The sequence below is a fragment of the Anolis carolinensis genome, chromosome 6 (assembly GCF_035594765.1).
Source record: "Anolis carolinensis isolate JA03-04 chromosome 6, rAnoCar3.1.pri, whole genome shotgun sequence".
Classification (NCBI taxonomy): Eukaryota; Metazoa; Chordata; class Lepidosauria; order Squamata; family Dactyloidae; genus Anolis; species Anolis carolinensis.
In genome coordinates this window covers 119187100-119258166 of record NC_085846.1, presented here as the reverse complement: position 1 = coordinate 119258166, position 71067 = coordinate 119187100, and the positions used below count along the sequence as shown (strand labels likewise).

The 71067-nt window shown below is 45.7% G+C and overlaps 4 protein-coding genes across 9 annotated transcripts in view; 3 read left to right on the top strand and 1 right to left on the bottom strand.

Annotated features, from left to right (window-relative positions):
* The window catches only part of LOC103281442 (zinc finger protein 467), an 18979-nt gene extending 9698 nt beyond the window's left edge, over positions 1 to 9281 (top strand). Inside the window, exons 3-5 of one of the 2 annotated variants that reach the window (XM_008122997.2) lie at positions 411 to 524; positions 3574 to 3705; positions 5744 to 9281. In XM_008122997.2, the coding sequence (XP_008121204.2) occupies positions 411 to 524; positions 3574 to 3705; positions 5744 to 7674 (2177 nt within the window). In that variant the 3' untranslated portion in view covers positions 7675 to 9281. Of the gene's footprint in view, positions 1 to 410; positions 525 to 3573; positions 3706 to 5740 lie in introns of both variants that reach the window. The other variant, XM_008122996.2, reaches the window with a different exon arrangement.
* Positions 9282 to 26091: 16810 nt separating this feature from the next.
* lrrc61 (leucine rich repeat containing 61) lies at positions 26092 to 31189 on the top strand. Of its 3 annotated transcripts, XM_062983711.1 has the most exons (3): positions 26103 to 26334; positions 29497 to 29669; positions 29937 to 31189. In XM_062983711.1, exon 3 carries the CDS (start codon positions 30128 to 30130, stop codon positions 30923 to 30925), a length of 798 nt encoding a protein of 265 aa, XP_062839781.1. In that variant the 5' UTR covers positions 26103 to 26334; positions 29497 to 29669; positions 29937 to 30127; the 3' UTR covers positions 30926 to 31189. The 3 variants fall into 3 exon arrangements, with proteins under 3 accessions (XP_062839779.1, XP_062839781.1, XP_062839778.1); XM_062983709.1 differs by lacking the exon at positions 29497 to 29669 and having other exon boundaries at positions 26092 to 26244; XM_062983708.1 differs by lacking the exon at positions 29497 to 29669.
* A 4671-nt stretch (positions 31190 to 35860) lies between these two features.
* Positions 35861 to 48970, bottom strand: rarres2 (retinoic acid receptor responder 2). Of its 2 annotated transcripts, none has more exons than XM_062983714.1 (5): positions 48815 to 48970; positions 41222 to 41323; positions 37664 to 37768; positions 37393 to 37499; positions 35861 to 36047 (listed from the first exon to the last, which is right to left on the bottom strand). In XM_062983714.1, exons 1-4 carry the CDS (start codon positions 48953 to 48955, stop codon positions 37401 to 37403), a joined length of 447 nt encoding a protein of 148 aa, XP_062839784.1. In that variant the 5' UTR covers positions 48956 to 48970; the 3' UTR covers positions 35861 to 36047; positions 37393 to 37400. The 2 variants fall into 2 exon arrangements, with proteins under 2 accessions (XP_062839784.1, XP_008121202.1); XM_008122995.3 differs by lacking the exon at positions 48815 to 48970 and adding an exon at positions 43026 to 44327.
* LOC103281440 (zinc finger protein 25) lies at positions 48913 to 64923 on the top strand. 2 transcript variants are annotated; one of them, XM_008122994.3, is made up of 6 exons: positions 48913 to 49292; positions 55815 to 55967; positions 56426 to 56544; positions 57338 to 57448; positions 57579 to 57692; positions 58620 to 64923. In XM_008122994.3, the coding sequence occupies exons 3-6, from the start codon at positions 56514 to 56516 to the stop codon at positions 60245 to 60247; spliced, it is 1884 nt and encodes a 627-aa protein (XP_008121201.2). In that variant the 5' UTR covers positions 48913 to 49292; positions 55815 to 55967; positions 56426 to 56513; the 3' UTR covers positions 60248 to 64923. The 2 variants fall into 2 exon arrangements, with proteins under 2 accessions (XP_008121201.2, XP_062839771.1); XM_062983701.1 differs by lacking the exon at positions 48913 to 49292 and adding an exon at positions 54061 to 55066.
* Positions 64924 to 71067: the final 6144 nt, after the last annotated feature.

Here is a 71067-nt window from a genome sequence, read left to right as displayed (position 1 = left end):
TTGGGAAGTGTTCGACTTGTGGTTTTGTGATATGAAATCCAGCATATCTATCTTGTTTGCTGTGTCATAATAAAATAATAATAATAATAATACTTTATTTTTATACCCCGCCTCCATCTCCCCAAAGGGACTCGGACAGCTTACATGGGGCCAAGCCTGGATAAAACAGCAAACCAAATAAAGACATCAGAAAATACATACACAGATTAAAATTCAACACAGTAAACATAACAAGAGTATAAAATAATAGTGACACTAAAACAAGGAATTGGCACCCAAGTAAAAGGGGTAGAAAAAGAACCAACTGCTAAACATTTCGGTGGGAACTGTCCTAGGAATGGGTCATATTGTGCACAGCCGGGGTGGAATTACGCGTTGCAAATTGTGTCTTCTTCTTTTTCTTCTCGCAGGATCTCCGGTGGCCAAACCTGAATTGGTGGCCCAGATCGAGGATGGCCGTCTCCTTCCAGCCAAGGGTCAAGGGGATGCCGGCCCGAGGGGGCTCCCGGGGGCTGCCAATGCAGGTCAGAGGGCAGGGCCAACGCCGGGGGTGGCAGCATCCAGGAAGGCTCACTGTCCTGGACGGTGTGGTTGGGGTCCTGCTCCGGAAGCATTCTCTCCTGACGTTTCGCCCACATCGACGGCAGGCATCCTCAGAGGCCTCAGGCCCCTTCCTTTTCCCCCCTCAGCCGCTTAAGCGAAACGTCAGGAGAGAATGCTTCCGGAACATGGTCATACAGCCCAGAAAAAACACAACAAAAAGATGGAATTGGACCAAACTTGGCACACAGAGCCCCCATCACCAGCAAAAAATACTGGATGTCTTTGGGGAAAATTTACCTTGATTTGAGGGAGTTATAGTTCACCTACATCCAGAGAGCACTGTGAACCCAAACACCAATGGATCTGGACCAAACTTGGCACGATTACTGGAGGGGATTGGGGGGAACTGACCTTCCTTGCTGGGAGTTGTAGTTCACCCACAACCAGGAAAATTGACCTCCACTGATGATGGACCTGGACCAGACTTGACACACACAACCCCCAGGACTAATTCAACCTATTGAAGGGTTTTGAGGGGACTGACTCACCATAGTGGGAGTTGTAGTTTATCTTACAGTCATAGAGCATATTGAACTCCATGAATGATGCATCTAGATCAAACTTTCAGAACACAACAAACTAAGTACTGATGGAGCTTCTTGGGTTAACCTGGCATGATGTGAGTTGTAGTTCACCCACAACTTTAGGCATTTTCTACAATAAAAAATTGACTTTTTCAAATAATCTGTGCAATGTCAGGTACCCAAGCTAATATTGTATAAAATTCCCTTTAGACTATGTATGTAGGTATTTATTTATGAAGCCAAAATGGGTTTTACATTTAGGCCTGATTCCCATCTCCAAGATATGTCATGGTGTGTGTGTGTGTGTATGCGCCAATACAGGTATTCTAAAATCTGAAATCCAAAACACTTCTGGTCCCATGTGTTTTGGATAAGGGATACTCAACACATGCCATGTTGCGGCAGTGTACAATATCATCATGCTAAAGAATTTAATATCATGTAAAACTGTGCAAATGATAATGTAAACAGGGAAAGAATATCTATTTGACAAACTAAAACCCCTAAGACCAGTTAAAAGAGTTTAGAACTGTTTTAAAACCATTTATGAATGTAATAATAATAATAATACACTTTATTTATATTCTACTCTATCTCTCTGGAGGGACTCAGAGCAGATTACAGAACACATATGAGGCAAACATTCAATGCATTTTGCACAACAACATCCAATGCACAGGCAGAGGTAAAGGTCTTCTCCCTCCTTCATCTCCAGCCTCAATGGCCTTAACCACAACCCCCTTTTCAACCTTGTGTAGGTTGCTGAACAGGTTTGACTCTCTTCCTGAGATGTTTTGGGAGGATGCCCATGAGGCTGGAGGACACTAGAAGGTATCATCCCAAAAAAAAAAAAAAAAGAACTTTTCCAAAACTCTAGTTTCAATCAGTTCAGTCAAATCTCAGTTGGATTTCCCTCTTGGCAATTCCCGGTTTTGAAGACCCTTGGAGGTCTGATTGGCACCAGCATTGCTTTTGTTCTGGTGCTGATTTAAATCCTGGTTTTAAATCCCAGAGTTGGGAGGGACTGCAAACCCCTGCTTTGCAGAAAGATGCCCCTAAAGGCATATAATAATAATAATAAATAATACACTTCATTTATATTCTGCCCTTCTCTTCTAAGGGACTATGAGTGGATTAGAACATTTTCATGCATAGGCAAACATCCAATGCCTTTACAATCATAAACGCACAAACAAAGGCAAATGCTTCTCCCTTCATTCCCGGCTTTGGAATTGGTGCTCATTTCTGTCTCTGGAGGAGGTGCTCTTTCTCCATTTTCAAGCCGAGGAGCCTTGCGATGTTACCTCCTGGTCGTGTGGCCAGCAAGATTGCATAGAGCATCTCTTTACTTTTTCCTGCAGGAGCAGTACCTATTTATCTACTCACGTTTGCATGTTTTCAAATTGCTAGGTTGGCAATGAGCTAGGGCTGACAGACGGGAGCTCATCCCCCGTCTCGCGGATTTGAACTGCCAACCTTTAGGTCAGATTCAGCGGCATAAGAATCTAACCCATTGCGCCACTGCGGCCCCCATTTCTAAAAGGATATGCATTTAATTTTTCCCAAAGGTACATTCACTTGGTTTCAGAGTGTTTGAACCTTCTGAGCTGTTGCTGCTTCTTCAATTGCTGGCTGTCCTTTTTAGTCCCCTAATAACTGTATATACTCGAGTATAAGCCTAGTTTTTCAGCCCTTTTTTAAAGACTGAAAAAGCCCCCTTCGGCTTATACTCGGGTGAGAGTCCTGGTTGGCTTATATTTGGGTCAGCTTATACTTGAGAATATATGGTACATTTATTATTATTCTCTATTATTATTGGTATTATTACATTTATTATTTTTCTCTATTGTTGCTACTATTACATTTATTTTACTCTATTTTATTATTAATACATTTATTATTTCATTCTGATATTATTATTATTCTTGCATTTATTATTTTACTCTATTATTACATGTATTATTTTCCTATATTTATTATTATTATTACATGTATTATTTTATTCTATTATTATTATTAAAAGGATACATAAGCACATTTACATTGAAGAAGATGAGAATCATGATTTGATCAGAGTTGGAGAGATTTATCTTACATTAGAGCTTTATGTAAATATTCAAAAACATTTAACTTACTGATGCCTCAATTAATGTAATTTTATTGGTAATTATTTTTATTTCTGAAATTTACCACTCTCGGCTTATACTGGAATCAATGTTTTCCCAGGTTTTTTGTGGTAAAATTAGGTGCCTCAGCTTATATTCGGGTCGGCTTATACTCGAGTATATATGGTATTTTAAAATTGATTTTTCTCATATGCTCCTGACATGATCTTGGGTCAAAGAAACAACTAACCCTGCATTATACGAGGCCGTGGGAGCTCTCCGCTTAGTGCCAGGCAAAACTGTCTGTCTGTCCCGGTAATTTCCGTCCTTCTCTTGAGCAGGATCTGCAGCCCCGGAGATGGGAAGTGAGGCGAAGAAGGGCCACCCGCCCCCACTGTCATTGCCGCCAACACCGGGGGGACTGGACCAGCGAGGGGTGGGAGAATCAAAGCCGCCGGAGAGGAGTTGCCCAGGTAAGGATTGCCCAGATCATCCTTGTCTAAAGGACGGAGGCGTTTGGGGAGGGACCGGCGCGGAGGAGCAGGCCCATGCAGAGCGGTCCATCTAGCCCTGTGTTGTCAATGCTGATGGGCCACCGGGTCTCCTCAGGGTTGCAGGCATGATGCTTTCCTAGTCCTGCCGTGAGATGGGACCTGGGACCTTCACTATGGGAATCATACCCTTGGGGTCCATCTGGTCTCATCCATTATTGACCGGCAGCCGTGGGGCTCCCAGGGAAGCTTCCTTCTTAGTCCAACCCAGTGTCACGCCACCTATGACCAGAGCATCACACAGAAATCCAGAATAAAGGCAAACAATGTACAGTAGAGTCTCACTTATCCAACACTCGCTTATCCAACTACATTTTTGTAGTCAATGTTTTCAATATATGATATTTTGGTGCTAAAGTCATAAATACAGTAATTACTACATAGCATTACTGTGTATTTAACTACTTTTTCTGCCAAATTTGTTGTCTAACATGATGTTTTGGCGCTTAATTTGTAAAATCATAACCTAATTTGATGTTTAATAGGCTTTTCCTTAATCCCTCCTTATTATCCAATATATTCGCTTATCCAACATTCTGCCGGCCTGTTTATGTTGGATAAGTGAGACTCTACTGTATTGCAAAAAGCACACAAAAATATACAGCAAAAAGCAGGAATAAAGGCCCGGGCTGTGGCACAGGCTGGTGAGTAGCCAGCTGCAGCCAGCTGCAACAAATCACTCTGACCAAGAGGTCATGAGTTCGAGGCCAGCTCGGAGCCTGCGTTTGTCTCTGTCTTTGTTCTATGTTAAGGCATTGAATGTTTGCCTTATATGTGTAATGTGATCCGCCCTGAGTCCCCTTCAGGGTAAGAAGGGCGGAATATAAATGCTGTAAATAAATAAATAAAGAAGATATAAAATCCAAAAGGTCAGAAGCAAATGTCTCTTGCAAATCCAAAGCAAGACAGTTCAAAAGTACTCCAAAACCGAAAAGTCACTTCAATCCAAAGGCAAACGTGACCAAGAATACTCATCATGAACATATGAAAACCTGAATCCTAAACCAAGACTAGAACTTGAGAACCCAGGCCTGACTGTAAAAGCCACGTTGCCTGAACTGAGGGGCAAGGAAACCTAATTTATATACATGAAAACATTATGACTCCCCTGAAACTTTTGCTTCCCACAGAGGTGGGCTGAGCTATGAATCTGGCTATCTGCTCAAAGTTCCAGGCGAGCCCCCTTGCTTAGGTCAATGTCATCGGGTGTGTTGAAGGCTTTCATGGCTGGGATCACAGGATTGTTGTATGTTTTGGCCATGTTCCAAAAGTATTCTCTCCTGACGTTCCGCCCACATCTATGGCAGGCATCCTCACAACCTCTGAAGATGCCTGCCATAGATGTGGGTGAAACGTCAGGAGAGAATGCTTCTGGAACATGGCCATACAGCCCGGAAAACATACAACAACCCTGTCATCAGGTGTGTTCTCATGAGAATCTCTCATCCCTTTTCTTGGCTAGGCTCCTTATCTAGAGAGGGTGATTCCTCCTGGGAACGTCCTTGAAGGCCTGGAGGATCAGAGGCAATTAGGTTCTCATGCACAGCTGGGTCTGTGTCTAAAGCAGTTTTGCTTTCAGGCTGTGCCTGAGACTGCCCTTCTGCATGAGACTGAATCCCAGCGAAACCCACAATCCCATCTGACGCAAACTCATCAGGGACCCCATCAGCCTGCTGTGGCTTTTGCTGAGCTGCAACACCCAGAGAGGGGCCTGGTCTTTGATGGTGTCTCTCACCCAAGAACTAACTAGGCCTTACTCTGCTACGCTTTGGGAGAAAGGCAAGGTAGAAATCAAATAAGAAAATGCATAAAACCAGGGCATTCTGGGTGGCGTGGTGACCTTTCTCCTCTTGCCGATGATGTCCTCATTCTTCATTAGGTCTTCTCTGTCCATCTCACTTGGTGCCTTTCTTCTGATCCTCCTAACCTTCTGCCTCTCGTGTCTTCTCCATCCCAGCAGGCGAGTGGCTGATCCGGACGGTGAAGGTGGAGGCCGAGGACTACACGGAGTGGCCGGCTGGCCTGAGCGCGGAGGTGCTTTTCTCGGGGGTCCCTCCAGGGAGCGTCTGCAAGGCGGAGGGCCCGCCCCCCCGGGTGGAGTACCGGGGCAATGGGGGCCTGGGCGAGCTCTCGGGCCTGGCGCTCCAGCAGTGGCAGATGCTGAGCGAGGAGAAGCCCCTGGCCTGCCCCAAGTGCGAGCATCCCGGGGGCCCTCTGGGCGGAGGCGGGGTTGACAACGGAGACCCCCGCCCTCGCCCGTTCGCCTGCCCCCAGTGCGGCAAGGCCTTTGGCAAGAAGGCCCACCTGACCCGCCACGCCCGCATCCACACCGGCGAGCGCCCCTTCGCCTGCTCGCACTGTGGCCGTCGCTTCTCGCAGAAGATCCACCTGGGCTCCCACGAGCGGGTGCACACGGGCGAGCGGCCCTTCCCCTGTGACCGCTGCCCCAAGAGCTTCCGCAAGAAGACCCACCTGGTGCGCCACCAGCTCACCCACACCGGGGAGCGGCCCCACCCCTGCGCCCTCTGCACCCGCAGCTTTGTGCACCGGCGGCACCTGCTGCGGCACCAGCGCCTCCACGAGGAGGGGGCCACGCCCGAGGGGGACCGCTTAGAACCAGGGCAAGCCCCGGGGAGCGTCAGCAGTGATCCCCAGCCCCGGGCGGATGTGGGTCTCTGTGGGCCCCCCACTGAACAGGGACAGGCTGTGGCTACCTCCGTTGAACTCGGACCAGCAGCACCCCCACCCGTGGAAGTCAGCGAGATGGGGCCGACGGCCATGTTGTACCGGGAACCAAGCGAACTGGTTCCATTCCCCCCGTCCTGCATGGGACACCCGGAAATGTACCAGGGCTCCGTCCTATTCAAGGCCCCAGTTGAGCAGGAGATGGCCAGGCTCCCATGCATTGAACATAACATCCAGAGAGAGGTCATGGCACTGGGTTTTCCTTATCCGGAGCAAGGGCACTGTGGGCCTGTCTGCGGGGCACAGGAGCAGGCAGAGGGGGGCAACCCCTGCGTGGAGCCAGTGAGCAAGACCGAGCCAGAGGGAGACCCCGACACCGCCTGCCCGCAGCCAGAAGAGAAGCCGTTCCTCTGCTCGGACTGTGGGAAGGCCTTTGCCTGGAGGAAGAACCTGGCCTCCCACCAGCGGCTCCACACTGAAGGGGGGAGGCCCTTTTCCTGTGCGGAGTGTGGCCGGGGCTTCAGCGACAAGCGTCACCTTACAGCGCACTTGCGCGGACACATGGGACTGCTGCCATATGCTTGTCCTCACTGCGAGAGGAGCTTTGCCCACCGGGCCGGCCTGGCCTCGCACCAGTGTGGGGGTCATGCCGGGCAGCGCCCCTTTGCCTGCGCCGAATGCGGCCGCTGCTTTGCCCACAAGCGGCACCTGCAACGGCACCGGCGCAACCAGCACTCGGCTGAGCGGCCTTTCTCCTGCGCACAGTGCGGCCGCACTTTCGGCACCCGGGCCAGCTTGGTGGCGCATGTCAAATCCCATGCCGGCCAGCGCCCCTTCGCCTGTCCACTCTGTGGCCGGGCATTCAGCCGGAAATCCCACCTGGCCCGACACGAAGCCGTCCACACGGGTCTGCGGCCGCACGCCTGCACCCAGTGCCCCCGGCGCTTCAGCTCCAAGACCAATTTGGTGCGGCACCAGGCTGTCCACACCGGCCTGCGCCCATACATTTGCACCCACTGTGCCCGGAGCTTCAGCCGCAAGACTCACCTCTTGCGCCACGAACGGACTCACACCACCACCACGGCCCCCTTGCCCAGCGCGACAGGTTGGGCAGTTGCCTCCTTGCCCCAGGGCTCCCTGCCTAGCCAACCCCAGCCAGAACAGCCCCTCATCTTCCCTGTGGCTTTTGACTCCCATTGGCAGTGACAAAATGGCCACCCGCTTGTGCTCTCAGCATTCATTGACTCGGTTTGTGCTTAGTGCGCTACAAAATTGGCAGAGTCACGCACGTTGTTAAAAGGAATTAGATGCCCACAAATCAATTTTAAACAAAATACAAATTACTGTATGTCATCGCATAATAGTCACTATCTCCCATTTTGGTAGGGAAAGGGGGGTACAACTGTGATGCAATGGCGACTATTATGTGGTGAAAAGAGCCCCATTCTGGGGGGCCAATAAAAGGAATTAGAGGCCCACAAATCAATTTTTAACAAAATACAAATTACTGTACATCATCGCATAATAGTCACAATCTCCCATTTGGGTAGAGAAAGGGGGGGGTACAACTGTGATGCAATGGTGACTATTATGTGGTGAAAAGAGCCCCATTCTGGGGGTCCAATAAAAGGAATTAGATGCCCACAAATCCATTTTAAACAAAATACAAATTACTGTACATCATCGCATAATAGTCACAATCTCCCATTTTGGTAAGGAAAGGGGGGGGGGTACAACTGTGATGCAATGGCGACTATTATGTGGTGAAAAGAGCCCCATTTTGGGGGTCGAATAAAAGGAATTAGATGCCCACAAATCCATTTTAAACAAAATACAAATTACTGTACATCATCGCATAATAGTCACAATCTCCCATTTTGGTAAGGAAAGGGGGGTACAACTGTGATGCAATGGCGACTATTATGTGGTGAAAAGAGCCCCATTTTGGGGGTCGAATAAAAGGAATTAGATGCCCACAAATCCATTTTAAACAAAATACAAATTACTGTACATCATCACATAATAGTCGCAATCTCCCATTTTCATAGGGAAATTGGGGGGGGGGGTACAACTGTGATGCAATGGTGACTATTATGTGGTGAAAACAGCCCTATTCTGGGGGTCCAATAAAAGGAATTAGATGCTCACAAATCCATTTTAAACAAAATACAAATTACTGTACATCATCACATAATAGTCGCAATCTCCCATTTTCGTAGGGAAATGGGGGGGGGGTACAACTGTGATGCAATGGCGACTATTGTGTGGTGAAGAAGCAGGAAAATCGCATTCAATAGCATATTAAATCTGATATTTCTCTTATTTTCTGAAATCACCACTTTTGACCAAGGCAATAAAATGATGAAAACTAAACCTAGCATAATTTATTTTACTGTTGCTCCTCCTGTGGACTGACAACAGACTTTGCTCCCCTCTCCTGGAATTTCCCACATTAAGTGGGGTGTCTTCAGATTTCTGCTGAAATAGATCTGAGCAGTCCATCTTGACCACCCTGAGGACTAGAAACTTACATTTGAGGGTGAAATTATCAGATCCTTCAAATGCTGGCCAAAACCGAACTGTGTGCTGCGTATCAGCGAATACACACGGACCCAGGCGCATTCCCCAGCCGCCTGGTTTTTTATTAGATACACAAGACTCAACAGAATAACCAGTATTCTCAGTTTTAAACAAAGACGGGACTATTTTTAATAGTGAACCAGTCATTTTAGTAGCATCCCAAGGCAATTGTAAATTACGTTTTTGTAAAACTCTCTCTCTGATGTAAACAAGAATAAAGTGATCAAATTCTACCTCGCGTCCTGATTCTTTCATGTTGAAGGGCTGGAAATAGCTCCACTCTGTCTTCAGAACGTCTTTCTCGTTTGCTGTTGCAATCTGCCATAAATTGGAAACGCACAATAATGAAATGATGGAATAGTCAGTACCAGAATTAAGGCAATTTGGAGCCTTTTTGGTCACAATATCAGTGGTTAGTATACTGTATATACTCGAGTACAAGCCTAATTTTTCAGCCCTTTTCTTAAGACTGAAAAAGCCCCCCTCGGCTTATACTCGGGTGAGGGTCCTGGTTGGCTTATATCTGGGTCAGCTTATACTCGAGAATATATGGTACTTTTATTATTTTTTTCTATAATTATTGATATTATTACATTGATTATTTTTCTCTATTATTGTTGCTACTATTACATTTATTTTACTCTATTATTATTATTATTAATACATTTATTATTTCACTCTGATATTATTATTGCATTTATTATTTTATTCTATTTATTATTACTTGTATTATTTTCCTGTATTTATTATTATTATTACTTGTATTATTTTACTCTATTATTATTAAAAGGATACATAAGCACATTTACATTGAAGAAGATGAGAATAATGATTTGATCGGTGCTGGACAGTCTTTATCTTAAATTTGAGCTTTATGTAAATATTCCAAAACATTTAACCTACAGATGCCTCAATTAATGTAATTTTATTGGTATCTACAGTACAGTCTCACTAATCCAGGCCTCGCTTATCCAAGCCTCTGGATTATCCAAGCCATTTTTGTAGTCAATGTTTTCAATATATTGTGATATTTTGATGACAAATTCATAAATACAGCAATTACAACATAACATTACTGTCTATTGAACTACTTTTTCTGTCAAATTTGTATAGCATGATGTTTTGGTGCTTAATGTGTAAAATCGTAACCTAATTTGATGTTTAATAGGCTTTTCCTTAATCTCTCCTTATTATCCAAGATATTCGCTTATTCAAGCTTCTGCCGGCCCGTTTAGCTTGGATAAGTGAGATTCTACTGTATTTTTATTTCTGAAATTTACCACTCTCAGCTTATACTGGAGTCAAATGTTTTCCCAGTTTTTTGTGGTAAAATTAGGTGCCTCGGTTTATATTCGGGTTGGCTTATATTCGAGTATATACGGTAGTCAGCATCATCTATCTATATATATAAAAGAGTGATGGCATCACGGCGACCCACAAAACAACAAAACTACAGACCCCCCAACCTCAAAATTTGACAACACAACCCATCATCCAAGGCCTCAAGGTTGATACAACAAAAAGAAAAGAAAAATAAAGTCCTAATTAGAGGGAAAGGAATAATTGTTTTTATCCTATTGCTGCCAGTTAGAAGGCTAAGCTCCACCCACTTGGTCTCCTAGCAACCCACTCAGCCCAGGGGGCAGGCAGAGTTAGGCCTCACTTAGGCCTCTTCCACACTGCCTATAAAATACAGATTATCTAATTTGAACTGGATTATATGGCAGTGTAGACTCAAGGCCCTTCCACACAGCTCTATAACCCATTTATAATGGACTTAATGTCTGGGGAAAACCTTTGCCCTTGACCTTAATGACCACCAATTCCTCAATTCTTTATTTCCCAGACCACCAGACTTCGCCACAGCAACGCGTGGCCGGGCACAGCGAGTATTGTATATGTGTACTAGCTGTGCCCGGCCAGGCGTTGCTGTGGCTTATGGGAATCCTTTGTTGGCCAGGTGAAATGGCAGTGAATAGCCTTGCAGCCTCAAAGCCTGGCCGTTTCCTTCTTATGCGAAACCTTGTCACAGCATAGGCTCCGCTGGAGTGAAACCCATTCTTGCCCACCAGCTCAAGCTTTCCTGCATTGTATTTTCCTCCAAAGGCCTGCGTTCCAGAGGAGAGTGTTGATTTGGGCCGATGGGAGGAGGGAGGCTGAGCAAACACTCGGTCAGACGAGAGCCAGGGAAACTTGAGACTCACTCACGGTTAAGAACAAGGCCGGAACAACACGAAGCGAGAGAAATCTCTCCGCCGGAAGAGAAACTCACTCCCGAAAGTGGGATCACCAATCCTAGTTTCAACAAGCCGAATTTTGCAAAATAAAATTGTCACAGGGACAGAAAGTGAAGTGAAATTTCCAGAGAAGAGGGACAGATAGCAAAGGAAACACTGCAGGGGTTCAACCAGGCCGACTTCAGCCCTCCAGGTGTTTCGGACTTCAACGCCCACAATTCCTAACAGCCGGGGTTTTTTGTATCATGTCAGAAGTGACTTGAGAACATACTGCAAGTCGCTTCTGGTGTGAGAATTGGCTGTCTGCAAAGACGTTGCCCAGAGGACATTGCCCGGATGTGTGACCGTCCTGCTGGGAGGCTTCTTTCATGTGAACGAAAGCTAGAGCTGACAGGTGGGAGCTCACCCGACGTGAGAGCATACTGCAAGTTGCTTCTGGTGTGAGAGAATTGGCCATCTACACAGACGTTACCCAGGGGACATTGTCCGGATGTGTGACCGTCCTGCTGGGAGACTTATTTCACGTGAACGCAAGCTAGAGCTGACAGATGGGAGCTCACCCAACTTGAGAACATACTGCAAGTTGCTTCTGGTGTGAGAGAATTGGCCGTCTACACAGACGTTGCCCAGGGGACATTGCCCGGATGTGTGACCGTCCTGCTGGGAGGCTTCTTTCATGTGAACGCAAGCTAGAGCTGACAGATGGGAGCTCACCCGACTTGAGAACATACTGCAAGTTGCTTCTGATGTGAGAGAATTGGCCATCTACACAGACGTTACCCAGGGGACATTGCCCGGATGTGTGACCGTCCTGCTGGGAGGCTTCTTTCATGTGAACGCAAGCTAGAGCTGACAGATGGGAGCTCACCCGACTTGAGAACATACTGCAAGTTGCTTCTGATGTGAGAGAATTGGCCATCTACACAGACGTTACCCAGGGGACATTGTTCGGATGTGTGACCGTCCTGCTGGGAGGCTTCTTTCATGTGAACGCAAGCTAGAGCTGACAGATGGGAGCTCACCCGACTTGAGAACATACTGCAAGTTGCTTCTGATGTGAGAGAATTGGCCATCTACACAGACGTTACCTAGGGGACATTGTTCGGATGTGTGACCGTCCTGCTGGGAGGCTTCTTTCATGTGAACGCAAGCTAGAGCTGACAGATGGGAGCTCACCCGACTTGAGAACATACTGCAAGTTGCTTCTGATGTGAGAGAATTGGCCATCTACACAGACGTTGCCCAGGGGACATTGCCCGGATGTGTGACCGTCCTGCTGGGAGGCTTCTTTCATGTGAACGCAAGCTAGAGCTGACAGATGGGAGCTCACCCGACTTGAGAACATACTGCAAGTTGCTTCTGATGTGAGAGAATTGGCCATCTACACAGACGTTACCCAGGGGACATTGTTCGGATGTGTGACCGTCCTGCTGGGAGGCTTCTTTCATGTGAACGCAAGCTAGAGCTGACAGATGGGAGCTCACCCGACTTGAGAACATACTGCAAGTTGCTTCTGATGTGAGAGAATTGGCCATCTACACAGACGTTACCCAGGGGACATTGTTCGGATGTGTGACCGTCCTGCTGGGAGGCTTCTTTCATGTGAACGCAAGCTAGAGCTGACAGATGGGAGCTCACCCGACTTGAGAACATACTGCAAGTTGCTTCTGATGTGAGAGAATTGGCCATCTACACAGACGTTACCTAGGGGACATTGTTCGGATGTGTGACCGTCCTGCTGGGAGGCTTCTTTCATGTGAACGCAAGCTAGAGCTGACAGATGGGAGCTCACCCGACTTGAGAACATACTGCAAGTTGCTTCTGATGTGAGAGAATTGGCCATCTACACAGACGTTGCCCAGGGGACATTGCCCGGATGTGTGACCGTCCTGCTGGGAGGCTTCTTTCATGTGAACGCAAGCTAGAGCTGACAGATGGGAGCTCACCCGACTTGAGAACATACTGCAAGTTGCTTCTGATGTGAGAGAATTGGCCATCTACACAGACGTTACCCAGGGGACATTGTTCGGATGTGTGACCGTCCTGCTGGGAGACTTATTTCACGTGAACGCAAGCTAGAGCTGACAGATGGGAGCTCACCCGACTTGAGAACATACTGCAAGTTGCTTCTGATGTGAGAGAATTGGCCATCTACACAGACGTTACCCAGGGGACATTGTCCGGATGTGTGACCGTCCTGCTGGGAGACTTATTTCACGTGAACGCAAGCTAGAGCTGACAGATGGGAGCTCACCCAACTTGAGAACATACTGCAAGTTGCTTCTGGTGTGAGAGAATTGGCCGTCTACACAGACGTTGCCCAGGGGACATTGCCCGGATGTGTGACCGTCCTGCTGGGAGGCTTCTTTCATGTGAACACAAGCTAGAGCTGACAGATGGGAGCTCACCCGACTTGAGAACATACTGCAAGTTGCTTCTGATGTGAGAGAATTGGCCATCTACACAGACGTTACCCAGGGGACATTGTTCGGATGTGTGACCGTCCTGCTGGGAGACTTATTTCACGTGAACGCAAGCTAGAGCTGACAGATGGGAGCTCACCCGACTTGAGAACATACTGCAAGTTGCTTCTGATGTGAGAGAATTGGCCATCTACACAGACGTTACCCAGGGGACATTGTTCGGATGTGTGACCGTCCTGCTGGGAGACTTATTTCACGTGAACGCAAGCTAGAGCTGACAGATGGGAGCTCACCCGACTTGAGAACATACTGCAAGTTGCTTCTGGTGTGAGAGAATTGGCCGTCTACACAGACGTTGCCCAGGGGACATTGCCCGGATGTGTGACCGTCCTGCTGGGAGGCTTCTTTCATGTGAACGCAAGCTAGAGCTGACAGATGGGAGCTCACCCGACTTGAGAACTTACTGCAAGTTGCTTCTGATGTGAGAGAATTGGCCATCTACACAGACGTTACCCAGGGGACATTGTTCGGATGTGTGACCGTCCTGCTGGGAGGCTTCTTTCATGTGAACGCAAGCTAGAGCTGACAGATGGGAGCTCACCCGACTTGAGAACATACTGCAAGTTGCTTCTGATGTGAGAGAATTGGCCGTCTACACAGACGTTGCCTAGGGGACATTGCCCGGATGTGTGACCGTCCTGCTGGGAGGCTTATTTCATGTGAACGCAAGCTAGAGCTGACAGATGGGAGCTCACCCGACTTGAGAACATACTGCAAGTTGCTTCTGATGTGAGAGAATTGGCCATCTACACAGACGTTGCCCAGGGGACATTGCCCGGATGTGTGACCGTCCTGCTGGGAGACTTATTTCATGTGAACGCAAGCTAGAGCTGACAGATGGGAGCTCACCCGACTTGAGAACATACTGCAAGTTGCTTCTGATGTGAGAGAATTGGCCATCTACACAGACGTTGCCCAGGGGACATTGCCCGGATGTGTGACCGTCCTGCTGGGAGACTTATTTCATGTGAACGCAAGCTAGAGCTGACAGATGGGAGCTCACCCGACTTGAGAACATACTGCAAGTTGCTTCTGGTGTGAGAGAATTGGCCATCTACACAGACGTTGCCCAGGGGACATTGCCCGGATGTGTGACCGTCCTGCTGGGAGACTTATTTCACGTGAACGCAAGCTAGAGCTGACAGATGGGAGCTCACCCGACTTGAGAACATACTGCAAGTTGCTTCTGATGTGAGAGAATTGGCCGTCTACACAGACGTTGCCCAGGGGACATTGCCCGGATGTGTGACCGTCCTGCTGGGAGGCTTCTTTCATGTGAACGCAAGCTAGAGCTGACAGATGGGAGCTCACCCGACTTGAGAACATACTGCAAGTTGCTTCTGATGTGAGAGAATTGGCCGTCTACACAGACGTTGCCCAGGGGACATTGCCCGGATGTGTGACCGTCCTGCTGGGAGGCTTCTTTCATGTGAACGCAAGCTAGAGCTGACAGATGGGAGCTCACCCGACTTGAGAACATACTGCAAGTTGCTTCTGATGTGAGAGAATTGGCCGTCTACACAGACGTTGCCCAGGGGACATTGCCCGGATGTGTGACCGTCCTGCTGGGAGGCTTCTTTCATGTGAACGCAAGCTAGAGCTGACAGATGGGAGCTCACCCGACTTGAGAACATACTGCAAGTTGCTTCTGATGTGAGAGAATTGGCCGTCTACACAGACGTTGCCCAGGGGACATTGCCCGGATGTGTGACCGTCCTGCTGGGAGGCTTCTTTCATGTGAACGCAAGCTAGAGCTGACAGATGGGAGCTCACCCGACTTGAGAACATACTGCAAGTTGCTTCTGATGTGAGAGAATTGGCCATCTACACAGACGTTGCCCAGGGGACATTGCCCGGATGTGTGACCGTCCTGCTGGGAGGCTTCTTTCATGTGAACGCAAGCTAGAGCTGACAGATGGGAGCTCACCCGACTTGAGAACATACTGCAAGTTGCTTCTGGTGTGAGAGAATTGGCCGTCTACACAGACGTTGCCCAGGGGACATTGTCCGGATGTGTGACCGTCCTGCTGGGAGGCTTCTTTCATGTGAACGCAAGCTAGAGCTGACAGATGGGAGCTCACCCGACTTGAGAACATACTGCAAGTTGCTTCTGATGTGAGAGAATTGGCCGTCTACACAGACGTTGCCCAGGGGACATTGCCCGGATGTGTGACCGTCCTGCTGGGAGGCTTCTTTCATGTGAACGCAAGCTAGAGCTGACAGATGGGAGCTCACCCGACTTGAGAACATACTGCAAGTTGCTTCTGATGTGAGAGAATTGGCCGTCTACACAGACGTTGCCTAGGGGACATTGCCCGGATGTGTGACCGTCCTGCTGGGAGGCTTCTTTCATGTGAACGCAAGCTAGAGCTGACAGATGGGAGCTCACCCGACTTGAGAACATACTGCAAGTTGCTTCTGATGTGAGAGAATTGGCCGTCTACACAGACGTTGCCCAGGGGACATTGCCCGGATGTGTGACCGTCCTGCTGGGAGGCTTCTTTCATGTGAACGCAAGCTAGAGCTGACAGATGGGAGCTCACCCGACTTGAGAACATACTGCAAGTTGCTTCTGATGTGAGAGAATTGGCCGTCTACACAGACGTTGCCTAGGGGACATTGCCCGGATGTGTGACCGTCCTGCTGGGAGGCTTATTTCATGTGAACGCAAGCTAGAGCTGACAGATGGGAGCTCACCCGACTTGAGAACATACTGCAAGTTGCTTCTGATGTGAGAGAATTGGCCATCTACACAGACGTTGCCCAGGGGACATTGCCCGGATGTGTGACCGTCCTGCTGGGAGACTTATTTCATGTGAACGCAAGCTAGAGCTGACAGATGGGAGCTCACCCGACTTGAGAACATACTGCAAGTTGCTTCTGATGTGAGAGAATTGGCCATCTACACAGACGTTGCCCAGGGGACATTGCCCGGATGTGTGACCGTCCTGCTGGGAGACTTATTTCATGTGAACGCAAGCTAGAGCTGACAGATGGGAGCTCACCCGACTTGAGAACATACTGCAAGTTGCTTCTGGTGTGAGAGAATTGGCCGTCTACACAGACGTTGCCCAGGGGACATTGTCCGGATGTGTGACCGTCCTGCTGGGAGGCTTCTTTCATGTGAACGCAAGCTAGAGCTGACAGATGGGAGCTCACCCGACTTGAGAACATACTGCAAGTTGCTTCTGATGTGAGAGAATTGGCCGTCTACACAGACGTTGCCCAGGGGACATTGCCCGGATGTGTGACCGTCCTGCTGGGAGGCTTCTTTCATGTGAACGCAAGCTAGAGCTGACAGATGGGAGCTCACCCGACTTGAGAACATACTGCAAGTTGCTTCTGGTGTGAGAGAATTGGCCATCTACACAGACGTTGCCCAGGGGACATTGTCCGGATGTGTGACCGTCCTGCTGGGAGGCTTATTTCATGTGAACGCAAGCTAGAGCTGACAGATGGGAGCTCACCCGACTTGAGAACATACTGCAAGTTGCTTCTGATGTGAGAGAATTGGCCGTCTACACAGACGTTGCCCAGGGGACATTGCCCGGATGTGTGACCGTCCTGCTGGGAGACTTATTTCATGTGAACGCAAGCTAGAGCTGACAGATGGGAGCTCACCCGACTTGAGAACATACTGCAAGTTGCTTCTGGTGTGAGAGAATTGGCCATCTACACAGACGTTGCCCAGGGGACATTGCCCGGATGTGTGACCGTCCTGCTGGGAGACTTATTTCATGTGAACGCAAGCTAGAGCTGACAGATGGGAGCTCACCCGACTTGAGAACATACTGCAAGTTGCTTCTGGTGTGAGAGAATTGGCCGTCTACACAGACGTTGCCCAGGGGACATTGCCCGGATGTGTGACCGTCCTGCTGGGAGACTTATTTCATGTGAACGCAAGCTAGAGCTGACAGATGGGAGCTCACCCGACTTGAGAACATACTGCAAGTTGCTTCTGGTGTGAGAGAATTGGCCATCTACACAGACGTTGCCCAGGGGACATTGCCCGGATGTGTGACCGTCCTGCTGGGAGACTTATTTCATGTGAACGCAAGCTAGAGCTGACAGATGGGAGCTCACCCGACTTGAGAACATACTGCAAGTTGCTTCTGGTGTGAGAGAATTGGCCGTCTACACAGACGTTGCCCAGGGGACATTGTCCGGATGTGTGACCGTCCTGCTGGGAGACTTATTTCATGTGAACGCAAGCTAGAGCTGACAGATGGGAGCTCACCCGACTTGAGAACATACTGCAAGTTGCTTCTGGTGTGAGAGAATTGGCCATCTACACAGACGTTGCCCAGGGGACATTGCCCGGATGTGTGACCGTCCTGCTGGGAGACTTATTTCATGTGAACGCAAGCTAGAGCTGACAGATGGGAGCTCACCCGACTTGAGAACATACTGCAAGTTGCTTCTGATGTGAGAGAATTGGCCGTCTACACAGACGTTGCCCAGGGGACATTGCCCGGATGTGTGACCGTCCTGCTGGGAGACTTATTTCATGTGAACGCAAGCTAGAGCTGACAGATGGGAGCTCACCCGACTTGAGAACATACTGCAAGTTGCTTCTGGTGTGAGAGAATTGGCCATCTACACAGACGTTGCCCAGGGGACATTGCCCGGATGTGTGACCGTCCTGCTGGGAGACTTATTTCATGTGAACGCAAGCTAGAGCTGACAGATGGGAGCTCACCCGACTTGAGAACATACTGCAAGTTGCTTCTGATGTGAGAGAATTGGCCATCTACACAGACGTTGCCCAGGGGACATTGCCCGGATGTGTGACCGTCCTGCTGGGAGACTTATTTCATGTGAACGCAAGCTAGAGCTGACAGATGGGAGCTCACCCGACTTGAGAACATACTGCAAGTTGCTTCTGGTGTGAGAGAATTGGCCATCTACACAGACGTTGCCCAGGGGACATTGCCCGGATGTGTGACCGTCCTGCTGGGAGACTTATTTCATGTGAACGCAAGCTAGAGCTGACAGATGGGAGCTCACCCGACTTGAGAACATACTGCAAGTTGCTTCTGATGTGAGAGAATTGGCCGTCTACACAGACGTTGCCCAGGGGACATTGCCCGGATGTGTGACCGTCCTGCTGGGAGACTTATTTCATGTGAACGCAAGCTAGAGCTGACAGATGGGAGCTCACCCGACTTGAGAACATACTGCAAGTTGCTTCTGATGTGAGAGAATTGGCCGTCTACACAGACGTTGCCCAGGGGACATTGCCCGGATGTGTGACCGTCCTGCTGGGAGACTTATTTCATGTGAACGCAAGCTAGAGCTGACAGATGGGAGCTCACCCGACTTGAGAACATACTGCAAGTTGCTTCTGATGTGAGAGAATTGGCCGTCTACACAGACGTTGCCCAGGGGACATTGCCCGGATGTGTGACCGTCCTGCTGGGAGACTTATTTCATGTGAACGCAAGCTAGAGCTGACAGATGGGAGCTCACCCGACTTGAGAACATACTGCAAGTTGCTTCTGGTGTGAGAGAATTGGCCATCTACACAGACGTTGCCCAGGGGACATTGCCCGGATGTGTGACCGTCCTGCTGGGAGACTTATTTCATGTGAACGCAAGCTAGAGCTGACAGATGGGAGCTCACCCGACTTGAGAACATACTGCAAGTTGCTTCTGGTGTGAGAGAATTGGCCGTCTACACAGACGTTGCCCAGGGGACATTGCCCGGATGTGTGACCGTCCTGCTGGGAGACTTATTTCATGTGAACGCAAGCTAGAGCTGACAGATGGGAGCTCACCCGACTTGAGAACATACTGCAAGTTGCTTCTGGTGTGAGAGAATTGGCCATCTACACAGACGTTGCCCAGGGGACATTGCCCGGATGTGTGACCGTCCTGCTGGGAGACTTATTTCATGTGAACGCAAGCTAGAGCTGACAGATGGGAGCTCACCCGACTTGAGAACATACTGCAAGTTGCTTCTGGTGTGAGAGAATTGGCCGTCTACACAGACGTTGCCCAGGGGACATTGTCCGGATGTGTGACCGTCCTGCTGGGAGACTTATTTCATGTGAACGCAAGCTAGAGCTGACAGATGGGAGCTCACCCGACTTGAGAACATACTGCAAGTTGCTTCTGGTGTGAGAGAATTGGCCATCTACACAGACGTTGCCCAGGGGACATTGCCCGGATGTGTGACCGTCCTGCTGGGAGACTTATTTCATGTGAACGCAAGCTAGAGCTGACAGATGGGAGCTCACCCGACTTGAGAACATACTGCAAGTTGCTTCTGATGTGAGAGAATTGGCCGTCTACACAGACGTTGCCCAGGGGACATTGCCCGGATGTGTGACCGTCCTGCTGGGAGACTTATTTCATGTGAACGCAAGCTAGAGCTGACAGATGGGAGCTCACCCGACTTGAGAACATACTGCAAGTTGCTTCTGGTGTGAGAGAATTGGCCGTCTACACAGACGTTGCCCAGGGGACATTGCCCGGATGTGTGACCGTCCTGCTGGGAGACTTATTTCATGTGAACGCAAGCTAGAGCTGACAGATGGGAGCTCACCCGACTTGAGAACATACTGCAAGTTGCTTCTGGTGTGAGAGAATTGGCCGTCTACACAGACGTTGCCCAGGGGACATTGTCCGGATGTGTGACCGTCCTGCTGGGAGGCTTCTTTCATGTGAACGCAAGCTAGAGCTGACAGATGGGAGCTCACCCGACTTGAGAACATACTGCAAGTTGCTTCTGATGTGAGAGAATTGGCCGTCTACACAGACGTTGCCCAGGGGACATTGCCCGGATGTGTGACCGTCCTGCTGGGAGGCTTCTTTCATGTGAACGCAAGCTAGAGCTGACAGATGGGAGCTCACCCGACTTGAGAACATACTGCAAGTTGCTTCTGGTGTGAGAGAATTGGCCATCTACACAGACGTTGCCCAGGGGACATTGTCCGGATGTGTGACCGTCCTGCTGGGAGGCTTATTTCATGTGAACGCAAGCTAGAGCTGACAGATGGGAGCTCACCCGACTTGAGAACATACTGCAAGTTGCTTCTGATGTGAGAGAATTGGCCGTCTACACAGACGTTGCCCAGGGGACATTGCCCGGATGTGTGACCGTCCTGCTGGGAGACTTATTTCATGTGAACGCAAGCTAGAGCTGACAGATGGGAGCTCACCTGAAGTGAGAACATACTGCAAGTTGCTTCTGGTGTGAGAGAATTGGCCGTCTACACAGACGTTGCCTAGGGGACATTGCCCGGATGTGTGACCGTCCTGCTGGGAGACTTATTTCATGTCAACGCAAGCTAGAGCTGACAGATGGGAGCTCACCTGACGTGAGAACATACTGCAAGTTGCTTCTGGTGTGAGAGAATTGGCCGTCTACACAGACGTTGCCTAGGGGACATTGCCCGGATGTGTTACTGGGAGGCTTCTCTCATGTCCCAGCAAGCTAGAGCTAACAGATGGAAGCTCACCCCATCTCGCAGATTCGAACTGGCAAACTTCAGGTCAGCAGTTCACAAGGGTTTAACCCACTGCACCACCGCAGCCAGGAGGAATTGTGCGAGTTGAAGTCCAAAATGTGACGGAATGAAAAATCAAAATACAAACAACGATGCAACAGTGCAGAATACGAACAAAAATGCAACAGTGCCAAAAACTCCCAGGCTTGGCCAGCTCTCCAGATATTGCTCAACCAATGAGCTTCATGCATCTTATTTTGCAGTTGACACACACACACACATTAACTCATTGGCGTCATACAAAACACCTGGAGGGCCCAAGTTTGCCCACACCTATGTGTTCGTTTGCATGATGCCAGCAGTATGCAATCTCTATGTGGAATACCATTGCATGGCCATCATTGGGGGCCAATGTGCAGTTTGCAAACACAACGCACAATATAGCTTACTGTATATATACTCAAGTATAAGCCTAGTTTTTCAGCCCTTTTTTTAAGACTGAAAAAGCCCCCCTCGGCTTATACTCGGGTGACGTTCCTGGTTGGCTTATATTTGGGTCAGCTTATACTCGGGAATATATGGTACTTTTATTATTTTTCTCTATTATTATTGGTATTATTATTATTATTATTATTATTATTATTATTATTATTATTATTATTATGACACAGCAAACAGTATAGATATGCTGGATTTTGTATCACAAATCACAAGTCGAACACTTCCCAAGTGTCTAGGACTGTGTGATATATTATTATTATCATTATTATTATTATTACACAGCAAACAAGATAGACATGCTGGATTTCGTTTCACAAAACCACAAGTCGAACACTTCCCAAGTGTCTAGGACTGTGTGATGTATTTTCGGATGATGCGTGCAGATCCCAGCAGGGTGGCCTTTTGCAGTTGGCAGATCGTAATTTTGTCAATGTCTATTGTTTCCAAATGCCGGCTGAGATCTTTTGGCATGGCACCCAGTGTGCCGATCACCACCGGGACCACCTGCACTGGTTTCTGCCAGAGTCTTTGAAGTTCAATCTTGAGGTCCTGAGAGCGGCTGAGCTTTTCCTGTTGTTTTTCGTCAACGCGACTGTCACCTGGGATGGCAACATCAATAATCCAAACCTTTTTCTTTTCCACAACTGTGATGTCTGGTGTGTTGTGTTCCAGAACTTTGTCAGTCTGGATTCAGAAGTCCCACAGTATCTTTGCGTGCGTGTTTGGTATTATTATTATTATTATTATTATTATTATTATTATTATTATTATTATTATTATTTCATGTCAGGAGCGACTTGAGAAACTTCAAGTCACTTCTGGTGGTATTATTACACTTATTTTTTTCTCTATTATTGCTACTATTACATTTATTTTACTCTATTTTTAATTATTATTATTACATTTATTATTTCACTCTGATATTATTATTATTATTATTATTATTATTATTATTACATGTATTATTTTCCTGTATTGTTTATTATTATTATTATTACATTTATTATTATTATTAAAAGGATACATAAGGGCATTTACATTGAAGAAGATGAGAATAATGATTTAATCAGAGTCGGTGAGTCTTAAATTAAGAGGTTTATGTAAATATTCAAAAACATTTAACCTGCTGATGCCTCAATTAATGTAATTTTATTGGTACAGTAGAGTCTCACTTATCTAACATAAACGGACCGGCAGAACGTTGGACAAGCGAATATGTTGGATAATAAGGAGGGATTAAGGAAAAGACTATTAAACATCAAATTAGGTTATGATTTTACAAATTAAGCACCAAAACATCATGTTATACAACAAATTTGACAGAAAAAGTAGTTCAATGCGCAGTAATGTTATGTTGTAATTACTGTATTTATGAATTTAGCACCAAAATATCACGATATATTGAAAACATTGACTACAAAATAGCTTGGACAATCCAGAAGCTTGGAAAGCGAGGCTTGGATAAGTGAGACTCTACTGTATTTTTTTAACTCTATTATTACATGTATTATTTTCCTGTATTGTTTATTATTATTATTATTACAATTATTATTATTATTATTATTTTATTGTATGACACAGCAAACAAGATAGATATGCTGGATTTCGTATCACAAAATCCCAAGTCGAACACTTCCCAAGTGTCTAGGACTGTGTGATGTATTATTATTATTATTATTATTATTATTATTATTATTATTATTATTATTATTATTATTGTTATGACACAGCAAACAAGATAGACATGCTGGATTTCATGTCACAAAATCCCAAGTCGAACCCTTCCAAGTGTCTAGGACTGTGTGATGTATTTTCGGATGATGCGTGCAGATCCCAGTCGGGTGGCCTTTTGCAGTTGGCAGATCGTAATTTTGTCAATGTCTATTGTTTCCAAATGCCGGCTGAGATCTTTTGGCACGGCACCCAGTGTGCCCATCACCACCGGGACCACCTGCACTGGTTTCTGCCAGAGTCTTTGCAGTTCAATCTTGAGGTCCTGATAGCGGCTGAGTTTTTCCTGTCTATTGTTTCCAAATGCCGGCTGAGATCTTTTGGCACGGCACCCAGTGTGCCCATCACCACCGGGACCACCTGCACTGGTTTCTGCCAGAGTCTTTGCAGTTCAATCTTGAGGTCCTGAGAGCGGCTGAGTTTTTCCTGTTGTTTTTCATCAATGCGGCTGTCACCTGGGATGGTGACATCAATGATCCAAACCTTGTTCTTTTCCACAACTGTGATGTCTGGTGTGTTGTGTTCCAGAACTTTGTCAGTCTGGATTCGGAAGTCCCACAGTATCTTTGTGTGCGTGATTGGTATTATTATTATTATTATTATTATTATTATTATTATTATTATTATTATTATTATTATTTCGTGTCAGGAGCGACTTGAGAAACTGCAAGTCGCTTCTGGCGGTATTATTACAATTATTATTATTATTATCATCAACACAACGACGTTGTATGGCACAGCAAACAAGATAGAGATGCTGGATTTCGTTTCGCAAAACCACAAGTCGAACACTTCCCAAGTGTCTAGGACTGTGTGATGTATTTTCGGATGATGTGTGCAGATTCCAGTAGGGTGGCCTTTTGCAGTTGGCAGATGGTGATTTTGTCAATGTCTATTGTTTCCAAATGCCGGCTGAGATCTTTTGGCACGGCACCCAGTGTGCCCATCACCACCGGGACTACCTGAACTGGTTTCTGCCAGAGTCTTTGAAGTTCAATCTTCAGGTCCTGATAGCGGCTGAGTTTTTCCTGTTGTTTTTCGCGACTGTCACCTGGGATGGCGACATCAATGATCCAAACCTTGTTCTTTTCTACAACTGTGATGTCTGGTGTGTTGTGTTCCAGAACTTTGTCAGTCTGGATTTGGAAGTCCCACAGTATTATTATTATTATTATTATTATTATTATTATTATTATTATTATTATTTATTAAAAGGATACATAAGGGCATTTACATTGAAGAAGATGAGGATAATGATTTAATCAGAGTCGGAGAGTCTTATCTTAAATTTGAGCTTTATATAAATATTCAAAAACATTTAACCTACTGATTCCTCAATTAATGTAATTTTATTGGTATCTGTTTTTATTTCTGAAATTTACCACTCTCGGCTTATACTGGAGTCAATGTTTTCCCAGGTTTTTTTTGTGGTAAAATTAGGTGCCTCGGCTTATATTCGGGTCGGCTTATACTCGAGTATATACGGTACTTTTTATTTGAAGGCGTTTTCTAAAATTGTGTTTATTTTTTTCCCTGGTTGCTGAGCGTTCTGGCTGCTTGCCTTCCACTTGGCTGCCTGTGATCTGTGTTGTGCTTCAGCGTTAGCCCTGTTTCTGTTTGGAGCTGCTGCTTATCTCTGTTTGCAAGAAGGAGTCTGAGCTCCTGCGTGTGTTTACTTCCAAGAGACCAAATATGCATGTGTCCAGGCAGCTTCCAAATGTTTTAGAGCAGGCGTGGGCAAACTTGGGCCCGGCGGGTGTTTTGGACTGCAACTCCCACCATTCCTAACAGCCTCGGGCCCCTTCCTTTTGCCCCGCAGCCGCTTTCAATTTCTGGAACTCATGGTTCTCCTGAATGCATTTTGTGGACACGCTGAAACTTCCATCATCCCGCCAATAAAACATGTGCAGCTCAGCAGTAATTGAGCTAATATCCTGTACTTTAAATTTTGCATCCCACATCAAAGTTAAATCATAGTAATTTAAAGAACGGCTGTTTCTATTGCCAACTTAATGGCTGAAACTAAAAATCTTAATTGGGTATAATTGGGAGGAAAATGTAAGAAAATGTGGCACTTTACTAATGCATTTAAAGGGATTCTTTCCATTGAACCATGGCAGTTAAAGCTGTGTTGAACTGCATTAATTCTACAGTGTAAATACTGCCCTAGTCATAATGATGGGGTATCTTACTATCCTTATTGCTGATTTCCTTCTAACAGGTAGTTATTAGGCATGTGCGATCCATGAAAAAAAATGGTTCTAAACTCTCTTCGAAAGTAGGGGGTGCTGGTGCTTCGTTTCTAAAGTCATTTCCAAATTTTGAAGGCAAAAAGTTCAAAACTTTCCAAAACTTCCGAATCTTCGTATGTACCTCATTAAAAGGCAAAAGGAAAGGGCCCGAGGCTGTTAGGAATGGTGGGAGTTGCAGTCCAAAAAACCCGGCGGGCCCAAGTTTGCCCATACCTGTTTCAGAGGCTTTCAACATACAGGATAGAAAGCCCAGAAACTTGTCCGGCTTCCATAAGGAGCTTGTCTCAAGCTCTACCTAAAGATTTCAGAAGTCAAATCCTTTTGAGCGGAAGCAGACCAGACCCCGAAACCCATCCTCGGCTTGTGCGGCCCCTTTAATTGTGAGCAGGCCTTTTGCGTGTCAGTGGCAGCGGCTGCTGTGTTGCAGCCACACACAGCTGCGCAGTTGCCGTGGCAACAAGGCCCGGGTTCCCAAACTGGGAAGGCGAGGACATGGAGAAGACGAGGAGGAGGAGAAACGACACCCGGGGCAGTCGGAAGGGTAAGAGGAGCACCAGGACGGAGCATTGACACATTGGAGAGGGTTCCTGTGCCTTGGCAGTTGCACAGGGGTGGCATCTCAGGCATCCAGGTAAGAAGCCACACCTGATGAAATCCCTTCTCCGGCACCTCCCTGCAAAAGCGCAGGAGACGCCCTGAAAACCAGGGCCCGGTGCAAGGCTGGTCCACGTTACCGTGGAGACGGGATGCAGCAAGCCGAGGGTGATGCTGGGGATGGAGACGGGAGCAGACGGACCACAAAACTGGGAGACAGAAGGCCGTGGTTTATTCTAATATTATGATGGGAGAATTCTGCATTTGACACACTCTGTGCCGAATATGCTGCTTTGGGTCTTAAGGGCCTTCCAAGCCAGAATATCGAGGCAGAAAATCCCACAATATCTGCGTTGAATGTGGGGTTATCTGAGTCCACACGGCCACATATTTCAGTTCAAAGTAGAAAATGTGGGATTTTAGTCAGCTGTGTGGAAGGGGCTTCAGTTAAGAGAAAAGAGCATAATAATAATAATAATAATAATAATAATAATAATAATAATAATAATAATAATAATAATAAAGGCCACCCTACTGGGATCTGCACGCATCATCCGAAAATACATCACACAGTCCTAGACACTTGGGAAGTGTTCGACTTGTGATTTTGTGATACGAAATCCAGCATGTCTATCTTGTTTGCTGTGTAATAATAATAATAATTATTATTATTATTATTATTATTATCATTATTATCATTATTATCATTATTATCATCATCACACAGTCCTAGACACTTGGGAAGTGTTCGACTTGTGATTTTGTGAAACGAAATCCAGCATGTCTATCTTGTTTGCTGTGTAATAATAATAATAATAATAATAATAATAATTATTATTATTATTATTATTATTATCATCATCACACAGTCCTAGACACTTGGGAAGTGTTCGACTTGTGATTTTGTGATACGAAATCCAGCATGTCTATCTTCTTTGCTGTGTAATAATAATAATAATAATAATAATAATTATTATTATTATTATTATTATTATCATTATTATCATCATCACACAGTCCTAGACACTTGGGAAGTGTTCGACTTGTGATTTTGTGATACGAAATCCAGCATGTCTATCTTCTTTGCTGTGTAATAATAATAATAATAATAATTATTATTATTATTATTATTATCATTATTATCATCATCACACAGTCCTAGACACTTGGGAAGTGTTCGACTTGTGATTTTGTGAAACGAAATCCAGCATATCTATCTTGTTTGCTGTGTCATAATAAAATAATAATAATAATAATAATAATAATAATAATAATAATAATAATAATAATAATTATTATTATTATTATTATCATCATCATCATCACACAGTCCTAGACACTTGGGAAGTGTTCGACTTGTGATTTTGTGAAACGAAATCCAGCATATCTATCTTCTTTGCTGTGTCATAATAAAATAATAATAATAATAATAATAATAATTATTATTATTATTATTATTATTATTATCATCATCACACAGTCCTAGACACTTGGGAAGTGTTCGACTAGTGATTTTGTGAAACAAAATCCAGCATATCTATCTTGTTTGCTGTGTCATAATAAAATAATAATAATAATAATAATAATAATAATAATAATAATAATAATAATAATAATAATAATAATAGGGTATTTTTCATCAATGTGCCATCCCAGGTGACAGTCACATTGACGAAAGACAACAGGAAAAACTCAGCTGCTCTCAGGACCTCAAGATTGAACTGCAAAGACTCTGGCAGAAACCAGTGCAGGTGGTCCCGGTGGTGATCGGCACACTGGGTGCCGTGCCAAAAGATCTCAGCTGGCATTTGGAAACAATAGGCATTGACAAAATCACCATCTGCCAACTGCAAAAGGCCACCTTACTGGGATCTGCAGTATCATCCGAAAATACATCACACAGTCCTAGACACTTGGGAAGTGTTCGACTTGTGGTTCTGTGGTACAAAATCCAGCATATATATACAGTAGAGTCTCGCTTATCCAAGCTAAACGGGCCGGCAGAAGCTTGGATAAGCGAATATATTGGATAATAAGGAGGGATTAAAGAAAAGCCTATTAAACATCAAATTAGGTTATGATTTTACAAATTAAGCACCAAAACTTCATGTTATACAACAAATTTGACAGAAAAAGTAGTTCAATACGCAGTAATGTTATGTTGTAATTACTGTATTTACGAATTTAGCACGAAAATATCACGATATATTGAAAATATTGACTACAAAAATGGCTTGGATTATCCAGAGGCTTGGATAAGCGAGGCTTGGATTAGTGAGACTCTACTGTGTGTGTGTGTGTGTGTGTGTGCACATGCGCACATATGCACATGCGCACACACACACGTCCTTGCAGACAGTCAGTTCTCTCACACCAGCAGCGACTTGCAGTTTCTCAAATCGCTCCTGACATGGAAAACAAAATCCAGCATATTGTTCAGAGTCATTTGCCATCCTTGGCTCTTAAAAAAGGATGCCCCCCTGGCAAGAGACAAACCTTTCCAATGCTAATTAGGGTGATTAACTGAAACATTAACGCTGGCTTCCAACTGACAAAGGACTCTTGTCACACCCTGGACTCTCCACAGATATATATTTTTTCCTTCCTTGCCCAGTTTATCCATGCCTCACAGCCTCTGAGGATGCCTGCCATAGATGTGTGTGAAACGTCAGGAGAGAATACTTCCGGAACATGGCCACACAGCCCGAAAGACATACAACAACCCTGTGATCCCAGCCATGAAAACCTTCGACAACACATTGATCTAATTTCGCTAGGAAGGGAGTTCCACAGCCGAGGGCCCACCACTGAGAAGGCCCTGTCTCTTGTTCCCGCCAATCACGCCTGCAAAGGAGGTGGGACTGAGAGCAGGGCCTCCCCAGATGATCTTAACTTCCGAGATGGTTCATAGGGAGAGATATGTTCAGACAGGTAGGCTGGGCCAGAACTGTTTAGGGCTTTATAGACTAAAGCCAGCACTTTGAATTGTGCTCGGTAGCAGACTGGCAGCCAGTGGAGCTGACATAACAAGGGAGTACAGATTTTCCTGTACTGCTTCTTTACCTCTTATTCTGCACTGCCTTTCCGTATCTGCATCCTCTGCTCCATCCTCCCCAAGTTGAGCACCATTAATTTTGGGGGAGAAAGATGACTGAGGCAAAGAAAGTATTGAGTAGTTCTGACTTTTTCTCCTTTCCAGAAACTCTTGTTTTGAAGTCCAAAACACCTGGAGGGAGGGCCCAAGTTGGCCCGTGCCTGTGTTCATGAAAGCCTTTTAAACCAGACTAAAGCCACTGTCTTGAAACAGAGCCGGGCCTCCCCAGATGATCTTAACCTCCAAGATGGTTCATAAAGGGAGACACGTTGGGACAGGTAAACTGGGCCAGAACCGTTTAGGGCTTTATAGGCTAAAGCCAGTACTTTGAATTGTGCTTGGTAGCCAACTGTCAGCTAGTGGAGCTGATGTAGCAGGAAGTACAGATATTCCTGTTCTGCCTCTTTACCTCTTATTCTGCACTGCATTTTCGTATCTGCATCCCTTGCTCCATCCTCACCAAGTTGAGCACCATTAATTTTGGGGGAGAAAGAAGACTGAGGCAAAGAAAGTATTGAGTAGTTCTGACTTTTTCTCCTTTCCAGAAACTCTAGTGACGAGTGCCATGTTGCCCTTCGTGATTCTCATCTAAAGCAGAGGAAAGAGTCAAAGGCTCAGGATCGGGCGCACTCCTGGCCGATCGTCTGTGTTGGCTGTGAAACGAAGAAGGTGCCGCGGAGCTGAAGGGAGAGAGGGCGTTTCCGTGTTCTAAGTGGCCCCAGTGACACCGCCAAGGATGGAAAACCGGGCGGAGAAAGGCGAGGAGGCATCTGAGAATGTGAAGATCACGTCCCAGCTGCTGAAGGCCAAGACGGGGGAGTTTGACCTGGAGTCCATCCTGCTGCTGAAGCTGCGCGGCCTGGGCATCTCGGACCTGGGCTGCCTGGGGGAGTGTGCCGGCCTGGAGTGGCTGGACCTCTCGGGGAACGCCATCTCCCACCTGGGCCCGCTCTCCTCGCTCAAGGCCCTGGCCGTCCTGAACATCTCCTCCAACCGCGTCTCCAGCCTGGAGCCCCTGGCCGGGTGCGAGAACCTCCAGAGCCTCAACGCGGCCGGGAACCTGCTCGGCGGGGTCCAGCATCTGCAGTGCCTGGTGGGGCTGCGGCACCTGGAGAACATGCGCTTCGCCAACCCCATGGGCCGCCTCAGCAACCCCTTCTGCGCCTCCCCCGGGTACCGCGCCGCCATCGCGGAGATGTTCCCCGGGGTCAAGGTCATCGATGGGGAGAGGGTCTCCGGCCGGGGCAGCGAGCTCTACCAGCTCTGCAAGGACCTAGACAACTCCCTGAAGCGCTTCCACAGCCCCGGCCGGGCGGGCCACGCGGAGCTGAGCGGCCTGAGCAAGCCCTGGGTGGAGGAGGGCTACTGGGACGTCCGCCCGGCCAGGAGGAGCTCCATCGTGGAGGAGGCCTACAAGCAGTTCAGCGAGGCCCTCCAGGAATGCCGGGAGCTGAGCAAGCGGGCCGACGACACCATCTCCCAGGCCGAGCGGGCACTCAACATCCGCCCCGACGCCAACTCCTATCTGTTCTGAACCGTCCCAGGCTTCCCTCTCCTCGGTATTGGCCAAGCCATTTCTCGATGACTCCATTCCCAGTCTTCTCCCAGCTCAACAGGACCAAGCTCTTCTCGGGCTCATCCCACCACAGGAGAAGGCTTCCTGGAAGTCCATGGCCAGTGGATGGGGATAACCATGCCCAAGCCCACAATATGCCCAGAGTTTCAGTTCACACCCATGGTCTTAAAAAAATAAGCTGGTAGAGCATTATACAAATAAAGTATTATTATTATTATTTTATTAGTAGTATACCCATGGTCTTCTTTTTTTAAAAAAAGCTCATAGAGCGGTATACAAATAAAGCTATTATTATTACAGTAGAGTCTCACTAATCCAAGCCTCGCTTATCCAAGCCTCTGGATAATCCAAGCCATTTTCGTAGTCAATATTTTCAATATATCGTGATATTTTGGTGCTAAATTCATAAATACAGTGATTACAACATAACATTACTGCGTATTGAACTACTTTTTCTGTCAAATTTGTTGTATAACATGAAGTTTTGGTGCTTTATTTGTAAAATCATAACCTAATTTGATGTTTAATAGGCTTTTCTTTAATCCCTCCTTATTATCCAAGATATTCGCTTATCCAAGCTTCTGCCGGCCCGTTTAGCTTGGATAAGTGAGACTCTACTGTATTATTATTATTATTATTATTATTATTATTATTATTATTATTATTATACAGCAAACAAGTTAGATATGCTGGATTTCGTATCACAAAATCACAAGTCGAACACTTCCCAAGTGTCTAGGACTGTGTGATGTATTTTCGGATGATGCACGCAGATCCCAGCAGGGTGGCCTTTTGTATTATTATTATTATTATTATTATTATTGTAGCATCTCACTTATCCAACATAAACGGACCTGCAGAACATTGGATAAGCAAAGATGTTGGATAATAAAGAGGGATTAAGGAAAAGCCTATTAAATGTTAAATTATGTTATGATTTTACAAATTAAGCACCAATAATAATAATTATTATTATTATTTTATTCTTATACTCCGCCCCATCTCCCCGAAGGGACTCGGGTCGGCTTACATGGGGCCAAGCCCAGTCATCGACAATATAAAAACAAGACAATAAAACAGATCAAACAACAATAAAAACAAGTCATAAAAAATCACATACAAAAAACATAATGATAAAATCTTGGAAAACATGTTTTACAACAAACTGACAGAAAAAGCAGTTCAATACACGGTAACGTTATGTAGCAATTACTTTATTTACGAATTTAGCACCAAAACATCGCAACGTATTGAAAACATTTGACTATAAAAACATTAACTACTAAGAAATTGACTACAAATAAAGATAGAATTGCATACAATGAACTTACAGTAGCAACATTGCTGGAAATTAAATCCATAAAAAGTTTGATCCTTGCTGCCTAGAGAAACAGCTGTGGATCAGGGCGAGAGGCAAACTGCATTGGATAATCCAGAACGTTGGATAAGCGAGTGTTGGATAAGTGAGACTTTACTGTATTATTATTATGACATCCTTTGTGACAGCTCAGCTCACATCTGGGTCTTTTTGGTTGTTCCTGTATAACACTTAAACACAAAACCACAATAGATGTAGACACACTACACACTTATATCAGGTTTGTGCTACTTGAATTCATCTTCTGGAATTCTGGGATTTGCTGTTTCCTGAGATGCTTCACATTCTCTACCTGGGAGCTCTAATGCTGTTGTTGAAGGGATTCCATTACAGACGCCTGAGTCTTTCATCAGACTATAAATCTCTAGACGCAATAGGTTTGTGCTACTTGAATTCGTGCTCTGGAATTCTGGGATTTGCTGTTTCCTGAGATGCTTCAAATTCTCTATCTGGGAGCTCTAATGCTCTTGCTGAAGGGATTCTGTTACAGAACTATAAATCTCTGGAATCAGTAGGATGAAGCTGTGGAAGTGAAAGGGAATCATAGCACGATCGTTGTGTCCAATGTGGATTCTCCCAGCGTTCACAACACACACTGCTTCAATTTCTGGAAATGCCACTGACCAGACCCGGGGACTGAATTCTTAATTCTTGGCTTCTCTTTTAGCAGCTTCTAAATCTACGAACGGACTTAAATAGAATTGTGTTGGGTCAAGAAAGTGAGCCAAGAATGCCCTCACTGCACTGTGGCATTGGTTTCATAGCACTTCAACTGTCATGACTGTATGTTGTAGACAACTGGCATATGTTGTTTGGGGAATTGAAATGCTGGAATTTGAGGTCCACCACCACCAAACTACAAAACCCAGGCTTCTATATGACAGAGCGATGATTGTGAGGAGCAAGGAAACCATTATGAAGGTGGAAGCTTTGGATGGATGGTCAAGAAGGACAGCATCCCAGACCTCTGAGAAGAAGGAGAACTTGGAAGTGGCAGGGAGGGTGGGCCTGGGTTCGAGTCCTCTTCCATCCTTGGAGGACTGGGTCAGTTTTGCACCGTGAAATAAACCTGACGTTTCTCTACCTGCATCTGCCTTGGCTTCTCTTGATCTTCTCCATCAAATAGCCTCCTACTTCAGCACCTGTGTTGTGCTCTTCTTCCAGACCGAAACCTGTCCCAGAAGCGATGCCCATGGAGACAGCAACTAAATCTGGATCTACACAACCATATAATCCAGATTATCAAAGCGGACAATCCAGATTATCACTGAACTGGATTATGTGAGTCTACGCCAGGCATGGGCAAGCTTGGGCCCTCCTTCCAGGTGTTTTGGACTCCAACTCCCACCATTCCTAACAGCCGGTAGGCTGTTAGGAATGGTGGGAGTTGGAGTCCAAAACACCTGGAAGGAGGGCCCAAGTTTGCCCATGCCTGGGCTATACTGCCAGATAATCCAATTCAGCACAGATAATCCAGATTAAATATGGCAGTGTAAATGGGTCAATGAAGCTGAGCATTTTCTAATTTAAATGAGCAAATTAATGCAATTGATATGTTAACTTTGCTGATTTTAAGTTTGACTTTTAGCATCGGCTCAATCCTAGGTTTAATTACAATGCATACTCGAGTATAAGCCGAGTTTTTCAGCCCTTTTTGGGGCTGAAATAGCCCTCCCTCGGCTTATACTCGAGTCAGCGTCCTGGGTGGCTTATATTCGGATCGTCTTATACTCGCGTATATAGGTAATCAGAGTTGGACAGTCTTATCTTATTAAAGTCTTGTTATCTTAAATTACAATTTTATGTAAATATTCAAAAACATTGCCTCAATTAATGTAGTTTAATTGCTATCTTTTTAAAAAATTTACCAGTAGCTGCTTTGTTTCCCACCCTCGTCTTATACTCGAGTCAAAAAGTTTTCCCAGTTTTTTGTGGTAAAATTAGGAGTCTTATATTCGGGCTGGCTTATAATAGAGTATATACGGTAATTGGAAACTTGCCGATCTCTAGTTATAGGAACCCAAGGTGGGTCAAGTTATGAATTAATTAACTGGCAAAATGGGCTAAAGAGCTGACCAATTTTATATTTTCTTGGTTGTCAGAATCGGAGAATTAGGGAAGGATAGAGCAGGAAAGAGCATCAAAGGTCCATCAGGAAAGCTTTTCTCATGTCCCAGAAAACTGCATTCTGACACTCATTGCTTTCCTCTTGACAGACAGATATCCACTTGAGCCCTTTTAGGGGCTGATGCTTGCCAGTGACCCTCTGCCCCCCGTTTTCCCCATCTTCTTCAGTCCTGGGCCAAAGACCCGTTTGCTTTCCCGAGAAAAATCTCACAAAAATCTTTAACCAACTTACCCCAATTTCCGAGCCTCTGTGAAAAATTTGGGAAGAGAAGATGTCTACATCATCTCAGTCTAGGGGCCCATCCAGACAGTACCTTTATCCCCGGAGCTCCCACGTCAAAATGAAGGGTGGCCCAATGCCACTCGCTCAAAACGCGGGAGCAATTGCTACAAACGGCAAAAAACCGCGAGATCTTCAGGTGCAGGAATATCCCGGTCCTGTGCATCTTCGAATGACTGTATGTCCCTACACTTGGAAAACATGGGATTTTTTTAAAATCTCGGTTTATTCCCGGGTTATAAATGTTGGTTCTTGATTGGTCGTATCCTAAAAACATGGCAACAGTTGACTAGAGGGCAAAAACTTTATCCTGGCAAGAGAAACTTCGTCCTCCACATGTTTAACGAAATTAAAGTTTTGGCCATGTAATCAACTTTTCCCTGTTTTTATGATAAAAGCAGTGAGGAACAGACATGTATAACCCATGAACATCACCCTGTCATTCTCAGGCACAAGTACACGGCCAAAATTGTCTGCACAGATGGCCAGCTCTATAATCCAGGAATGGAACTTATACAATGATTTGGATTTTCACATACAGTAGAGTCTCACTTATCCAACATAAACGGTCTGGCAGAACGTTGGATAAGCGAGTATGTTGGATAACAAGGAGAGATTAAGGAGAAGCCTATTAAACACCAAATTAGGTTATGATTTTACAAATTAAGCACCAAAACATCATGTTATACAACAAATTTGGCAGAAAAAGTAGTTCAATATGCAGTAATGCTACGTCGTAAGTACTGTATTTACAAATTTAGCACCAAAATATCATGATGTACTGAAAACATTGACTACAAAAATGTGTTGGATAATCCAGAGCATTGGATAAGCGAAAGTTGGATAAGTGAGACTCTACTGTATTCACATCTTAAGTTTCTTTTTAAAAAAATTCCAGCGGACATCCCGCAGCGGCCATCTTGGGGACTGCAAAATCCCAGGGCAAAGCAGCAAGCGTGGACGACGGAGGCAGAAATCCCAGGATTGACAGGTCTGTATATGGACCTCTTCTCAGGTCCTGGATTTTTTTTTTGCCCCGACTAAACCCGCATTTTGGTGCTGTCTGGAAGCGCCCTAGGAATTCCCCTTGAAGTAACTACACATCACGAATGGGGTGGTGCCATTTTATTGTGCGGATAAGGGGGAAAAATAGAAAATCCCAGAGTCGGGCTTAAGAAAGAGCTGTCGATGGGAGAAGCGTCAGGTGCCTGTGGCTTTGTTCCTGTGGTGCCGAGACTGGATCGCCCTCTGTTTACCTCCATGACAGGACAAGATCCCGCTCAACGAGGGTCCATCTAGGAGGAGAAGAGAGGGTTATGCCAGGTGGAGGCTCCCATGTACCCCCTTACCAACAATAAACAGGTGGAAATGGGGCATATTTTATTTATGTCAGGAGCAACTTGAGATACTGCCCACGAAACCGTCCTAGTATTTTCTGTCAGTCGTGGGAGTTCAGTGTGTGAAGTTTGGTTCAATTCCATTGTTCACAGAGTTCCGAATGCTCCTTGATTGTAGGGGAACTACACATCCCAGAAACTACAACTCCCAAATGACAAAAACAATCCCCTCCCAACCCCACCAGTATTCAAATTTGGGGCTATCTGGTATTTGTGCCAAATTTGGGTCCAGTGAATGAAAATATATCCTGCATCTCAGATATTTACATTACGATTCATAACAGTGGTAAAATGACAGCGATGAAGGAGCAACGAAAATAATGTTATGGTTGGGGTGTCACCACAACATGAGGAACTGTATTAAGGAGTTGCGGCATTAGAAAGGTTGAGAACCACTGAAATAAGGATTTAAGGAACCACTGAAATAAGGAACCACTGAAATAAGGATTCAAGTTTCTTCTTGAAAGCAGCAATGAGAAATTTCAGCAGCTTAGGACTTTTGCTGCAGAAAAGTTGCACGCCTGTTTCATAAAGAAACAGCATTTTCAGTACAAGAAACTGTTGTGGTAATCTCTGAGCGATTAGACTCAATTCAACCCTCTCTGGGGGAGATTCCACCAAAAATCAGCAGAGTAGCAAAAGCAAAGCTTTCAAATGCAGCAGTTACTTACACGGGGTGAGCAAGAGAAGCCTTTGACCATTTAGGATTGCAATGGACTGCAGAGTCTCAGTAAAAGTTCAAAAAGTATTTATTCAGGTAAAAGGAACTCCATTGTAGATAGAAAGGCTTGGGAGCTGTCTAGTCTACTCTAGACTGGTTTCTAAGGAAAAATAAGAAAGGAAAAATAACAAACATCTAAATAGTTACATCTTGCCAGGAGGGATGGCGAGACGTGTTGTTAGCTTGAAGAACAAAGGGAGAAGAGACTGAACCAAAATGGTTCCAGTTTATTGGGGCCATAAAAGACATTCTGACCAATGAGAAGTTAGTGTCCCTAAAGATTCACATTTCTACTAACTTCAAAGTAAGGGATGTGACGTAAACAGGACAGAGTGAAACACAGTAAAGCCTGTCTCGGCATGCTTTGGAAACAGGGAAAGGATTCCCTCAATCTAACTCTATCATCTATCTAACTACATCTAGACTTGAGTAGTCCAGGGTGATTCCCAACAGAAACATCATTTTCTATGCAGGAAGCATTATTTCAACATAGCAATATTAATTCCTGTGCAGAGCGCCCACCCTTGGCCTCACGGAAGCCCCCTGGAAAAGGCAAACTGGCCCGGCAGGTACAATCCGTTGGCTTTCTTGACCCTTTCACACTCTTGGGCGTGCCTCCGCTTCGTCTCCTGGGGACAAGACAAAGGGCACGGATGAAATGACAAACCTCTGGGGCAAAGCAGCCGGGGTGAAGCCCTACTACATTGGTTTAGTGGAGAAGGGGCAAAGCCTCTCGAGGAATGGATTGGGGGCCCTTCCAAGCCTGCGAGGCTCACATTCAAGGAAGACTCACCTGTAAGAGTGAGCTTTTCTGTGAGATGCAGTGCATCGTCTTGTCCAGGATGTGGTCTGGGCTCCTGGAGTCAAAGGAGAAGCAAGCCAAGCAGATCTGTCTCCTCTAGAGAAAGAAAGAAAGAAAGAAAGAAGGAAAGAAAAAAAGAAAGAAAGAAAGAAAGAAAGAAAGAAAGAAAGAAAGAAAGAAAGAAAGAAAGAAGGAAGAAATGAGGGAAGGAATAATATTAATAATAAATAATAATAATGTAATTGTCTTTTACATAATGTTGTGAGCTGCTTTGGGTCCCGTTTATGGAGAAAAGCGGGATATAAATAAAGAATTATTTTATTTTATTATGACACAGCAAACAAGATAGATATGCTGGGTTTCGTATCACAAAATCACAAGTCGAACACTTGCCAAGTGTCTAGGACTGTGTGATGTATTCTCGGATGATGTGCACAGATCCCAGTCGGGTGGCCTTTTGCAGTTGGCAGATCGTGATTTTGTCAATGCCTATTGTTTCCAAATGCCGGCTGAGATCTTTTGGCACGGCACCCAGTGTGCCCATCACCACCGGGACCACCTGCACTGGTTTCTGCCAGAGTCTTTGAAGTTCAATCTTGAGGTCCTGAGAGCGGCTGAGTTTTTCCTGTTGTTTTTCGCCAATGCGACTGTCACCTGGGATGGCAACATCAATGATCCAAACCTTTTTCCTTTCCACAACTGTGTTGTTATTATTATTGACTGTGACTTTGTGTCAATAATAATAATAATAATTCTTTATTTATATCACACTTTTCTCCCTAAAAGGGACCCAAAGCAGCTCACAACATTATATAAAAGACAATACAAAACAATGTACATATGTAAAACAATAACCTATAAAACAAATCAGAAATAAATAAACATATTTTAAAACATTTGTCTAGTACAGTTATTTACAAGTGACTCAACAAGACACATAGTAAAGTTAGCACAACTCAATAAAAGTTAGCCTTCTATGATTCTCAGATTCCTGTCATTACAGCTAAGTGTCTTCATCAAAAGCTTGTGCAAAACAAGAATGTCTTTAGCTGCTTTTCAAAAGATGTCGGGCTATTTTAACCTTCTCGGGGAGGGAGTTCCAAAGAGTTGGAGCATCCACCAAGAAGGCCCTCTCTCTCATTGCTACCAACCGCATTTGTGATGGTGGTGGCAACAAGAGGCGGGTCTTGCTAGAAGATCTTAACATTTGGGCAAGTAACTCTGAGGAGATGAGGTCAGATAGAGTCATGATCTCTGTAAGTAGGACCTGAACAATGTAGGGCTTTAAAGGTCAAGACCAGCACCTTGAATCAGGCTCGGAAAGGAATTGGCAGCCAGTGCAGGTGCTTTAGCAGGGGGTGGTACACTTCCTGGGTCCAGTACCTGTTAATAACCTGGCTGCAGATGTCTGTACTAATTGAAGTTTCCGGGCACTCTTCAAGGGCAGCCCCACGTAGAGCCTGTTACAGTAGTCTAAATGGGATGTAACCAAGGCATGGAACGCCATGGCCAAGTCCGGCTTCTCAAAGTAGTCTTAGTTGTGCAAAGGCCCACCTGGACCTCCAGGCTTAGTGATGGGTCCAAGAGGACCCCCAGACTAAGGACCTGTGTCTGCAGGGGGAGTGTGACCCCTTTTATCCAGCAGAGGTTGCCACCCTATACCCTGATCTGCCTTCCAACTGACCAGGAGGACCTCCGTCTTGTCTGGATTCAATTTCAAGTCGTCTCCATCAAGTCCACAACAACTGATAGGCACCGGTTCAGGGTCTGGGCTGCTTCCTTGGCTTTTGGTGGAAATGAGGAGTAGAATTGGATGTCAGCTGCGTACAGATGGCACCGAACTCCAAAACTCCTGATGATCTCTCCCAGCGGCTTCATGTAGATGTTAGACAACAAGGGGGGCAGAACGGAACCCTGCGAGACCCCACAAGACAACAGTTGTGAGGCTGAGCAGGCGTCCCCCAACACCAACGTCTGGGTACGATCTTCCAGGAAGAAAAAAAAAAGTGCCTCCAAGTTCCAGCCCAGCCAGGTGACCCAGAAGGATACCATGGTCACCTGGCTGGACCATGAGAGGTCCAAGAGAGCCAACAGGAACACACTCCCCCTGTCCAGCTCCCTACGTAACTAAGTAAGTAAATAAGAAAAAAGGAAAGAGGGAAGGAACCGATAAGAGAAATGTGACTGCTTTCCAAAGAGGCACCCAGAGGTCATCCAAACTGGCCAGGGGTAGATCACCATGTTGTGTTGGTTCTTCTAGAGCAGGGGTCCCCAAACTAAGGCCCGGGGGCCGGATGCGGCCCTCCAAGGTAATTTACCTGGCCCCCACCCTCATTTATAATATAATATTTTTATATCAGTTTTAATAATATAATATATTGTATATACTGTATATATATGTATATATTGTATATATACATATAATATTGAAAAGAATATTATCATTTTATGCAATATAATACTAACAATAATACCATATAATAATATTAATTATATTTTATATATTACATACAATATTACAGTATAGTGGTATATTGTGTTATGCTAATAATATAATATATTGTATGTACATACAGCTGCTCTGAGTTCCCTCTGGGGTGAGAAGGGTGGGATATAAATGTAGTAAATAAATGTAATAAATGAATAAATAAATAATTTTGGACTTAGGCTCGCCCAAAGTCTGAAATGATTTGAAGACACACAACAACAACATCAACAACAACAACAACAACAACCCTAATTAACCTGACTATCTCATTGGCCAGAAGCAGGCCCACACTTCCTATTGAAATCCTGATAGGTTTATATTGGTTAAAATTATTTTCATTTTTAAATATTGTATTGTTTTTCATTGTTATTGCTGTTTTGCACTACAAATAAGATATGTGCAGTGTGCATAGGAATTTGTTCGGTTCCCCCCCCCCCCCCCCCCCGCCCAAAAAAAATGATAATTTGGCACCTCAACAGTCTGAAGGATTGTGGACCGGCCCTCTGCTTTAAAAGTTTGAGGACCCCTGTTCTAGAGGATGCAGAAGAGTCCAAAATATATGTTTCTGAAATCTAGTTATGTTTGGTCCATTTGTCTCTTTGGAGCTATATACTGTTGGTTCACCAAAACTGATGAGATGGGTTTCCTGCCATGAATGGCAGTCAGGATATTCAACCCATAAACAAAATCCACATTACTCTCCACTCTACCGATAATTTGGGTAAACAGGGATAACACAAAATATAGGTGGGATATTGACACCGTGAAGGAACCTCAAGTCTTCAAGCTCTTTAAAGGATCTATGCTGATTGACAGTGTGCTTCTGGTCTGAATCAAGCTTTGGACTTTGATGTATGAAGGAGCATCTCTCCATACATACAGCTGTTTGAGATCTGCTAGTATAAAACTGAGATCTGCTCCATGTCCCACTCAGAATATCAAAAGAACTCCCTCCTGACTTTGATGTATTCTTAGAAGAACATAAACAGAGAAAGATAAGAGCTTTGTAGAGGGCAACACAACATCTGTAAGAAGGAGATACTTGGCAGCTGTTATCTCACCCCTCCTGGTTTGACCGGGCAGTTTTGTGCCCTCCGCTGCTTCCTGCAGTGAGTCTGTGCGAGTTCAACTTCCAGGTGGATGTAGGTCCCGGTTGAAGACTCCTACGAGCAAACAAGACCCGGGTTAGAGCATAAGAAATCCAGAGTCATTGAAACCAAGCTTAGGAAAGTGTCTAGTTTGGACCACAAGTCCCAGGAGACCATACTGCAGGATTGGGGGATTTAGAACTTCCAAGAACATTACGATTCCAGGTAGAGCAAACTTGGATGCTCCAGATGTTTTGGATTCCAACTCCCACCATTCCTAACAGCCTCAGGCCCTTTCCTTTTCCCCCTCGGCCGCTTAAGCGGCCGAGGGGGAAAAGGAAGGGGCCTGAGGCTGTTAGGAATGGTGGGAGTTGGAGTCCAAAACATCTGGAGGGAAGGCCAAAGTTTGCCCATGCCTGATGTAGGAAAACAATTAATGCCATATAGTATTTTAACCTAAGTGGAAGTACTAAGAGTGTTGAGGACACTCTAGAATACTATGAGGCCCACCATGAAATGCAGCGAGTCTTGATATTTTCGGATGCAGAAAAAGCATTTGACAACCTACAATGGCCGTTCATGCTGACAGTCTTGGAGAATTTCATCAGTTCTGGACTAAATTTTTAGGGAAGCATTAATAAGATCTATGACAAACAAAGTGCTCAAATCTTGATCAACGGAGATCCAAGATCATGTAAAAGGAAAGGGCCTGAGGCTGTTAGGAATGGTGGGAGTTGGAGTCCAAAACATCTGGAGGGAAGGCCAAAGTTTGCCCATGCCTGATGTAGGAAAACAATTAATGCCAAATAGTATTTTGACCTAAGTGGAAGTACTAAGAATGTTGAGGACACTCTAGAATACTATGAGGCCCACCATGAAATGCAGCGACTCTTGATGTTTTCGGATGCAGAGAAAGCATTTGACAACCTGCAATGGCCGTTCATGTTGACAGTCTTGGAGAATTTCATCAATTCTGGCCTAAATCTTTAGGGAAGCATTAATAAGATCTATGACAAACAAAGTGCTCAAATCTTGATCAACAGAGATCAAAGATCATGTAAAAGGAAAGGGCCTGAGGTTGTTAGGAATGGTGGGAGTTGGAGTCTAAAACATCTGGAGGGAAGGCCAAAGTTTGCCCATCCCTGATGTAGGAAAACAATTAATGCCAAATAGTATTTTGACCTAAGTGGAAGTACTAAGAGTGTTGAGGACACTCTAGAATACTATGAGGCCCACCATGAAATGCAGCGACTCTTGATGTTTTCGGATGCAGAGAAAGCATTTGACAACCTACAATGGCCGTTCATGTTGACAGTCTTGGAGAATTTCATCAATTCTGGACTAAATTTTTAGGGATGCATTAATAAGATCTATGACACACAAAGTGCTCAAATCTTGATCAACGGAAATCAAAGATCATGTAAAAGGAAAGGGCCTGAGGCTGTTAGGAATGGTGGGAGTTGGAGTCCAAAATATCTGGAGGACCCAAGTTTGACCATGCCTGGAGTCCAATCCTATTCCAGAGCTGCTGGAGACACCACAGGTCCTCCAAGTCTCAACTTCTTTCCTTCCTATTCCAAGTAGATCATACCCTGAACATGAGTCTACTACAGAGTGATGTTGGTCTTCTTCTGCTGCATCTCAGGAAACCTCGTCCCAAAACACTCCCAACTAATGGAAGACACACTTCCTTCCTCGAGATAGGCTTTGTTCCTTTTGGGAAGCCCCCTGCCCTCCCTTCAGACCCCTCTCCACTTTTACCATGGTTCTCCCTCACCTCCTTGGCGACTTCAGTGACGGCTTGCTCCTGGAACACCGACTGCACAAAGCTCCGGCCGTGGAAGTACTCCAGGACATTGTCCAGCGCCCGTTGCTGGACAGGGGAGTGGTTAGCCCCGGCCAGAGCCAGGAGACCCCCGCATAAGGCCAGCAGCCACTTCATCCTCCCAAGCAGATGTTTCCCTGAGTCCTTGTTGTGTGTGGACTTCCCTCTGTCGTTGTTGATCTTGGTCGGTGATTAACTTGGGACGTCGGGGTGGATTCCTGTTGACGGTTGTTATCTGGTTATCGATTCTGTGTCCAGCAGATGAAAGAGAGGGACGAGCAAAGGACGGCTGGTGTTGTCTTCTAGACAGACGTCCAGCGACCGTTAGACGGGAGAGGCGTCTCCTGGCCGTCAATGTGGCCACCGCCTGACCACCCGAGTCCTGGATGTCTCTCAAGCCACAAAAGAGACAGATTTTGGAAGGAAAAAACAGGAACTTTCCTAAATTATTATTTGCTCAGAGGAAGGAGTCACGTGGTGCTGACAAGGCACAGAGCCAGTCGGTCTTACGAAACATTTCCTTTTGGGATGTTTTTCATCCAGCGCTCGCATGTTGTGATTGTGCCATATCGTGCATGTTTCTAATTAGTGGTCGATGCTTAAGAGGCCCAGCAGAGATTGTATTATCTTTTAACGAGCCAACAACTGAATGAGAAACTGCTGGTGACTTTCTACCGCTGTGCTATAGAAACTGTTCTAACCTATTGCATCTGCGTATGATTTGCTAATTGCAGTTTTTTTTTTCGTGTCAGGAGCGACTTGAGAAACTGCAAGTCGTGTCTGGTGTGAGAGAATTGACCGTCTGCAAGGACGTTGCCCAGGGGACACCTGAATGTCCAATCCTTGTGGGAGGCTTCTCTCATGTCCCCACATGGGGAGCTGGAGCTGACAGGGGGAGCTCCTCCACACTCTCCCCGGGTTGAATTTGAACAAGCAACCTTCAGCAACCCAATCTTCAAGTCATCAGTCCTGCCGGCACAAGGGTTTAAACCACTGCACCACTGGGGAAAAATATCCGCACCGTGGCAGATAGGAAGCCGCTCCTTCCCAGAGAATGATTGGTTGCCTTCTGCCCTGTTTGGAAGAATTGTCTAATTCCCGCTGCCTTAAGAAAGCTGGAAATATTCTTAGGGATCCATTTCACCCTGTGTAGTCTTCTTTGAATTGTTACCATCTGGCAACCGGAATAGGATGTTAAAAACAAGAACGAATAGGCTGAGAGCTTTCATCCTAAAGCTGTGACTATGTTGATCTCTGCGGTTTCATACCGATGTGGCATTAGGGGTTGTGCAATTGCAATTAGAATGTGGAAGGATGGGTGTGTGTGTCAACTCACAATGTAAGAGCTGACATAGAACACTTCCCAACTGTCTCGCTTAGCCCCTGCCCTCTCACCTTTTCAGCTGCTCTTGAAATATCTTGATTGATCTGTCCTCCTCCTGCTTTTCCTTCATCCTCTCCACAAAAGTCAACATTGACACTGAAATACAGCACTGCCTGAGCTCTGCGAGTGCAGCATTCTTCCGAATGAAGTAGAGAGTATTTGAGGATTGGGACAGTGGGTAAGATGGTGTCTTCTAGGCACACTTCATGATGTTCCCTTTGCACTAATTCTTTTCAGTGGGACTTTTGTAATGCTTTATCAAATCAGGAAACAGCCAATAACCGTATTTTCAGAGAAACAGTTCCAAAACACATGATTTCAAGGTTGCCAAATGAGGGGAGGTGAGAACAAATGGCTTCACAGTTGTCAAAGGCTCTGGTGTGGATGCAGCTGGAGTCCAGAAGAAGCCAAGAACAAGAGAATGAGACACAAAGAAGATGATCTTCAAGAGAAGCAAAGCTCATAGACTTTCTCTGCAACTGTGTGGAACATGCTGTGGGCCTCCTTTGGCTCTGTTGACATTGGAGGTTCCCACCTTCACCGTCTGACCTTCAGCTTCTTCTTTTCAGGAATGGAGTCACTCGCTGCTTTTGAACTGCAAAGCAAGCAGAGTTCCCACCAGAACAGTGAAAACAAACAAACCCCTTCAGAGTGTTAAACATTTCCCAGCAAGGCCTCTCCTCTAGTGACCTTCCTGGTCAAGTGTTGGCTGATTGATTCCGTTTCCTTCCACCTGTTTTGCAGGGATGTCCAGATCAGTGACCAGCCGCCAGAGAAGGGCAGATGTATCTGGTGGTCAATTCAGCCAAAGTGGTATTGTTGCCAAAATCTGTGGTCTCCGAAAAGGCTGAGACTTTCCTGAGTTTATTAGAGCCTGGTGGGAAGTGCCAATTAAAGTGATTTGCAGCCAAATGAAGAAGATCCGCACCAGATTGAAGGCAAACAGAAATGGAAGGCCAAAAACAGACCTTTTAATACGGTAGTTTCTCATTCAATTGCATGGCCCTATTCAAAGGATCCCTCCCTTGCACCCGATTGGTACAGGGGTGGCTGTTACTGCCTGGAGGCCGCCAATCAGCTGGTGGAATTGAAACAGAGCAATTTAAACTGGCTGCAGAGAGTGAGATCCGGACCATGGATAGCGGAACTCCAGAGCACGGATACTGAGTCCCATTAAGTGGATGGCCAGTACCGGCAGCGGGCCGCCTATGGATAAGTGTGCCTGGCAAGAAGAAAAAGCTAAATCCAATTTTCCCCCATTAAGAAATCTCACCAAGTTGAAGAAGCCACCAAGTTATTTATTTAAGTCAGCTGAAGTGATGCTAGCTCACAGTAATCTGCCACAATAAGCTAAGATACCATATGTTGCAAAACAGACATTTTTATACAGTTTACTCCTTTGAATTTCCCGCTCCCGCCCGGCTGGAACTAAGCTCTGATGACGTCAGGGAAGATTCCCTGCAGAGGCGGGACAGCGGCACTCGCTGACTAATGGGTGACGTTCCCCGCTCCTAATGCAGAATCCGGCTTTCCAATGGCAGACAAAGGGCAGGAGAGTCCGGGAGACAAAGGAAGGATAATGGGTCTTGAGTGGATTATCGGGTCCCAGCCAAGAGACAAACAAGGTCCCGTGGGTTTTATTGTCAAGATAATCGCAATATGAGTCCTCAACACATGGGTCCAGTGAGTCCAAAAGCAGAAATATTGTCTCTGTAGATAGGATTAAGTGGACTGTTCCTGTGAAAGGGGAAATGTCATTGTTGGAGACAGGGCATGACTCCTGGTATACTGGATGGTCATGCCATGTGATGAATGGTAGTCATGTCCAAGTAGCTGCACAAAGGACAGGCAGCTCATTCCCGGGATCCTGTTGTCCACTGCACAGCTGGAGCTATGGGACCAGTAGAGATGGACTGGCCCAACGTGTCTGGTGGGGATGAGGGAGAGGGCCTTCTCTGAGGTGGCCCCCCAGCTCTGGAACTTGCTCCCCAGAGAGATTAGGCAAGCCCACACCCTGATAGCATTTAGGAAGAGCCTAAAAACTTGCCTCTTACAACAGGCCTTCGGAGATTGAATTCCCCATCCCCATGATAGTCCTTGTATCTGCGGCCATTTCCTCATCTAGTGCACTTTATCTTGCCCTACCAGTTTGTTTACAATCACACGGTCCACCTCACCCCAAGCTGCTCTCCCATTCAGCTTGGATAAGTAAGACTCTACTGTAATACAATATATTGTATGTATTATTTATTTACAGCATTTATATTCCGCCCTTCTCACCCCGAAGGGGACTCAGGGCGGATCACATTACACATATTAGGCAAGCATTCAATGCCTTTTAACACAGGACAAAGACAAACAACAACATAGCTCCGAGCGGGCCTCGCACTTATGACCTCCCGGTCAGTGATTCATTGCAGTTAATTGCACTGGCTTTGCTCTCCCGTCTGCGCCACAGCCCCGGGCCGTATATGTACTGTACATATAACTTGTAAGCCGCCCTGAATCCCCTTCGGGGTGAGAAGGGCGGGATATAAATGTCGCAAATAAATAAAAATACAGTCGAGTCTCACCTATCCAACATAAACGGGCCAGCAGAACGTTGGATAAGCGAATATGTTGGATAATAAGGAGGGATCAAGGAAAAGTCTATTAAACATCAAATTAGTTTATGATTTTACAAGTTAAGCACCAAAACATCATGTTATACAACAAATTTGACAGAAAAGGTAGTTCAGTACGCAGTAATGCTACGTAGTAATTACTGTATTTACGAATTTAGAACCAAAATATCACGATGTTTTGAAAACATTGACTACAAAAATGTGTTGGATAATCCAGAACGTTGGATAAGCGAATGTTGGATAAGTGAGACTCTACTGTAATACAATATAAAAATGCACTACTATAACTGCTCGGGTGCCAGAGCTAAGAGGGAGCCATGAAGACAGTTCCATCTTGTCTTTTTACATCAGTTAGAGGCCCCTATCCGCAATAACATGCAATGCTAGTTTTATATCTGGAGCAGAATGAAGAAGGCGGGGCCGGGAAGACATCTTTCCACCATGTCTCCTGTATCAATTTAATGATATAATGATATATAATAATATTATACTATACTAATATTATAATACATTGTATATACATGTAATATTAATAATAATATTATGATGTAATCCAATGTAATAATAATTATAATTCACTATTATAATTGTATATTTATATTACATGCAATATTACTAATAATATTGCGATATAGTTGTATAATATAATATATTGTATGTATATATACTTGTAAACCGCCCTGAGTCCCCTTCGGGGTGAGAAAGAAGGGCGGTATATAAATGTCGCAAATAAATAAATAAATATTACATGTAATATTACTAATAATATTGCAATGTAGTGATATAGTACAATATGGTATAATATATATATATAATGCTAATATTGTGCTATGCCAATAATACAATATACAGTAGAGTCTCACTTATCCAACACTTGCTTATCCAACGTTCTGGATTATCCAACGCATTTTTGTAGTCAATGTTTTCAATGCATTGTGATATTTTGCTGCTAAATTCGTAAATACAGTAATTATTACATAGCATTAATATGTAATGAACTACTTTTTCTATCAAATTTGTTGTTAAACATTATGTTTTGGTGTTTAATTTGTCAAATCATAACCTATTTTGATGTTTAATAGGCTTTTTTCTTAATCTCTCCTTATAATCCGACATATTCGCTTATCCAACGTTCTGCCGGCCCGTTTATCTTGGATAAGTGAGACTCTAATAATTCTAATAATATTGCAATGTAGTGATATAGTACAATATAGTGAGATATATATATATATATAATATATATATAATGCTAATATTGTGCTATGCCAATCATACAATATATTGTACAGTAGAGTCTCACTTATCCAACATAAACGGGCCGGCAGAACGTTGGATAAGCGAATATGTTGGATAATAAGGAGAGATCAAGGAGAAGCCTATTAAACATCAAATTAGGTTATGATTTTACAAATTAAGCACCAAAACATCATGTTATACAACAAGTCTGGCAGAAAAAGTAGTTCAATACACAGTAATGCTACGTAGTAATTACTGTATTTATGAATTTTGCACCAAAATATCATGATATATTGAAAACATTGACTACAAAAATGCGTTGGATAATCCAGAGGCTTAGATAAGTGAGGCTTGGATAAGTGAGACTCTACTGTATGTACTGTACATATAACTTGTAAGCCGCCCTGAGTCCCCTTCGGGGTGAGAAGGGCGGGATATAAATGCAGTAAATAATAATAAATAATAATAATAAATAAATGTTTCTGATCCATAGACACCTGCTGTTGAACCTGGGACTTTCTACCTGGCTCTCTTCTGAGGGTGAGGCCTAGCAAGCGGCCACAGCCTTTATCGCGAGAGTCGCGCACGGCGCGGGATTTGGGGGCAAAATGGCGCCGGGGAGGTCCAGAAAACTCCATTTCCCATGATACCCTTTTCCCAGAGGCGGCCAATCCGGGGAGAGCGAGGCAGGCGGATGCGGAAAGCAGGCCCTTCCGTTTCCGGTTCCTCCATCCGGGTCCTTGCCTGTTATTTCGGAGGAAGAAAAGCCAAGGGAGGAGGCGCTGGCCCCGCCCTTCCCTCCCTGCTTCCTTCCGCGTCGTGACGTCACGGCGTGAGGTCACGGGGCCCTGGCGGTGACGACGCGGAGGAGGATGCGGCGGTGACGCGGCCTGGCCTGGCCTGGCGCGGGACCGTCCCGCGGGTTGCTATGGCGACGCGGCCTGCCCACGGGTCAGGGGGTCACCGCGCGGCCTGGTGAGCGGGGCTCGGGCTCGGGACGGAGGGAGGGCAGGAGCAGGCCTTTGGGGGCCCGCCTTGGGACCCCCTCCAGGCGCCCAAAAAAGAGTGCCTTCCCGGGCTCCCACCGCTTTCGTGTGGTTTCTAATTCTCATTCGCTTCTCGCCATCTCTGTCTTTAACTCCATCTCAATGTTTATATGTGTTGTCGAAGGCTTCCATGGCCGGAATCACTAGGTTGCTGTGAGTTCTCCGGGCTGCCTGGCCAATATATTCCGGTAGCATTCTCACCTGACGTTTCGCCTGCATCTGTGGCTAAGGGCATCTTCAGAAGTTCGGTTAGAACTACATTATATAATAATTATAATTATAATAACGATATAAAAACGGCTGTGGAACTCCCTCCCCAGTGACATTCGGCAGGCCCCCATCCCTTTTGGGGTTCAGAAAAAAACTGAAGACCGGGCTATGTACGCAGGCATTTGAAGAATAAGCATGTGTTGGCTTCGACACGGTCTGAATTACGGCTCTTGCATAAGATCTGGTACATAAGGAAGGGCATGGGCACTTTGCATTGTTTTTAAACTTTATATATTGTATTTTATGACTGTTTTAACTGTTTTAACGTTTTAGTTCATTGTATATCAGTGTAACGGCATCAATTGCCACTTGTAAGCCGCCCTGAGTCCCCCCGGGTGAGAAGGGCGGGGTATAAATGATTGAAATAAATAAATAAATTATTATTTATTTATTTGCTACATTTATATGCCGCCCTTCTCACCCCGAAGGGGACTCAGAGCAGCTTACAAATTAAATTTACATGCAATATTATATTATTAGCATAGTACAATAAAAGGTAAAGGTAAAGGTTTCCCCTGACGTTAAGTCCAGTCGTGTCCGACTCTGGGGGTTGGTGCTCATCTCCATTTCTAAGCCGAAGAGCCGGCGTTGTCCGTAGACACCTCCAAGGTCATGTGGCCAGCATGACTGCATGGAGCACTGTTACCTTCCCGCCGGAGCAGTACCTATTGTTCTACTCACATTTGCATGTTTTCGAACTGCTAGGTTGGCAGGAGCTGGGGCTAACAGCGGGTGCTCATTCCACTTCCAGGATTTGAACCTGGGACCTTTTGGTCTGCAAGTTCAGCAGCTCAGCGCTTTAACACACTGCGCCACCACCATGAGCCCAGCATAGTACAATACTGGTAATAAATTACTATATTGTACTGTATCTATATATTATAATGTTATTAGTAATATTACATGTAAAATATAATATATAATTAATATTATTATATTGTATTGTCAGTATTATATTGTATTACAATATAATATTATGAATATTATATGTATATACAATATGTTATAATTATTATATATTGTTGTAAATTATATTGTGTGTGTGTATATATATATATACACACATATATATGTGTGTGTGTGTGTGTGTGTGTGTGTATATATATATACACACACACACACATATATATTAAACTAGCATAGCATGTTATTGCGGGGAGGGGCCTTGAGCTGATGTAAAGAGACAAGATGAAACTCTCTTCATGGCTCCCTTTTATTTCTACCCCGCCACCATCTTCTTGAAGAGACTCGGGGCGGCTAACAAAATACACCAAAGTGCTGCATATAGACCAGTGGTTCACAACCTTTTAAATTCCCAACCAGGGCCCACTTCGACCAGGGCCCACTCTCTAACATTAGTACCAAAAGGGTTACGAATCAGTTTTTGGTCAACTTTAGATCCAGTTTGGTTATTTAGGGTGCTGATTCAGGACATTGCATTGGATAGACCATATCAGCTCTAGTTTCTGATACAGAACATATGCCATCCAGTAGTTGTCATCTGCTCACCCACAGATAACCATTTGTAATCATCTAGAGCTGATGTGGTCTATTCAATGCAATGGTCAGCTCTGTGGAAAGGAGTAGAAATAAAATTAATACAATATAAATAAAATATAAAATAAAGAGGAAGGAGCTTCGCAGACCAGATTTTTGTTCTTGTGACCCACAGGTTGAGAACCACTGATATAGGCAATACATAAATGTAAATCAGTAAAACCATAAAAATTACAATCTTGGATATACATAAGTACAATATAAATATTACAATTCATAAAATATAGTCATAGCTGTGAATAAAAACAAGTTGTTTCCAATTGACACAGCCCAGTGCCGATGTGACACCAACAGTAAGTCCTCGGACTAATCCTAAAAATCTATGTATAGATGTAAATGGGTCTTAAGTGTAAGAGGGGAAAGTATGCAAGAAAATAATAACAACAACCTATTATGGAGGGACAGGCCCCTTGCCTTTCCTCCTGAGCAAAATGTCTCTCTGGTGGAACAGGACGCTGGATTCTTGCCCAAGAAGAACCCACAAGGAGGTAGTTTTTCTGAACCACCAGACTGAAAACACCCAATACTTTAATGGACTTAGCAGATTTGAAAGCAGAGCCAAAATTCACAAAATGAATGAATTTAAGCAGGGAGAAATGTAGGATGCTGCACTTTGGCAGAAAAAAACCAAATACGCAGATTCAGGATAGGTGACATTTGTCTTGGAAACAGTCAGCCAGAAAGGGATCTAGGCGTCTTGGTGGACCGCAAGTTGAGGATGAGAAAACAGTGTGATGCGGCAGCTAAAAACACCAGTGCGATTCTAGGCGGCATCAATAGGCGTCTAGTGTCCAGATCAAGGGAAGTCATAGTGCCATTCTCTTCTGCTTTGGTCAGAATTTCTCACCTGGAATAAGAGCCCTGTGTCCATTTCTGGGCAGACCAACTCAAGAAGGAGATGGACAAGAAAGGAGGCATTCAAAGAAGGGCAACCCAAAAAGTCAAAACTCTGGAAAGAATGCATCTCTTTGAGGAGCAGCTTAGGGAGCTGGAGTTGTTTCTCTTGGAGAAGAGAAGCTTTTATGTGTTGCTGAGTAGAAGTGCACGACTTGAAAATTATTATTTTGCCTTCTCTGTGATTTGTTTTGGTTTTGATGGATAATGCTCGAGATGTAGGTGTGGAAGAGCCATATGTGTGGCGTGGTTTTCACATATGTTTAATATTTATGTTACAGATTTTAAATTGCATTTTTAATGTTGGAAGCTAGTTTGTATCTCAATTGAAATAAAAGGAGGATATAATGATGATGGTGGCAGCAATACAATAGCCATGAGCTGGGCATCGTTTGGTGCCAGTCTGCATGGTTTCCATTAATGGCATTTTCTTTGTCTGCCTCAGAAGACAAGGCCAGGATGATATAAGGGAGATCTGGACCTTACAGATGTAGACGTTGGCCTACTTCTCAGGCAGCCCATTGTGTCCAGTGGGTCTTACTCCTAAATAAAGGGACATAACATTGTAGTGAAAAGGGCAGCCCACCATATCCATGGATTCTGCATAGAGAATGGAGAATCCAACACAGCACAATGGTCCTTAGGTAGAAAATTCAAAATCCACATTGGCCGCAATCAGATTGACATTTAGTTGGAGGGAAATCCTGTGCCCGTTGTGGCTCACTTCCTGGGCATTTTGCTGAAGATTTCAGCTTCAAATGGCCTCAGTCCCTTATGGGCCATTATAGGGGCCAGTTCAGGGAAGTAATTCCAGATCTCTGTCACTTGCATCACAGCCAACTAAAGAGCCGTTCTCTTCCACTCGGCCAGTTGGTCACGCTGAAAAGTTTGTCCATTGCGGAGGAAGAGACACGGGAAACCCCATGGCATTGAAAAGCATTGCCCCTCGAGGACTGGGTTGGATCGAGGGTGGAATGGAAACCAGCTGGATGGCAGAGATCAGGAGAGGGTTTTGCAGCCTCTGAGGACACCCTCATGTGAGCTGCTCCTAAAAATGGCCTCTTGTGGCTTTTGGATTTTGCAGCGTAGCTTGCTGTTGGGTATGTTTGGGGTGCTGCATTGAGAGAACCTGTGAAGTGAAAGCTGGAACCCTTTCCCCCCACTATTGCCTTCTGTGGTGCCTCTGACTTCTTTTAGAGTTCACCGTCTTGGAGAAAGTGAAGCGCTTGAGGTCAACTGAGCATAAATAGTTGACAAAATGTCTGAAACTAGAAACATGTTGTACTCATTATATTTAAAAAACTGGTTGAGTTTTGAGCACGTTCATTTGAAAGAACTTTTCCCAAGTGGGATACGGCTTGGGTGGAATTTAGTCTTTAGCGGATGGTGAAAGAAAGCGGGAATCCATGTTGCTTCTTGGTTATGAGAAGATAAAGCCTGGGGCCGTTTGCCTGCTAGGAAAACTGGAAGTGCCAGTGAATAGAAAGAATGTAAAAGATAAATGCTGATAATAACCAGGAAACACATGTTGATAGCTATTTATTTGTTTATGACATTTGGTTATTGCCTCTCAACAGGGCCCTTCAGGCAATGCAGTTTTTAAAGCATTACATATTTGTTTGTTTATTTATTTATTTACAGTATTTATATTCTGCCCTTCTCACCCCGAAGGGGACTCAGGGCGGATCACATTACATGAATTAATAGATGAATTTAAACTTTTAAAACATGAGAAAAATGCCTCTTTAAAAATAGACTGGTACCCCAGTCTTTGGGGCCAAAGGTCAAGCAAGATCGTAGTCATAGCTGCCCAGCAGAAACTTAAAATGATGGAGCCATCCTGGCCTCCTTTGAAGGCCATTGCAGAGAATGCTGTTCATCTGGTTGCAGATGCCCACTTTGCTGGCCAGTGACTTCTCAGTGTAGCCCAGGCAGACATCCAGTTAGGAATTGTGGGTGTTTTGGGAAGTCCAAAACACCCAGAGGGCCATAGTTTGCCCATGCCTGGTCTAGCTGCAGCAATTCACTCTGTGACTGAATATATTTTAAGTTTGTGTGCAGCCTTAGATACTGGACTAATTTTACTGTTTGGGGTTTGGAGTATTCCCTTGAGGGCCCTGTTTTCTTGGATGTCCCTCTGTGCCTACTGCTAAGCAGGCAATCCCAGCACCTCTTTGGGGAATGGCTTCCAATGTCAAGATGTTCCTTGTAACGTTCAGTCAGAATCTGTCCTTCTGTCACTTCAAAATATGAGGCCTGGTCCTCTTTTCTGTGGCAACCCTTGAGGATTATAAAGAGGGCAATCCCTTCATCAAGCTGAATATGACCAACCTTTTAGTTTGTTTCTTCTCTCTCCATGCCTCTTCTCATCCTTGTTGCCTGCCGGTATAGTAAAATGAAGCGTCCATATCTGAACGCAAGACGCTAGACAAGGCTTGATCAAGTGCAGAATTATGGGAGACGATTGCTTCTCTTGGCTTGGAAAGGACAGTTCTATTGATGTAGTCTAAAATAGCCTTTTTCCTTTGTTTTCATGTTCTCCTCAGTTGTTTGGCCTCAGCTCAGAGACTGGAGTGTTGGCTTAAGGAGCGCAGCCCATGTTCTGATCCCTCCTGAGGCTCTTGAGTTACTTTGGTCCCCCTTGGGCACTGCACGTCTTCTCAGTCTAAACTACCTCACCCCACAAGCTCTTCTTTAAGGGCTGGAAAATACCTTATTTATTACAAAAAAAGGAATGGACCTCAACCATCAGGTTGCTGGGTTCTGCACTGAGGACCTCAACTGTGTTTATTCCACCGCTTCCTCCCACATCGCCCTGAATAGATGTTATCCCACCCTGTGGTTGAAGGCTGGAATCCAAAGGAGAAACACTGGCGCTGGGAAAGACTTGCAGGAGTCTCTTGTTCGGTCCCTTCAAGGGAAGAAGTGTTTGCAAGGGCTGAGAATGGCCTGGATGTATCAGAATATAAAAAGAGCCTCAGGGTATGTTTCACTCTGCTTGTGCATGCGCAGCCAGCCAAATAAATGGCCACAGATTGTGCATCAAGGAAATGGTTATCCCTTGCCCAGATAGTCATAAGGCCAAGTCGCCATGGACAGTTTCCTTTTCTGGCTCCTCTGAAATTTCGCTTCCTCTCTGAAAGATATCTGAGTGCATGGCTCACATCTTGTGGCTGCAAAGTCCTTCAGTTAATTGTGCACTGACAAAAAGGGCAGAGGGGAGACTATGTTCTTCTGTTTCATCCTAAAGCCTCCCTATCCCAGGGTTTTCTTGGCAAGGGGCTGGGTGACTTGCACAATGCCTCCCAGTGGGTTGGCATGTCTGAGTGATCTCCAAAGCTATAGTGCAGTGCTCAGGCTACTACTAAATGCTCCCTCTCTAGTGTCATATAAAAAACTCAAATGTAATAAAGTGATGTTGAGAGAAAACCGATATGTCAAAAGTTCATCAAGATCCACCACTTTGAGGGGCCACTGAGTTGGGGAAGGCTGGTCCTGTGGGAACAGGAAGCAGGAAAGAGAGACTTGGCTCCCTCTCTGCTCTTCATTTGGGCCGAGAGAAGGCCTCTGGGGTCAACTCTGCCTTCCCTGCCCTCCTCTGTATGGGATGACCCTGTGGACCGGAGGTGGGAGAGGGGGCCCTGTGGGCATCCCAGGGGCCCCACTTGGCTTGCTTTCAGGACTCCCAGGCGCTCACAGCTTTGTTTTCTTTCTTTGTCACTTGATGCAGGAGCTTTCAGAAGGTGCAGCCCAAGTAAGCAGAAGAAGGAGATCTCAACACACATAAGACAAATCCTGTTGGTCTTCCAGCTGCTGAGGCGAAACATGATTTGCCCACCCTGGAGAACTGCCCCGGGAAATGCCGGCAGGAGGGGTTGCCCAGGTAGGGCCAGTGGGCGAGGGGTGCTTGCCTCCCTCTGTGTTCCTTGCATGCTTGATTCAATTTCCTGTTTCTACTTCCACATGGCCGTTTGTGAGGGCTATCAGTGTCAGGTGGAAAGGCTTGACCTGCAGAGCCGGTCAGTGTCTCTCAAAGAGATGCCTGGGCATTTTGTCCCATTTGCATTGCAACCCTGAGAACTGGTGTTCAGCTGTGAAGGGGAAGTGAGGGCTCTTCCTTGTACCTTTGTGTTGTGCTTTGTCTGCTCTTTTCCTTTCTGGGAAGTGCAAAATGTAAAGCGCATACGGCTAAGATAAAACAGCCTCTCCGAGTGGGGCAGAGAAGGACATCCCTGATAGGAGTGCTGCTGCTGCCAGTCAGAGAGAACAGCGCAAAGGCCAGTTCTTAGCCCATGGTGGGTTCCTGGTTACACCACATAAAGCCCTGCTTTGTCCTCACAGGTGACCTTTGAGCCTCCCCTGGTCTGCATCCTCCTGAAGGAGGAGGAGGAGCTCACGGAGAACCCGCACGGCGCACCTGGAGGTGGGGATGGAGAACTACGAGCTGGTCACTTCTCTGGGTAAGAAGAGACACCCTCAGGCTTTGTCCTGCGGGTGCTTAGTTAGTGGGAGCATGCTGCAGGACACATCTTTATCATCCCCTGTGTATTGAATCTAGGAAAGACCCCTTGTCTATACTTCCAAGGAAGACACTGAGGCTGAATAATGATAGGACAACCCAGTGGAGAGATGGGTGATTTAATCTGGGGTTCCATGTGCTCTACAGCCTTTTGGAAATGGATGGAGCTTCCTTGTGAACTCCTAAGCGGTACCTTTCCTTCATGATATAAGAACACAGGGCAGCAAAACAAACAAACAAAAAACCATGAGAATTTTGGAACAAATCTAGAGACCCTGGAGCAAGTCTCTCCTTGATACAGGTAAATAGAAGACTAGTGTTACAATGAAATGTGAAACAGCATTAAAAGCCTGACACAAAAAAATAGACTAGATAGCCCATAAGGCCTCTTCCAACTCTATTATTCTATGATTCTATGAAGTCACTATTAACCTAGCCTTGCTGGTTTATATATAGCAGGCCTTGGACAATGATAACCAATTACTAGTGAGTTGATCTAAGAAGAGGGGTCCCTTCAAATATCCTGACCCTATACTGTCGGGGGGGGGGGGGAGCCTCACAGACTTCTGGATTATGTTTGTGTACAATGAGCCAAAAAACCCCTCAAGACAGGGCTGCTTACTTATCTGTGATACCTGTCCAAGTAATGTCTGGAAATGGCAGAGTGAGGAGGGGGTGTCTCTTCTCTGTCGGCTTCTGAAAAGCAACCCGTGCCTGGTGTCCTCCTGTCTTAGGCTACCCGGTTCTCAAACCTGACCTCCTGTCTCGGATTGAGCGCGCAGGAGAGCAGTGTGTCGGTGACCAACTGGACTCCAGCCGAGGGATTCCAACAGATCCCTGCCCAGGTATGCCACCAAGCTCCAACTCTTTGGGTTCAAAGGCCACATGGTGTCCTCCCCGGCGTCCCTGCTCACAACTGAAGCAACTGCTGAGCTCAGTGGGAAGTAACGGCTGGTTCTTTGCCCTCTGCCACAGGCTACCGTTTTTTCAAGCCTGAGAGTTTGTCGTGGATCGAGCGGTGGGAAGAGCTTGGCGTCACAGACCGGCAGAAGCTGGAGGAAGGCAAGCTGTGCACCGGATCCTGTCAAGGTGAGGGATGGAGGCCGAGGGCGTCGCTCTTCCGGGGAGTCTGTCATAGAAATCGCTCTAGTCAGTCATGGAAACCAGGGTTTGTGTCTTGTCCGGTCCTGAAGGATTTCACACTTGACAAGCTATGGACCCTCAGGTTTCCTCTTCCCTGTCTCAAGGATGCTGGTGCATTATGGTGCAAGTCTGCTCTCTACTTCCTCTGAAGAGCAGGAACCATAAGGAGCTTGTCTCAATGGTCATATGCTAATCTGTAAGTGAAGGGGACAAATAACTTCCCAGTGCTTCTTTGACTGCATTACTGAGGATTGACTTGAGATTAGAATCCTCCATGCTTGACCACCAAACCATTATCCAAGTTCCTGCTCAATATATTTTAAGCCCCATCTCTGGTGTAGCTTTACTTCACAGCACCTTCTTCCCTGAATGTGAATCAAAGCTTTTAAAATCCCAACCTCTTTTTTTAATATTTCAAACATGGCCATACAGCCCAGAAAACTCTCAACACCCAGTCTAATTTTCCCTTACATAAGTCTGTAACCAAAATTATTTATATTCAGTTTCAGTTCTGTCCAGTAAAGGGGCAGTATTCCGTTGACATAACAGAAAGCAATTGCTTTGATTCCAGGAAAATGTGGGGAAACTGGAGGCCACCTGCCACCGCTGAGGCCCCCTTTTACAACCCCTAAACTCCCCAGGAGACCCACAGAAATATGGCTGCTTAGGGCCTCTTTGTACAGCACTCCCCCCCTTTCCCTGCTGACCTGCTGAAAAAGGTGAACATTCACAATGTCTTGCCCAAAATCCTGAATTGCTGTGTCCTTTGGGGAAGAGAGAGCAGAGCATGGTCTCTGGCCCCATCTCAGTTTTCCAGCCTCTGATGTGGAGAGGCCTCCTCTTCTGACAACATCTTTCTTCTCCTCATTTCAGGAGCAGTAGCAGCAGCCGCCCGCGGCAAGGCCATCAAGGAAGAGGAGGGCGGCCAGAAGGGCTTTGTGGCCAGCTTGGAGCGCTACCAGCTCTTCCCCGACAGCTCCCGGGCCGGGCTCTTCCTGGCACCCAACAGCGCCCAGCTGCGGAACCAGCCCCGGGTCAAGAAGGAGGAGGCCGCCTCCTGTGAGCCCAGCCTCTGTGGGCCCGGGCGCCCCTCCCAGGGCCTGGGCTCGGGCCCCTTCGCCTGCGTGGTCTGCGGCAAGTGCTTCCGGCAGAAGCAGGGCCTGATCACGCATGGGCGCATCCACACTGGCGAGAAGCCCTACCCGTGCCTGGAGTGCGGGAAGCGCTTCCGCCAGCGCCCCAACCTGCTGACCCACCAGCGGGTGCACACGGGCGAGCGCCCCTTCCCCTGCCTGCGCTGCGGGAAGCGCTTCAGCCAGAAGGCCAACCTGGCGGCTCACCAGCGCACCCACGCGGTGCAGGAGGGGCTCATCGCCCCGGAGCCCAAGGTGTCGGTCCCCCGAGGCAGCCGCCAGACGGAGAAGCCCTTCCCGTGCAACGTCTGCGGGAAAAGCTTCAGCCAGCGGCCCAACCTCATCACCCACCAGCGCATCCACACCGGGGAGAAGCCCTTCGCCTGCACCGAGTGCGGGAAGCGCTTCAACCAGCGGGCCAACCTCATCACCCACCGCCGCATCCACTCGGGCGAGCGCCCCTTCCCCTGCGCCACCTGCGGCCGGCGCTTCAGCCAGAAGGGCAACCTCGCCGCCCACCAGCGCACCCACTCCCAGCAGCGGCCCCACGCCTGCTCCTGCTGCCCCAAGCGCTTCAAGGGCGAGTCTGCCCTGCGGGCCCACCAGAGAACCCACCGGCAGGTCTTGGGCACCGACCCCCTGACAGGGGCCCTCTTGGCCGTCCCCAGCCTTCAGCAGCAGCAGCAACAACAACAACAACAGCAGCAGCAGCAGCAACAACAACAACAGCAGCAACAGCAACAAGCTGCCTTGGCTGGTGATGCCTCTACCGCTGCACAGCGGGCTACGCCAGCTCCCCGCCCAGATCTCCCCAGCGACCCCACTCCGGGCATCCACCGGGCCCCTCACGGGGGGCAGAGCCTCCCCACTGACCCTCCCCAGCCTGGTGGCCCCCACACCGCAGGCCCAGCCGGGCTCCTCCAGGGAGTGGCGGCCCCCAGTCCCGATCAGGGGCCCAAGCTCAGCGCCTCCCTGGCCGTGATGGATCCCCACGTGGAGATGCTGCACTGCCAGCGCCGGCTGAGCCTGCCCGCGCTGCCCACCTCCAGCGCCCATTCCGTGGTGCCCATGGGGCAGCCCCAGCCGATCACTTCAAAGCCCAAGGGGATGGCCGGCCCCCGGCTCTCCACGGTGGACGGGCCGCCCAGCGAGATGCTCCACTGCCTCTGCCACGCCAGCAGGGCCTCCCTGGTCATTCCTCACCCACCGCACCTGGGGCAGCTCCAGGCGGGCGGCAGGGACGCCCCCGGCCGGGCTTGGCTGGGCATCCCCTGCCCGGCTCGCACCCTACAGCTCCCGCAGGGGGGGCAGGGCCATCCGGTGGCCCCCAACCCAAGACTGTGCTCCATCCCGGACTCCCTGCGGTAGCTCCCCAAGAGAGGACGGGCACTGTGCAAGTGCAGCTGTGGGGCCACCCACCCTTCCCAACCTTCCTGGCATCACAGGGGGCTCGGCCGTGGGGCTCATGCATGTACCGTGGACAGGGAAGCCCTCTGCCTCCCCACGCCCCGCTTGGGACACATACCTATGGGCCCCCTCTGATCTTCCTCATCTAACGTAGGACTCACGTGGCCGATGGGCAACAGCAGAGGTGCCCGGTGTGGAGCAGGCGCCGCCCCACAGAAGCTTGCACAGGTTGAATATATTGTGCCAAGTATATTTCATCATCCCAACTCCGCCCCATCTCTCCTGTCCCTTCCCCAAGAACCCACAGGACCCTTTCACTCCATTGTGTGCCCAGGTCCCGATTTCATCATGCAAGGAAGCCCAGAACTTGGGAGCTTCTTCGGCCTCCCACTTTGAAATCCTGTCCCTCCAAGACCCTCTGTTTCCTTGAGGAGAAAGATGACTTTGGGGCCCTTTGGCCTTTCAGCGTGCCTGCCACACTCTGAGCAACATGGGAAACCACGTCTGGACACGTATGTTATGACAGCTGCAGGAGGCTTCTTGCCAGTGCCCATTGTAAAGGTGGCACTCTCTGGAAACTGTCAGTTGGCACCCAAACCGCTTGATGTTCAAATGGACAGGAGCAACGGCCCCAAGCATCTTCTGTGTTGCATGAGCATTTGGGTACTTGAAAGACCCCTTTTCTGACAGACCCTGGCTCCTTTTCCTCATGGATCCATGCAAAAAGTGGATGGAAATGGCCCGCTATAGGGGAAACGTGCAGTTTGGGACCGAACCACAACGGCTCTGTTTTGGATGTGGAACTCTAGTTCTAGAGGAAAGGAAAGCGGGGAGAGTGACACAGAAAATAGGGTGAACTAGTGTCAAGGTATAAACGGCACAAACCCCCCCCCCCCCCCATAAATCCCATCGGAATCCTCCTTGAGCTCCATGGGAGGCAAAGAAGACTCCAAAGAGGGAAAGTATGAGGAAGGCCTACCATATTGATTCTACCTTTGTATCACTTTGGGAGGGGGCTTAAAGGAAAAGAGAGGTGGGGATGGTGTTGGGGGATAACGCTCTCATGCTTCAAAAGCAACAGAGTTCCTGGAGGATTTGTTTGTGGGCAGGTGAGGGATAGAAGAAGCAAACCTTCCTCCAGTTGTCAAGGACAACCGAACCCCCTCCCTTCCCTTTCTTAGCCCGATGTGACCATCCTGCCAGCTCTGGGCCAAGGCCAAGCTATGGGCAGTGCAAGGGCTTCCCTCCTGAACCCGCTTCCTCTCCGAGGCCTGGTTCTGCAAGTGGCCTCCAAGTGTCTTGGAAGGTGAGGGAGAGAAGCATTGACCAAAGAGGAGGAGGATGGGCAGAGGGGACCGGGAAGCCATGGCCAGAGGTGGATGGGAGTGGGAGAGGTGGGCGGGCAGGAGACGCAGCAGAAGCACTTTACAGAAGATTCCTTCCCCCGTTGTAAGCAATGAGCCCCCGGCCCCTCTCCAGCCCTGCCAATCCAATGACCTGGCTGCCTTGCTTCCCCGGTCTCAGCCCCAGGGGCTCATGACGGTCTCTGTAGCCCCGTTCCTTCCCTGTGATGGAGGGGCTCCCAAAGCAGCACCTTTCGGGTGAGGGGTCTGCCCTCCCTGCTCAGAGGGGCCTTCCGGTGCAGGGGGAGTCCGTGCCTTAAGTGCCCAGTTCTACAAGGAGTGGGGCAGGAGGGGCTCGCTTTGTGGGGGGAGAATCTAGGGCTGGACATGCACAGGTTCGGTGGGTCTAGTTGGTGAGTCGGGGGCCTTTGGAGAAGGGGACCAACACGTTATGGGCCCAACACATTTCAAGTTGTCTTTCTTAAGCCCAACACAGACTCTGCTGGGAGAACCCTAGCCTGAGGTAGTTATCCTGCACCAGAGGAGAAGGGCATGATATTCTCCAGTATGAAGATTCCTCTCAAGAAAATGCAAGAGAGAGGGGGTTCCCTGGGGTCCTCCACATTCTAAAGTGCCATGAAGTGGACTTGCAGGGGAATCTTGCAGAGGAAAGGCCAGGAGATCCACGTTGTCCTGAGTTAGAGCCATTGTAGGAACGGCCATCCATTCAGCATACAGTACAGGGGGGCGAGGATCTGACTGTCTGCTGGTGCAGCTCGCTTTCCCATAGGACTGTGTGCAGGAGAGTTGAGGAGGAGGCGGGAGGAAGGAGACGGAATAGGTAGTTTCCTGAGAGCTTCTTTGGTGTGGAAAAGGGGAAATCTACTTTTGGTGGAAGGAGGCTCCAGCCCAGCCCCTGTGTATATGTGGGAGAGGGGGCTACGGTCATTCTGTGATGTTTGCCAATGTTGCCCTCACGCTCACTTGCCCCTTTTCTGCATTTCAAGGCGGGGTATGTGTGTTGGTGTTGATGAGGCCAGGACCTATCCACCGCTACAGCAGGCCTCTAAGGTGACTGCATTGCCTGGAAGGAAGGAACATTTGCTTCCCAGGGGAAAGGATTCCTTCTTCCCTTCCTTCCTGTTTGTCATGCGCTCCTAGGACTTCTGTGGGAGAAGGAAAGGGTGGTTGGTGCCGCCTTGGCCAACGCCAGTCTTCAGTGTCCTGAGGAAGTCCGCTCTGGTCACCCCTTTCTAACCTGAGTCGGACGCCCCGGAGCAGACGGAGGGAGGGAGTCCTGTCCTTGCAGTAACTGGACGAGGCAGCTGCCTCAGTGCCTTGGTTCCCTCTGAGCTGATGTGGATCTTCCTTTGGGAGAAGAAAGCCCTTCCCTGCCGAGGGGGACGATGGGCGTCCGCCTCGCAGCGTACCTTGCTTGCCCCTGCTTGCTTGCGTTGTCCCCGTGGAGCTCGCTCCCCTGTAAGTAGCTTCCCAAAGTGCACTTGCTCTTTCGCTTGTAGCCCAGCTTTCTTGAGGGGTGACAATTGGGGTGGGGTGGGGTGACAGTCCTGCCAGGGTTGGGCTTCCTGGGCTCCATCAAGCCTTACGGATATCACCTCTTGACCGGAAACCGAAAGCTTGAGTTGGCCTCAGAGGCCTAAGGAGCTCTGAATCTGCTGTTACATTCAGTGGCATCTGGTTCTGACCAGCATTACATGAATCTGGACCAGTTGATCCAGGAAGAGAAAACTCAGTCCCTCCTCACAAAGCTAAGCCAGTTGGTAGCCACTTTGGCGTCTGTGGCCAAGGCCGTCTGGATTTCAAGGCTGACGTCAGAATTGGCTTTCCCGTTCCAGTTGCAGCTGACCATTGCTCTTTTGGGTGAAAATGTTAAAAGATTAAATATACCGTACATACCCATGTATAAGTGGAGGGCAGGTTTGGGGCTCAAAAATTATGGTTTTTCTGTGACCTGTGTATAAGTCGAGGGCCTTTCTTCAGAGGGGGGAAAGCACCATTGCCAGTTTCCACTTTTCTGCCCAAACATTCACAAAGGGCAGAAAGTGGAACCTTGGCAGAGAGAGTAAAATGGGCAGATACTTCTTGGAGGTTCTTCAGGTGCAGACTAAGCTCTTGCCTTTCAGGACTCGACTCCAAGAAGAGGATGGCTCCTTTTCTGATAAGAGTTAAGATACAGTTCTTGAATTGTCCTGTGGATGAATCCACCCAGGTCTTTGGGATTTATTTTTTGACTAAAATTCCTAGACTTATACATGGGTATATGGGGTACATTTTCTTCCAGAAGAATACTGAATACTGAAGAATTCTCTGTATTCTTCAGTAACTTAGACAAGGCTGAGAACGGAGGGAGCCATCAAGGTTCCTGCTGTATTTTGTGGAGGCAGGTGTGTGTTGGTGCAAGTACGCAGTCTACACACGGAGGGAGAGGCTCATTGTGGCACTTGATGCCTCCTTGCCCCCACCATTCCCAAAAACGTCCAGGTGGCTGGGAAACAGACATATGTCTACAGAGTTCTGCTTTTGTAGATCAGGAATGTAATACAACTGTGATTGATAGGCTTTTCTCTTTGGCCACACAGAATCACAATGGGATTTGTGGGCATCACAGACACAGCCCAGCACTGATCAGCTGGGAAGGTGCTTGCAATCTGGGTGCAATAGTGATGATTCCCTGACATGGCCTCTGCACATTGGGTTCATTCAGCCAAATTTCTGTATTAATTTGCCTGAGCCTTTGGGGTGCCCGTGAGAGGAGGTGCCTGCAAGAGTGGCCCTTGCAGCGTCCTGTGCTATGACAACGAACCATCCTTGAGTAACCCATTGTGTTCTGAAACGATCTTTCAGTCTTCCCGATGCACCTGCTGCCAACCCGGTTCCATTGGAGCCACTCACTCTGCGAGACTTTCATTTGGACGAAGGGGGTTTCAGGAAACTTCTGCCAAGAGAGGATTGCACCAGGTGCAGTCTGACACCCACCAAAACACACCTGCGAGGCTTTGAAGGAACGTGGCTCCTGCGGGTGGCCAGGTGAGACATGGACCCGCCATCTGCCATTTTGGGGTGGCCTCTTTCCTAGGAAGCTGCCCACCTGCCCTTGTGCCTGCCGCCCCCCCTTCTGCCCTTTCCCCCCGAGCCGCTCCTCAAGAGACATCCGTAGCTTCATCCCATTAACCAGACTGGCCCCTTAGGGCTATTCCAGATGTATTATTATAATGATTATGTTTTATTATTTTCTGAGCTATGTTTGTTTGCAATAAAGGCTTTCTTACAGTTGGTGGAGCGTGCTTTTTGATTGCAGAGTCTCAAGGATCGGCCACCTACCCTCTTGAGATACTCACTAGGCCTCCCAACTTGATGTCATCCCCTTTGATAAGGTTGCCTTCTATTTCATCTCTGGGATCATTGATAAAGATGTTGAATAGCCCCAAAAGTCCCAGGACAGAAACCTCTTTGTTATCACCCCCAAAAATGTCACTTCTCCAGGAGGAAGGAGGAGGAACCATTGGACAGAAGCACCTTTGGGTTTGGCCAGTCAATCCACCTCACAGTAGCCCAGATATTACAAACTTCTTTGCTAGAATGTTGTCAGAGTCCTTGCTGGAATCAAGATGTGCTCCATCCACAGCATTCTCTGCATTCATCAAGGTCGTAACTTACGCAAAATAAAGAGATAAGGCTTGTCTGGCATGACTCGTTTTTGAGAAATCCATGCTGACTTTTGGTGAATATGGCATCCCTTTTTAAGTGCGTCCAGATTGTCTCTCTTAAGGCTCTGCTCCAGAATCTTTCTTAGTGTCGATGTCAGTCTGTCTGGCCGCTTATTGTTTGGGTCCTCTTTTTGTAAGGCAATTTATCTCAGGAGGCAATCAGACAGAAAATCTAGTCTCATGAGAGTACAAAAGTTTATTTATTTACAGTATTTATATTTTGCCCTTTTTTCTCACCCCGAAGGGGACTCAAGGCGGATCACATTATATACATATAGGGCAAACATTCAATGCCCATATACACATAGAACAGAGACAGACGCAGAGGCAATTTAACCTTCTCCTGAGGGGATGTTCGATTCTGGCCACAGGGGGGAGCAGCTGCTTCATCATCCACTGTGACGGCACTTCCTCATTCCAACGTCGTAAATTAGTTAAATTTGCCTCCCCACTTTATAAGTGGTACCTTATTTCCTACTTGATAGATGCAACTATCTTTCGGGTTGCTAGGTCAGCAACGAGGAGGGGCTATTTTTTAATGGACGGGTGCTCACCCCGCCATGGGCTGGCCTCCAACTCATGACCTCACGGTCAGAGTGATTTATTGCAGCAGGCTGCTCACAGCCTGCGCCACAGCCCGGCCCCTATGAGAAGGTGGGACAACCGTACACACCCACTTCAATGGGTCCGTACCATGCAAATCACTGCTGCGAAGCGTAGCGTAGTAAACAAAGAATATATATCTTGGCTTATCTAAACTTGACCAATTACTGAGGGTCTTCTTCACCTCCACATTTCTTTGGCACAGAGTGGTGTCTGTGATCGCACTTGTTTACTCGAACTAGCTTCTGTCCTTGGAACTTTCTGGAGAAAGGTACCAGCTCAAGAAAAAGGGAGAGGCACAGGTCCTTTGTTACTTTGGCTCATACAAAGAGCTTATTGTCTGTATAAAAGCTAATATGATATATGCTGAGGCAAAGCTAAATATGCAAAGTCTACTGTTTTCTGGCTTATGGTCCCATCATTTTCACTCTTTTGAAGCCAAGAACCACTTTTGCTGCCTCTTTCCAGTCTACTGGAGTTCTCCAGGACTTCCTGAAGAGGATGGTCAGGAGTCCTGAAATGACTTCTTCCAGTTCTTTTGATATTGTTGGGATGTAACTCCTCTGGTCCTGGAGACTTTCATTCATTTGGCTTAGCCAGATACTCCTGTGCTGCCTTTTTACCTCTTCTGTGTTGCATTTCACCATCATCCCCAATTGAGCATGACTTTTGTTTTGGGTGAGGATCGAGGCAAAGCAGGTGTTACGTAATCCTGCCTTTCCCCATTTTGCCATCTTCTCTACGCAGTATTCTTACCATTTAAACTTCTTAAGAAGATAAAACCATTAGAATCACGGCGTAGTGGTTTGGATGACTACGACTCCAGAAACCAGGATTCAAATCACCACTTGGCTGTGGAAACAAACACCTTGAGGCAGTCCCAGGAAACCCATGGAAGGGATAGTTTTAGCTTCGCCAAAAACTTAAAACAATTCGAAGGAACACAAGAGGTACATCATTTGCCTGTTGGTGAAATTATTAGATACAATTATTTAATAAAAAGTGGGGCTGGTGTTGACTATTGCAGCTATGGCATTTTGGGCTGCCTCAAAAGGAGTATAGTATCTAGATCTGGCATGAGCAAACTTGGGCCCTCCCTCCAGGTGCTTTGGACTTCAACTCCCACAATTCCTAACAGCCTACCGGCTGTTAGGAATTGTGGGAGTTGAAGTCCAAAACACCTGGAGGGAGCTATCCTTTGAGAGGCCAAAAAATCTGGTTTATTATATTCAGCTGAAGACTCTGGAGGTGGAATCTCTTCCAAAGGCAAAACCAGAGCCCCGATCAAGGCGTTGACATTGCCTTTTATACATTTTCAGACAAAGAACACGCTTCTACATACATCTCGTCATTAGTATGTCACTTCACATGCTTACATACATGGGCATAAATATGCACATATCAGCATTTTTCTATCTAAGCACGCTAAAAGCCTGTAGCAAGTTACAGATAACTATGGCTCGGCTATAGTACATTAATCAGGGGCCCTTGTCAAAAGGGAGGGGGTTCCTGTACTAGGAACCAATTCTATTTGAATATTACTTCATTTTGTTTTGACCATTCCTCACCCTCTTTCTGACCATTCTTGTTTCAGTGGCCCTCTAAATGCATTGAGATGTGTAGTTTTCTTCTGTGATTTTTTTATTGCGTTGCATTCTTTCTATTGCATTGCATTTCTCTCTGTAATATTTTTATTGCATTGCATTGCTTTCTATTGCATTGTGTTTGCATTTCAATCCCACTTAATATTTTCATCGTATTGTATTGCTTTCTATTGCATTGCGTTTGCATTTCTTTCTGTAATATTTGTATTGCCTTACATTGCTTTCTATTGCATTTGCATTTCTTTCTGTAATATTTGTATTGCCTTTCATTACTTTCTATTGTATTGCATTTCTTTCTGTAATATTTGCATTGCATTGCATTTCATTACTTTCTATTGCACTGCATTTCTTTCTGTATATATTATATTGCATTGCATTGCGTTTGCATTCCTGTCTGTAATATTTTTCAATATGTTTCTTATGCTTTCTATTGCACTGCATTTTCATTTCTATCTAATATTTTTATTGGATTGCATGCATTGCTTTCTATTGCATTTGCATTTCTATCTGTAATATTTGTATTGCCTTGCATTACTTTCTATTGCATTGCATTGCTTTCTATTGCATTGCGTTTGCATTCCTGTCTGTAATATTTTTCAATATGTTTCTTATGCTTTCTATTGCACTGTGTTTTCATTTCTATCTAATATTTTTTATTGGATTGCATTGCTTCCTATTGCATTGCATTTCTACCTGTAATATTTTAAATGTCTTTCTTGTGCTTTCTATTGCACTGTATTCGCATTTCTATCTGTAATGTTTTTATTGCATTTCTATCTGTAGTATTTGTATTGCCTTGCATTACTTTCTATTGCATTGCATTGCTTTCTATTGCATTGCATTGCTTTCTATTGCATTGTGTTTGCCCTCCTGTCCGTAATATTTTTCAATATGTTTTTTATGCTTTCTATTGCACTGTATTTTCATTTCTAATATTTTTTGGATTGCATTGCTTTCTATTACATTTGCATTTTTCCTATAATATTTGTATTGCATTGGATTACTTTCTATTGCATTGCGTTTGCATTCCTGTCTGTATATTTTTCAATATGTTTCTTATGCTTTCTATTGCACTGTGTTTTCATTTCTATCTAATATTTTTTATTGGATTGCCTTGCTTTCTATTGCATTGCATTTTTTTCTGTAATATTTGTATTGGATTGCATTGCTTTCTGTTGCATTGCATTTCTTTCTGTAATATTCGTATTGCATTGCATTTCAATCTGTATATATTGTATTGCGTTGCATTGCTTTCTGTTGCATTTGCATTTCTATCTATAATATTTGTATTGCATTGCATTACTTTCTATTGCATTGCATTTGTAATATTTTTCAATATGTTTCTTATGCTTTCTATTGCACCGTGTTTTCATTTCTATCTAATATTTTTTTATTGGATGGCCTTGCTTTCTATTGCATTGCATTTCTTTCTGTAATATTTGTATTGGATTGCATTGCTTTCTATTGCATTGCATTTCTTTCTGTAATATTCGCACTGCATTGCATTTCTATCTGTATATATTGTATTGCGTTGTATTGCTTTCTATTGCATTTGCATTTCTATCTATAATATTTGTATTGCATTGCATTACTTTCTATTGCATTGCGTTTGTAATATTTTTCAGTATGTTTCTTATGCTTTCTATTGCACTGTGTTTTCATTTCTATCTAATATCTTTTATTGGATTGCATTGCTTTATATTGCATGGCATTTCTATCTGTAACATTTTAAACATTTCTTGTGCTTTCTATTGCACTGTATTCGCATTTGTATCTGTAATGTTTTTATTGCATTTCTATCTGTAATATTTTAAACATCTTTCTTGTGCTTTCTATTGCACTGTATTTGCATTTCTATCTGTAATGTTTTTATTGCATTTCTATCTGTAATATTTTAAACATCTTTCTTGTGCTTTCTATTGCACTGTGTTCGCATTTGTATCTGTAATATTTTAAATCTTTCTTGTGCTTTCTATTGCACTATATTCGCATTTGTATCTGTAATGTTTTTATTGCATTTCTATCTGTACTATTTGTATTGCCTTGCATTACTTTCTATTGCATTGCGTTTGCATTCCTGTCTGTAATATTTTTCAATATGTTTCTTATGCTTTCTATTGCACTGTGTTTTCATTTCTATCTAATATTTTTATTGGATTGCATTGCATTATATTGTATTTGCATTTCTATCTGTATATATTATATTGCACTGCATTACTTTCTATTGCATTGCGTTTGTAATATTTTTCAATATGTTTCTTATGCTTTCTATTGCACTGTGTTTTCATTTCTATCTAATATTTTTTTATTGGATTGCCTTGCTTTCTATTGCATTTGCATTTCTATCTGTATATATTATATTGCATTGCATTACTTTCTATTGCATTGCGTTTGTAATATTTTTCAATATGTTTCTTATGCTTTCTATTGCACTGTGTTTTCATTTCTATCTAATATTTTTATTGGATTGCATTGCTTTCTATTGCATTTGCATTTCTATCTGTATATATTATATTGCATTGCATTACTTTCTATTGCATTGCGTTTGTAATATTTTTCAATATGTTTCTTATGCTTTCTATTGCACTGTGTTTTCATTTCTATCTAATATTTTTATTGGATTGCCTTGCTTTCTATTGCATTTGCATTTCTATCTGTATATATTATATTGCACTGCATTACTTTCTATTGCATTGCGTTTGTAATATTTTTCAATATGTTTCTTATGCTTTCTATTGCACTGTGTTTTCATTTCTATCTAATATTTTTTTATTGGATTGCATTGCTTTCTATTGCATTTGCATTTCTATCTGTATATATTATATTGCATTGCATTACTTTCTATTGCATTGCGTTTGTAATATTTTTCAATATGTTTCTTATGCTTTCTATTGCACTGTGTTTTCATTTCTATCTAATATTTTTATTGGATTGCCTTGCTTTCTATTGCATTGCATTTCTATCTGTAATATTTTAAACGTCTTCCTTGTGCTTTCTATTGCACTGTATTCGCATTTGTATCTGTAATGTTTTTATTGCATTTCTATCTGTAGTATTTGTATTGCCTTGCATTACTTTCTATTGCATTGCGTTTGCATTCCTGTCTGTAATATTTTTCAGTATGTTTCTTATGCTTTCTATTGCATTGCATTTCTATCTGTAATATTTTAAACGTCTTCCTTGTGCTTTCTATTGCACTGTATTCGCATTTGTATCTGTAATGTTTTTATTGCATTTCTATCTGTAGTATTTGTATTGCCTTGCATTACTTTCTATTGCATTGCGTTTGCATTCCTGTCTGTAATATTTTTCAGTATGTTTCTTATGCTTTCTATTGCATTGCATTTCTATCTGTAATATTTTAAACGTCTTCCTTGTGCTTTCTATTGCACTGTATTCGCATTTGTATCTGTAATGTTTTTATTGCATTTCTATCTGTAGTATTTGTATTGCCTTGCATTACTTTCTATTGCATTGCGTTTGCATTCCTGTCTGTAATATTT

Bases quoted from the DNA above. Each gene is read 5' to 3' on its own strand.
- rarres2 (XM_008122995.3), bottom strand. From the start codon at position 43,190: ATGAAGTGGCTGCTGGCCTTATGCGGGGGTCTCCTGGCTCTGGCCGGG. The intron at 41,324-43,025 runs GTGAGGGAGAAC...GTTTGCTCGTAG, and splicing joins TCACTGAAGTCGCCAAGGAG to GAGTCTTCAACCGGGACCTA. The intron at 37,769-41,221 runs GTGAGATAACAG...TTCTTTCTCTAG, and splicing joins GCCCGGTCAAACCAGGAGGG to AGGAGACAGATCTGCTTGGC.
- lrrc61 (XM_062983709.1), top strand. From the start codon at position 30,128: ATGGAAAACCGGGCGGAGAAAGGCGAGGAGGCATCTGAGAATGTGAAG.
- LOC103281440 (XM_008122994.3), top strand. From the start codon at position 56,514: ATGGAGAACTACGAGCTGGTCACTTCTCTGG. The intron at 56,545-57,337 runs GTAAGAAGAGAC...CTCCTGTCTTAG, and splicing joins CGAGCTGGTCACTTCTCTGG to GCTACCCGGTTCTCAAACCT. The intron at 57,693-58,619 runs GTGAGGGATGGA...TCCTCATTTCAG, and splicing joins GTGCACCGGATCCTGTCAAG to GAGCAGTAGCAGCAGCCGCC.